We start from the raw sequence: 72089 nt of genomic DNA on the forward strand, positions 1-72089 counted from the left end.
GGCTTTTCGGGCACTGAAAAATGAAATGGCGTATGGCTTTTAGTGCCGGGAGTGTCCGAGGACAGCTTCGGCTCGCCAGATGCAGGTCTTTTGATTTGACCTCCCGTAGGCGAGCTGCGCGTCGTGATGAGGATGAAATGATGATGAAGACGACACAAACACCCAGCCCCAGTGCCAGCGAAGTTAACCAATTATGGTTAAAATTCACGACTCTGCCGGGAATAGAACCCGGGACTCCTGTGACCAAAGGCCAGCACGCTAAACATTCAGCCTTGGAGCCGGACTTTCGGGCACTAAACAACGTATTTTCGAGTGTAGTTGGAAATCGTGCATGACGTTATGAGTGAGAGAATCTTACGTTATTTTGCTCATGGAGGAGGAACAGAAATCTTCGAACATGTAATGATTAGGTTGTAAGTAGATGATACGAGATCTTAAGACAGAATTCCTTACTCCAAAATTAATACGAAGTAACTTATCATTTCCATTCCAACTGATAACATAGTCATGACTCTTAAAGGATCGACCACAGGACGTATGTTCATAACGACGTTTTGTATTTTTTTTTCAATTTGCTTTACTTCGCACCGACACAGATATGTTTTTGCCACGATGCGATAGGAAAGAACAAGGAGTGGAATAGAATCGGCCGTGGCCTTAATTAAGGTTCAGCCCCAGCATTTGCCCGGTGTGAAAATGGGAAACCACAGCGTCCGACGGTGGGGTTCGAACCCACTATATCCCGGATGTAAGTACACAGCTGTGCACCCCAACACGCACGGCAAACTTGCCCGGTTTTTGTGTTGTTTTGGAGTGTACTATCCCACTCGGATTACCTCCCATATTTTTGGAAACACTCTGTACACAAGGTATACCATTTATTGACAAACAAACCATTTGTGAAGACGTTTCCTGAAAAAAAAATTGTAAATTTTGTGAGCCTTATCCAGGTACATTATAATTTTGCTGAGGATAGCCGTTCACAAACGGATAAAAGCACCCTAACGAGCTTTAGCGTTAAACGTTCGTAGTAAAGGAAAGTTCATTGTAACTTGATCCCAGGTAAGAGACTATCGCTCATTTATAACTAATTATAGACTAGTCGTACTTACCGACTTACCGTCCTAGTCGAGAATATCTTGCCAGTGGCATTGGACTAATAGGAACTGTTGTTAAGTACAGTCGTGTTATTTTCTCAATGTCCTTCAGCCGTGCATGCTTACCACATGCAAACAGTCACGCTTAGATTCGTTCTTATCGTCCGGCTCCATGGCTAAATGGCTAGCGTGCTGGTCTTTGGTCATAGGAGACCCATGTTCGATTCCCGGCAGGGTCAGGAATTTTAACCTACATTAGTTAATTTCGCTGGCACGGGAACTGGGTGTATGTGTCATCTTCATCATTTCATCCTCATCACGAAGCGCAGGTCACGTACGGGAATCAAATCAAAAGAATTGCACCGGGCGAGCCGAACATGTCCTCGGACACTCCGGGCACTGAAAGCCATACGCCATTTCATTTTTTCTTCTTACATTCATACCTACATACATTATCATTACAGACCTTTATGTCTTTCAGTGTTCAGTCTGCAAGCCCCTATGAATTTACTAAACGTCGCCATAATCCTCTATTTGCAACTAGTGCTGTGGCCTCATAAAGTTCTACACCTCTTATCTTTAAATCTTTAGAAACTGAGTCTAACCATCGTCCTCTTGGTCTCTCACTGCTTATCTTACCCTCCATAACAGAATCCATTATTCTCCTAGGTAACCTATCCTCCTCCATTCGCCTCACATGACCCCACTACAGAAGCTGGTTTATGCGTACAGCTTCACCCATCGAGTTCATTCCTAAATTAGCCTTTATCTTCTCATTCCGAGTACCCTCCTACCATTGTTCAAACCTGTTTGTACCAGCAATCATTCTCGCTACTTTAATGTCTGTTACTTCTAACTTATGAATAAGATATTCTGAGTCAACCAAGCTTTCGCTCCCGTAAAGCAAAATTGGTCAGAAAACAGACCGATGTAAATATAGTTTCGTACGGGAGCTGACTTTCTTCATACAGAACACTGTTGTTCGCAACTGCGAGCTCACTGCATTAGCTTTACTGCACCTTAAATCAATCTCACTTATTATCAACCTGGGAGAACACACAGCCCACATACTTAAAATTTTCTACCTGTTCCAGCTTTGTATCACCAATCTTACATTCAGTTCTGTTGAATTTCTTACCTATTGACATCAATTTAGATTTCGACAGGCTATTTTTCATATCATACTCAATGCACCTATTTTCAAGTTCCAAGATAGTAGACTCCAGGCTTTCAGCACAATCTGGCATAAAGACCAAGTCTTCAGCATAGGCCAGAGTGCTTACTCAATTTCCACTTAATTGAATCGCTCCTTGCCACTTTATACCTTTCAGCAGATGGTCCATGTAAACTACGAACAGCAAAGGTGAAAGATTACAGCCTTTTCTAACCCCTGTAAGTACCCTGAACCAATAACTCATTCTACCATCAATTCTCACTGCAGCCCAATTGTCAACATAAATGTCTCTGATTGATTTCAATAAACTTCCCTTAATTGCATAGTCCCACAGTCTGGCGAACATCTTTTCCCTCGGTACCCTGTCATATGCTTTCTCTAGATCTACGAAACATAAACACAACTGTCTATTCCTCTCGTACCATTTCTCAATTACCTGGTGCATACCGAAAATCTGATTCCGACAGACCCTCTGTGGTCTGAAACCACACTGGTTTTCATCCAACTTCCTCTCAACCACTGATCGCACCTCCCTTCCAAGATGCCAGTGAATACTTTGCCTGGTATACTAATCAATGAGATACCACGATAACTGTTACAATCCTTCCCTTTCCCTTGCTTATGGATAGGTCCAATTACTGATTTTGTCCAATCTGAAGGTACTTCACCAACACTCCATGCTAATCTTACTACTCTATGAAGCCATTTCATCCCTGTCTTCCCACTATACTTCACCATTTCAGGTCTAATTTCATCTATTCCTGCTGCTTTATGACAATGGAGTTTATTTACCATCCTTTCTACTTCCTCAAGCGTAATTTCACCAACATCATTTTCTTCCTCCCCATGAACTTGTTTGTTCGCGACACCACCATGAAGATTTCCTTTTACGTTGAGAAGAATTTCAAAGTATACCCTCCACCCGTCCAGTGATTCCCTGGGATCTGTTATGAGTTCACCTGAATTACACAAACACTGTTCATTTCCTTTTTCGTTCCCTTCCTAATTTTCTTTATTACTGTCCAGAAAGGTTTCCCTGCTGCTTGACTTAGCCTTTCCAGGTTATTTCCAAAATCGTCCCATGACTTCTTTTTGGATTCAACAACTATTTGTTTCGCTCTGTTTCTTTCATCTACGTACAATTCCCTGTCTGCATCTGCCCTTGTTTTGAGCCATTTCTGATAAGCATTCTTTTTAAGTTTACAAGCTGCTCTCATTTCATCATTCCACCAAGATATTCGCTTTTTCCCGTCTTTACACACAGTCGTTCCAAGGCATTCCCTTGCTGTTCATACTACAGTATCCCTGTATGCCACCCATTCTCTTTCTATATCCTGAACCTGCTTACTGTCCACCGTCTGAAACTTCTCACTAATCATATCCATATAGTTCTGTCTAATTTCCTCGTCTTGGAGATCTTCCACCCTTAATCGTTTGCAGACATATTTCACTTTCTCTACCCTAGGCCTAGAGATACTTAATTCACTACAGGTCAGATAGTGGTCTGTATCATCGAAAAATCCCCGAAAACCCCGTACATTCCTAACAGACTTCCTGAATTCGAAGTCGGTTAATATTGAACCCTTGGTGGTAAGGTCATGGGTTCAATATGTAGTCTGTTATGGATTTGGTACCCCTAGCCTCGCATGTAAGCGGTGAATATCGTTATGCTTGAAGACTGTATTTGTAACTGCTAAACCCATACCAGCACAGACGTCCAGGAAACGCTTCCCATTCCCATTAGCTTCCATATCTTCCGCATATTTACCAATCACCCTTTCGTAATTTTTAGTTCTATTTCCAACTCTCGCATTGAAATCGCCCATTAGCATTACCCTATCATTGCTATTCACCCTGACCACGATGTCACTCAATGCTTTATAAAACTTGTCTACTTCATCCTCATTTGCACCCTCAGATGGTGAATACACTGAGACAATTCTCGTCCTAATTCCTCCAACTGCCAAATCTACCCACATCATTCGCTCATTTACGTGCCTAACAGAAACTATGTTGCGTGCAATATTATTCCTGATAAACAGTCCTACCCCATACTCTGCCCTTCCCTTTTTAACACCCGTCAAGTACATTTTATAATCTCCTATCTCTTCCTCGTTATCTCCCCTTACCCGGATATCACTTACTCCTAGTACATCCAGATGCATCTTCTACTTTTCTTTCTTCTATAAGCCCCATTAATATTGATACCTCGCCATCGAATTCCAATTCGTTCGACAAGTTGTTTCGAAGGAGTCCCTCGCCTGTCAAATGAGAGTGGGACTCCGTTACTCCCATAGGTCCGAGGCTTGCTTAAAATGTTCTGAGCTCGGTAAATTTCTTGTAATGGTAATATTGGTTGTGCTTCATTTATCATTTTTCTCATTTTTTACGAGTTCAAAGAGGTTATTTATGTGGTTCATCACTTTCTTTCGGATGCAGTAACTCCGAGAACATACAACATATAAGGAAGGAATTTGCACTGCAATACACAATGTTGTACAATCGCATTCGAGGATCACAGGGTGAAATGATACCGAGATAGTACTAATTGTTATTCCTTTCAGGAAAGAAATATGATACAATTCTTTTCAACCTGCAGGGAAGGATCAGGCCTCATAGAATAAAATAAATCTTGTAGAGTAAAATATTCTGGCGTCTCTCAAGAGCGTTAGTTGTTGAACGCGCTTTGAACACATTAAGGTAATGTAAATTCATGTCCTCGTGTTCTATGAAGCGGTGCAGCCCTTCTCATGCCCACCGCCGAAGGTGGGTGAGCTACGGGCTCCTTTATAACCATACTCGCCCTTCTGCCAATCTTAAATCTCTGGCAGTAAGTACTAACCGTTACGCTACTATCTGCGTCTGAAGAGAAGTCTCCGCAGCTTGTAGGTCGGCACGAGTAACTACCATCAGTCGTAACAGAAGAAACAGATGCACGTTGATTATTAAATTGTTCGTTATGCAGTACTTATAATTACAGTAAATATGCAAATAAAGCACAATTGCACTACCACTCTGAAACGTTACGACAGCTCCTCAATTCGTAAGAGTCACCGCGGACGGAGTAGATGTTCACTGTCAGGCCTTGGGACTTGAGATATGCGCATGCGCGGTGGCCCCTCGCACCCCTTACCCTGCACCCACACGACTTCTCGTCAGACGACCTTACTATGTAGGTGAACATTTTCATTTCAATATAGCATAACTGCACATAGGCTAGCGTGCACAATCTTGGAGTAAATTATTCCGGAAGTAGTGTTTACTAAAGAAGTCTATACTACAGAAGTAAATTACTACGAGAGTTATTTACTCCGGAAGTAACGTCGGAGAGTTGAAGTACAGTGTACTCTTTTAGTTACTACTAAAGAAGCAGCGTTCGTTACTCGCGGAGTGTAGTTTTGTGCGCGTGATTTCTTTAAAGAAATCTAAGTAGATAAGGTAATATGTGATAGGAAACGGGGGGAAAACGTAAGCGAAAAAGATAAATGCTAGTTAGTAGAGATAACGAAGATCTACGCAAAGGATATCGAGTGTAAGAAACACGATATAAAGATGCTGGATAAGAAAAGAAATTCATGAAAGCCGTGACAGAAGAATTCTATGCTTCGAGTGACGTAAAACGCAGTGACGAGCAAGTTAAATTTCTGTGGAAGGACTTAAACGCGAAGGCTAATAAAAAACAGAAAGTTATGGACACGCGGGAAAAATTAAGACTGATTGTGATTTCTTTGTATAGATCGCCTACATCCAGAGCGAAATTGTTACCCATTTTCACACCAGGCAAATGCTGGGTCTGTACCTTAATTAATGCCACGGCCACTTCCTTCCCACTCCTATGCCTTTCCTACTCTATCGTCGCCATAAACCTATCTGTGTCGGTACGACGTTGCACAAATTGTAAAATAAAAAGAAAAAACACCCCTTCTGATTTCTGAAAAGTTCACCGTTGCCACCGGGAGGGCAGAAAATGGTAATATGCGTGCAGTCAATCGCACTCTCGATGTGTGGGAACCTGCCAAGGTGAAGAATTTCCTTTTATTTTCCGAACAATCATTTTGCAGTTGTACCTCCCTCTTGACCTAACTAGCGCTTTAACCACGCGATGAAAGATACGGCCCGCAGTCGTGCGGTAAACGTTAATTAGATCACCGGCAACTATACTGAAACACTCGTAGGGCACACAACAAGTGTAATTTGGGAGATACAACATAATTAAGACAGGAAATCAGCTGGAAGTGATCTCCATGTAGATTTAGAAGGAAAGGATTCCTTCCTAAGACCAAAAACGTCCCTGAAACTCTCCGTGTGCACATCATACGGCTCTCGCCTTTCACGCACTATACGCACTATTACATTTCCCGTCGTTTTCTGCGTCGAGATGGTCAATATAATCTAAGTGATCCATAAGCACGCTTGAAACGTCTTCCTCTCGTATACGGAACGATATTATCATTAGTTAACACGTCTAAAACTAGCTTACTCCATGCACGACGTGAGAGTAAATTATTATTATTATTATTATTATTATTATTATTTTGGCTAGTTGCTTGACGTCGCACCGACACAGATAGGTCTTATGGCGACGACAGGACAGGAAAGGGCTAGGAGTGGAAAGGAAGCGGCCGTGGCCTTAATTAAGGTACAGCCCCAGCATTTGCCTGGTGTGAAAATGGGAAACCACGGAAAACCATTTTCAGGTCTGCCGACAGTGGGGTTCGAACCTACTATCTCCCGAATACTGGATACTGGCCGCACTTAAGCGACTGCGGCTATCGAGATCGGTAGAGTAAATTCTAACCTATATTCGTGCGTTATTTACTTCTTTAGTAATATACTACAAGATGGTGCTCTTACAGTTTACTCTTGTAGTAATTTAGTTCGGGAGTATCTGAAAGGACTAAAATACTTGGGAAGTAATTTACTCTCGTATGGAAGTCGCCGGATGCTGACTTCAAGAGTAGGCCTACTTTACTACGGAAGTAGAACTTATTCTTGGTTGGTGCACGCCACTCATAGGCTACAGTAGGTTCACACACAGATAGTTGACTGCGATGACCGGGCGACTACATCGTGCAGTTATGGGCGCGCAGCTGTGTGCTTGCATTCGGGAGATAGTAGGTTCCAACCCCACTGTCGGCAGCCATGGTTTCCCATGTTCATACAAAGCAAATGCTGGGGATGTACCTTCATTAAGGCCACGGACACTTCCTTCCCTCTCCTAGGCCTTTCCTACCCCGTCGTCGCAATAATACCTATCTGTGTCGGTGCGAAGTAAAGCAAATTGGGAATAAAACACAAAACGTCCTTATGGACATACGTCCTGTGGTCGATCGTTTACGAGTTATGACTATTTATGTTATCAGTTGGAATGGAAATAATAAGTTACTTCAATGCCGACTGTGAGACTATTTTTTAGCTTACCTGTTTACAAGGACATAAACTCAATTCAGATCAAAGCTTCCCGAAAAAGAATTATAAAAAAAATTAAAAACCGTAATACCCGTTCAACAAGGCCAGTGCTTTGAGCATAAATCTACTGTACTTCAGAAATTTATGAAGAGGCCTAATGCAATTACAATGAGTAGCAGCGTGTTCTAAAGCTCAGATACATGCAGTATTTCCGTATTTATAAAATACATACAATATTTCAGTATTTATGAATGAATTAATTAATAAGGGAAATTACATAATTGAGTAGTATAATGTGTTAAATATTCTTCAAAGTTACGCCATCAATGATGCGTCGTAACATATCGGGATATGCCGCAAAAAAATCTCCTGTTTTTTTTACTTTTGAAACTTGGCACGTCTGCGAACGATATACAATGATTGCGAACTGATCGTGAGAACGGAAGAAGGTGGCTAAGTCTCTTGTCGCAGGTCGTAAGACGATCACTGTATAACAAAGAGCTGATGTGTTCAGTGAACACCCATGCCGATGACTGGTTTCCTTGAAGAATACAGGATGTGGGCGCCCGCACGGCAGGAAAGGAGGAAGAGGAGCTGTGTGTGAATTTCTTCTCTCTCTTTTATGATGTCATTCTCCTACATTCCCACTCTTCGTCGGAATCGCCAGGATGTGAGAGATATCAATAAATGTTTGTCCTTAATGGAATCCTTTAACGGGCGAATAATACTATCCCTGCGAGCCAAAGAACACCATTTAACAGGCGCGGCTAGGATAATTCAATTCCATTTCTCCCGAGGAAAGAATGTGGAGGAATCTGAAAAAGAAAAATATATTTTCGAAGCGCAGGTTATCTGTTCGTTTCTTCCCTTTTTTTTTTTTTTTTTTTTTTTTTTTTTTTTTTTTTTTTTTTTTTTACCAAACCTACCGTATAAACAGGCCGAGTTTTACTACACCTATGATACTGGTTAAGAGGAGTGAAGGGAAGAATTCCACTTATATCAGAACACATTTTGACGAATTACCAAGTACTGTACATGATTCGGATATAATATAGCATAATCGCCATAGGTTCACACACGGGGATGTTGACTGCTATGTCCCAAACCTCTTACATAGACCAGCAGCAGTAATATCAGCAAAATAAAATACAGGGGGAGGGTATTTATTTATTTATTTATTTATTTATTTATTTATTTATTTATTCATTTATTTATTTATTTATTTATTGCAAGGAGCTGGTGGTGGGGACATCGGTCCGTAACTGAACCCAGGGAAACTTTTTGACTATGATTTTCTCAATGATGGTGATTTCATTTTGACCATTTGTAACGTTTGTTCTTATGTATACACTAGTGACTAGATATAAATTATGCGTCCTATGACATTTCGTTGTTTAATAATAATAATAATAATAATAATAATAATAATAATAATAATAATAATAATAATAATAATAATAATAATAATAATAATAATAATAATAATGTGTTAGATTAATCTCCATTCTAGTCACCTCGGTAGCTTGGGATTAGCCCCTGCATCATCGGGCCGAGAGCCCAATTAGGGTTTTAACATTTCTAGGAGTGCAAGTTTACGCCTCCATTCATTTTGTGTTCGGGCCAGTAATCTAACCTGTTCCTTTTCCACGAAGGGCCAGTAGGTTGGGTTCTAGATACCCCTGTGCACTAACTTTTGTTAGTTGTTAATTGCGCCTAGAGAGGCCAGAGATTATAAGAGTTTTGTAATGTTGCCTTAAGCGGGCTGTTAGAAATTGAGTAATGTCGGAAAGCATGTAAGCTCTTTTCTGAAGTTCTTCTAATATTGAGGGGTGCCTTTGGAAGGCCGTAAATGGTTACTGTTGGAGCCTAGTGCTCGTGAACACTCGTGGTTTGGGGTGATATCGCTCCTTATCTGACTTGAGCAACATTTGCGAAAATTGTAAATTTGGAGCCTGAAGCTCAAAACTTGTAAATCTGGAGACTGAAGCTCAAAAATTGTAAATTACCGATTGTTGGTTTTTCCAATTCTTGTTTCAAGATTGCTATTATAACCTGTCATGTTGTTATTTCACTAAGTGAAAGACTGTTAAGTTTGTTTTAGAAAAGAAATATAACCTTTCAAAATTTTTATTCAATTTTTGATATCGTAGTTAGACCCATTCAACACCAGCAACTTCTTTCATCTCTTTCTGCTCCACGGATAAACCCAGCAATAATAATAATAATAATAATAATAATAATAATAATAATAATAATAATAATAATAATAATAATAATAATGCTATTTTGCTTTACGTCCAACTAACTACTTTTACAGTTTTGCAGACGCCGAGGTGCTGGAATTTAGTCCCGCAGGAGGTATTTTACGTGCCAGTAAATATACCGACACGAGGCTCACGTATATGAGCACCTTCAAATACCACTGCACTGAGCCAGGATCGAACCTGCCAAGTTGGTGTCAGAAGGCCAGCGCCTCAACCGTCTGAGCCACTCATCCCAGCATTTCATTGTTATATTCTAGTGATGGTTGTTGTTGTAATTGTAAAAAGGATAACGACTGTCTCACAACGATACATAGCCCGTTCAAAGGAAGCTACAGTAAATCAAACATAAATTAAATTAAATTAATATACTCTACCGAGCTCGATAGCTGCAGTCGCTTAAGTGCGACCAGTGTCCAGTATTCGGGAGATAGTGGGTTCGAACCCCACTGTCGGCAGCCCTGAAGATGGTTTTCCGTGGTTTCCCATTTTCACACCAGGCAAATGCCGGGGCTGTACCTTACTTAAGGCCACAGCCACTTCCTTCCCACTCCTAGCCCCTTCCTGTCCCATCGTCGCCACAAGACTTATCTGAGTCGGTGCGACGTAAAGCAACTTGTAACAAAAAAAGTTAATATACTCTGCGAATCGATCATCAAGTCTAATAAACGCTGTCACCAATAAGTGCATTTTTACAATATAAGAGGTCTTGGTTGGTTTATTTTGAAATAGCTGCTGTGCATCAGTCATTGGCCGGCTTGTTGTTGTAATAGCAGCAGTAAAGCTACCTAGTGCGGAAATTAGTAGGGCAGAAGAGAAAACTCTCATTTTGAGTCAGTCAGTAAATACCGGCCAAAGAAGGAGGTTTGTTTTACATGACATGTGAAAGAAAAAAATAAAAGCCATGATTTAATTAACTAGACCTTGATAAAGATCGTCAGTGCTGGAACTGAGGGTTTAATAATGACTTTTCTTAAATTCAAGCAGTGAAGCTAAAACTGTTATTCATGAACAAATATTTCCAGATAGGTCTATTAATTTTCACAGAGGAGCTGCATAGTTCCAATTCCATGCGTGAAGTTATAGAAGGAAAAACTCCTGTCCATTCACACATTCATTGCCTGTCAGATTTATGAGTGACGAAAGTTAAGATTCGAGAATAATAATAATAATAATAATAATAATAATAATAATAATAATAATAATAATAATAATAATTTGCCTTCCGATATACGTATTTATGATTCCCCCTTAAAAAAACCGTGCGTATAGAACATTTTATGAACAGTAAAGGAAGAGATAGAAAGCCTAATGTTGGAGCAATTTTAATTTATATTCAAAACACGTACTATGGTTAAAAATCAGCTCTAGGTATTCTTGTTAGGCAATAATGCCTGGCATTAGGGATCGGACCTAAGCTGAAGCAGCAGTTGTTACAGCTGCCACGTCGTGTAGTGAGAGCGGCACGACATCTCAAACACGATTATGACTTGAGAGGATTGAGGTTAATCTTCAAGCTCCTACACTATGCGACCCAATGCAAGAAATAAATTATTCAAATAAAAACGTATCTAGGGCCCGAATTTCGCCGACATAATAAATGCCGAGATATGACCTATAAAATTATCTAAAATCCTCAAAAATTAGACATAAAAAGAACAAGAAAATGACACAAAAATATGAAGAAAAATATATATTTACCCAGAATAATAAATATGTGCGTTGTCTACATTACCTTTAACTCGTAATGGAGTGAATACAATTAATAAGTGTAATTAAATAATAATAATAATAATAATAATAACGGTGGATGGACAAAGTAGCTTCAGAGGAAGTGAAGAATTGTACGAGGGAAATGAACGACTGACGGACTCGATAAGAAAACGAAAACGTAAGTTCTTTACGCATCTATTTAGAATAGATGAAACGCAGCTTACACATCTGATTGGCCGGGCTGAGTGGCTCAGACGGTTAAGGCGCTGGCCTTCTGACCCCAACTTGGCTCAGTCCGGTGGTATTTGAAGGTGCTCAAATACGTCGGCCTCGTGTCGGTAGATTTACTCGCACGTAAAAGAACTCCTGCGGGACTAAATTCCGGCACCTCGGCGTCTCCGAAAACCGTAAAAGAGTAGTTAGTGGGACGTAAAACAAATAACATTATTATTATTATTATTATTATTATTATTATTATTATTATTATTATTATTATTATTATTATTATTATTATTATTATTATTACACATCTGATCTTCAAAATACTTGACAATTGGCCTAAAGTTTCAGATAAGTGGTTTCAGGTCAGGAAAGAGTCTGGGCAGGGTTGGTCTTAGGCGGAAAGACATCTCAAATCGAGCACGATATAGAGTACAGATCAACAACTTCAGGGGCTTCTATGAAGAACTGAAGCAGAACAGGATGGACGGAGGAAAGAAGACAAGTTTCCAGAGAAAGAATGCGATTCTGCGGCTGCAGGAAAAGACTTCCGAAGTTACTTAAGGTGGTCTTTAATGGCCCTAAACGAAACTAATAATAATAAAGGCGCAACTTCTTGGCTGAATGATGGCCCTCGGTTCATATGGTTCTGTGTTTGATTCCCGGCTGGAACGGGGATTTTAGCTGCGTTTGTCTAATTCCTGTAGCTCGCGGTCTGAGTGTTTGTGATCGTTTTAATACAAATCCTCATTTACACACAACATATCACACTACCAACCACCATGGAAAATCAATACTGAATATATCCATTCACATAAGCCAAGCCAGTATCTCTCTGTGCGACAGAACGCCTTATCCTTTCTCAGAAATGTGCGCTCGCCACGTTTAAGAAAAAAAAAAAGAGAAATATTCTCCACAACATACTGGGCCCAAACTACAAAAACTTGATCTACATAAGAAAATCTAGACAAGAAATCTACTTTATATTAAAGAAGATCACGGACACAATGCGCAAACACAGGGTTCGCTTCGACGGTCACTTACGACGGATAGATGACTCCCGATGGACAAAACGCTTTTTTAACAAAACCCAAAACAGTAATTCCCTGGCACGTTAACGTCAATAAAGACCTTGAAGAAATGGGTCCACGGCCAGATGACGTGCACAAACGAGACCTTTTCCGAACAAGCATCGTGACTTTTGCGACTTTCAGGGATACGAAATGGACAACTGGTGCAAAGTGGTCGGAGACGCGATCACCCCGTTTTGTGTGAACGGTGATTTCAGCGTGTAAGTGCACGTGAACTGTGCCTGCTTACCGAATGAAGTTTTTAATAGATATATCGCCTAATTTCTCAAATTTCTCATAAATTTCTCAGAAATTTGGAAAGGGAATCACAGTCCAAGGAGAGGAAGTCAAAACCTTGAGATTTGCCGATGATATTGTTATTTTATCTGAGACTGCAGAAGATCTCGAGAAGTTGCTGAATGGTATGGATGAAGTCTTAGGTAAGGAGTACAAGATGAAAATAAATAAGTCCAAAACAAAAGTAATGGAGTGCAGTCGAACGAAGGCAGGTGATATAGGAAATATTAGATTAGGAAACGAAGTCTTAAAGGAAGTAGATGAATATTGTTACTTGGGTAGTAAAATAACTAACGATGGCAGAAGTAAGGAGGACATAAAATGCAGACTAGAACAAGCAAGGAAGAGCTTTCTTAAGAAAAGAAATTTGCTCACTTCAAACATTGATATCGGAATTAGAAAGATGTTTTTGAAGACTTTTGTGTGGAGCGTGGCATTGTATGGAAGTGAAACATGGACGATAACTAGCTCAGAAAGAAAGAGAATAGAAGCTTTTGAAATGTGGTGTTATAGAAGAATGCTGAACGTGAGATGGATAGATCGAATCACGAATGAAGAGATACTGAATCGAATTGGTGAGAGGAGATCGATTTGGCTAAATTTGACGAGAAGAAGAGATAGAATGATAGGACACATCTTAAGACACCCAGGACTTGTTCAGTTGATTTTTGAAGGAAGTGTAGGTGGCAAGAACGGTAGGGGTAGACCAAGGTATGAATATGACAAACAGATTAGAGCAGATGTAGGATGCAATAGTTACGTAGAAATGAAAAGGTTAGCACAGGATAGGGTGGCATGGAGAGCTGCATCAAACCAGTCTATGGACTGATGACTCAAACAACAACATATCGCCTAACTTGATAATCTGTAGAAATTCTTTAGTTATGGCAGGGAGTCAGTGTAGGGTTTGCTGGGTCGTGCTTTTATCCTCAGCTGTGTTTAGTTAAAGCAAATGCAGTAGAGACAATACGCGTCACTCTGCGAGATATCGAGGGACAACGATTAGAGCTCTGTCTAGCGGAGTGACCTGGAGTTCCTGATTCTGTCGTAAGAGCACGTGTATTTGTTGGTGAAGTTTTTGGCATTATTTATGAGTTTGCATTAAGTTGACATAAGTAAATAGTAGCGTGTGTCATTCCTTCATATCTCCTGTCAATATGAGTGGAAAGATATGTGCTGCGTTTGGCTGCAATAGCTATGAATGCAGAAGGATTCGCGGTCTTTCATCCGTTTCCCTCGTGATAAGGAAAAATAAGTAAATACTGTGTTTGCATATACAGGGTGTTAGGTGTATACGTGCAGATATTAAGCTAGTCGGCAAAGAAAAAGACATCTCACAGTATATGCTATGTACTTTTTATCTTGTCCTATTAGTTTGCCCATAACTGAGCCAAATATTTCAGGACCTAATGTGTTTTGAACGGCCGTAGCAGGATATGCCGGTTACGTCATTCTGTCCACGCGTAGTGGAAGTACAGTAGCAGAGTCTAGGGCTTGTTGAACCTGTTTCTTATCGCAGGCCAACACATGTTGTTGTGCACTTCCCCTAAAGGCTTGGCAAGTAGGAGAATATGACTCACGTGCCAGGCCACTTGCTGTACTCGAAAACCGGTCTAGGGTACTCTGTGTGAAATGTACACAGGATCCTTACAGTGACCTCGAAGATACGCACCAGCACATACGTGCGAATAAAGTATTGTGTAGTTGTGTGTGATTTATAAGACGTCAATGGCATTACTCAGTGATCAAAGCTGACAAAATGAAAGGAAATAGTTAATAAGTAAATGAAAAATGAGCGCAACATTTCTGTGCTGTTATTGCGACAGTCTACGATGAATTTCTGACAATAGACAATGCGAGTTGTCTATGCTTATTCATAAACATTTCAGGTCAATGAAAGGACGGTGGACACTGAATGAAAAGGCTGTAAGTATTCAGTCATATTGTTATTAATGAGACAGATTTCAAAAACCGTAGTTGCAACCATGCGTGAACATTGGTCGAAGGAAAAAATAGCTACTGTGGATTTTGCTAGATGCTTTACGTCGCACCGACACAAATAGATCTTATGGCGACGATGGGGCAGGAAAGGGCTAGGAGTGGGAAGGAAGCGGCCGTGGCCTTAATTAAGGTACAGCCCCAGCATTTGCCTGGTGTGAAAATGGGAAACCACGGAAAATCATCCTCAGGGCCGCCGACAGTGGGGTTCGAACCTGCTATCTCCCGAATACTGGATACTGGCCGCAGTTAAGCGACTGCAGCTATCGAGCTCGGTCTACTGTGGAATTGCCGCCGGGCATTTCTAATAGAAGGCTTATTCTTCTTTTCCTAATCTGTTTACCTTCCAGGGTTGGTTTTCCCTCGGACTCAGCGAGGGAACCCACCTCTACCGCCTGAAGAGCAGTGTCCTGGAGTGTGAGACATTGGGTCGGGGGATACAACTGGGGAGAATGACCAGTACCTCGCCCAGGCGGCCTCACCTTCTATGCTGAACAGGGGTCTTGTGTAGGCCTTGCGGGGGAATGGGGAGATTGGAAGGGATAGACAAGGAAGAGGGAAGGAAGCGGCCGTGGCCTTAAGTTAGGTACCATCCCGGCATTTGCCTGGAGAAGTGCGAAACTACGGGAAACCACTTTCAGGATGGCTGAGGTGGGAATCGAACCACCTCTACCCATTTGACCTCCCGAGGCTTAGTGGACCCCGTTCCAGCCCTCGTACCACTTTTCAAATTTCGTGGCGGAGCTGGGAATGGAACACGGGCCTCCGGGGGTTGGCAGCTAATCACACTAACCACTGTACCACAGAGGTGGACAGAAGGCTAATTACTGGACAGTAAGTGCCGATAGGTAATGTAACGGACCCGTTTAATTAAAACTTCCGTAATAATAATGTTACTACTACTACTACTACTACTACTACTACTACTACTACTACTACTACTACTATCTTTACGTTCCACTAACTAATTTTCACGGTTTTCGAAGACGCTGAATTGCCAGAATTTTGTAAAGCAGTACTTTTTTAAATGCAAGTAAATCCACAGACACGAGACTGGCGTATTTCAGCACCTTCAAATACCACCGAACTGAGCCGCCATCGAACCTGCCAAGGTGGGATCAGAAGACCAGCGCTCTATCGTCCGAGCTACGCAGACCGGCATTGGAGCTTAGAGTAAGTTGATCGTGCGGTTAGGGGCGCGCAGCTGTGAGCTTGTATTCTGGTGATAGTGGGTTCGAACTCCACTGTCGGTAGCCGGGAAGATGGTTTTCCGTAGTTTCCCATTTTCACATCAGGGAAATGCTGGAACTGTACCTTTATTAGACTTCGAAGCTTCCTTCCCACTTGTATCCCTCTTCTCTCCCATCGTCGCCGTAAGACCTATTTGTGTCGGTGCGACGTAAAACAATTTGTAAGTACATGCTTCGGAAATTTCGGAGACATGTCTGCAATTATAATATTAATAATAATTCGGACCTGTTAAAAGTTCACTATTTTCTTCAGTGTTTTCTGACAGATTACGAGCTACGACGTTTGAGTGGGGCGATTAACTTTTATTTTCATAATAGTCAGTAATAATAGACTAACACAGTTTTTATAATAATATTGTTAGTGGCTTTTCGACAGATGCAAGCTAATCGCACGGCCAGCTCGCCCAATAATAATAATAATAATAATAATAATAATAATAATAATAATAATAATAATAATAATAAATCTTCCCGTGCCAATGGAGACGCGCGGTGTCGGAATTTTGCCCACAGGTATTCTTTAACGTGCCCGTAAATCTACCGATCAGAAACGGTCGTATTTGAGCACCTTCAAATACCAGCGGATTGAGCCAGGATCCAGCCTGCTAAGTTCATGAAACCAGTGCTTGAACCGTCTGAGCCACTCAGCCTGGCAACGTTTATTTTGATACGTTGAATAGGCACTGCAAAATCAGCAGTAAGCTAGAAGGTTCTCATTTACATTTAAACATGTTCTCTTCAGTTGTAAGCACGAAAGGAAGGTACGTTTAATTAATTTATGTTTATAACATGTCCCGTACTGGTATGAAGTAAAACGTTCGATGTGTTTTGACATTTCAATTCCGATACTACTCACTTTGAAATTCTATCCCATGCATTCTTTCGTTGACGTAATAAACTTTATTTACGTACACGTCAACATGGGTTGTTTCTGCATACGGCGAGTTGGACTCCCAAAAGACCATGATATTGAAATCGCACTGTGGGAGAATATTCCACGTAAGCAGTTCGACAAAAGCACTAGACCTGTCACATGCCGGTTGTCTGTTGTTCCTAGCGATGGAAATGTGGCTGGACGGGTTCCCCACCCCTACATGAAACCGGTCTGTCTGACCTTGACCTGAATAACAGCTGTCAGAGATGCGAATCATCGTCCGTACTAGTACGCGAGTTACTTCGTAGTAGTAGTAGTAGTAGTAGTAGTAGTAGTAGTAGTAGTAGTAGTAGTAGTAGTAGCATCAGTAGTAGTATTTGAATAATGCCAGTGTATGAATACCACGAATACCATTATATGCTGCTAGTGTATCGTGTGGCAGAACAGAACACGGGTCGCCCTTCATGAATCTATCGGGAAAGGCTTCCAGCAATTTATATTTTGTTTCTTATTCCCTACGAGTTAAAACAGAGGACACTTTGCGTTTTTAAGGGCCGATGACATTAAGACAGCAATCATCATCATCATCATCATCATCGTCGTCGTCACGTATAAATATTTAATAAAATAATCGTTTTATATTCATCATTACTGAAATAGGAACTATAAGTTAACATTTAACTTAAGAAGATTGCCTAGAGTGTTTTGTTAATTTACAAAAGAAAGTTTAACATTTCTTTTAATGCAATCTGTATGTTTTTGTTTTCTAAACTGTTGTACTGTAATGTTTAACATAGGTACATTATGTTGTTCACAGGCGTTTCGTGTACGTTCGTAAATCCGTACTTTTCTATTCGAGATAGTCTTGTTACCGTCCACCTGGAATTACGGAGCCCGTACTGTATGTTAGTTCATTATTTTTCTACAACAGTGTGTTACGAATGCGACTGTAGTTCCCGCGACCACGCCACTCTTATGTCTGTGTCACTAATGTGCACTTTGTTCAGCTGTGTGCTGCTTGACTATGTGGCTCTCGTTACCTTCTTCTTCCTCTTCTTCTACTGCAGCCTTATGTCTTAACAGGTATACTGTATTCTACCGACATCATCTCAACACGCAGTAGCGTAATCTGCTGCGATTTATCGAGCTCGAAAGCTGCAGTCGCTTAAGTCCGACTCCATGGCTAAATGGTTAGCGTGCTGGCCTTTGGTCACAGGGGTACCGTGTTCGATTCCCGGGAGGGTCGGAAATTTAACCTTAATTGGTTAAATTTGCTGACACGGGAACTGGGTGTATGTGCCATCTTCATCATCATTTCATCCTCATCACGACGCGCAGGTCGCCTACGGGAGTCAAATCAAAAGACCTGCATCTGGCGAGCCGAACTTGTCCTCGGACACCCCCGGCACTAAAAGCCACACGACATTTCATTTCAGTGTGGCCAGTATCCATTATTCGGGAGATAGTGGGTTCGAACCCCACTCTCGGCAGCCCAGAAGATGGTTTTCCGTGGTTTCCCATTCTCACATCAGGCAAATGGTGGTGCTGTACCTTAATTAAGGCCACGGCCGCTTCCTTCCCTGTCCTAGCCCATTCCAGTCCCATCGTCGCCATAAGGCCTATCTGTGTAGGTGCGACGTAAAGCCAATAGCTGCAGCGATTTGTTATTAGCACCATCATAATAAAATGTAATATAGTTGTGGCGGAATCTTCTTAGATATGTTCGACATCTGTGGATTGTGTATAATTTGATAACTCATCTGTACTCATGAAAGCGACCGTCGGCCTGGCGTTCAGGTTAATAGCTACATGTCTCTAACGTGTAACCTTGTTTATGTTTCTTATATTTGTTGATGTGTATGTTTGATGTTTAAACACAATACGAGATTACAGCTGACTCATCCCCACGAGCTTGACCTGGTTCTCGTTTTACGCATAGTAATCTGTAGGTAACTACTGCGACCGATGCTAACTCACGTGACATACACTTCATCTTGTTTCCTCTTAAACCACACATATTTTACTATTTTCTTCCACGTATTTCAGCTTTTAATGACCTGATAATAATAATAATAATAATAATAATAATAATAACGTTAAGTGCTTTACGTCCCACTAACTACTTCTACGGTTTTCTGAGACGCTGAGGTGGGTGCCCAAATTTAGTCCCGCACGAGTTCTTTTTATGTACCAGAAAATCTGCCGACACGAGGCTGACCTACAGTATTTGAGCACCTTCAAATACCACCGGACTGGGCCAGGTTCGAACCTGTAAAGTTGGAGTCAAAAGGCCTACACCTCAACCGTCTGAGCAACTCAGCCCGGAAGGAGGCACGAAATGTAAGTACGTTTAATTTATTTAGTTCTATAACATGTCCAATATTCCTTTAAAACTAAACGTTCGATGTGTTTCGATAATTCAATTCCGATGCTACTCATTTGGGCATCCCATGACTGCTTTCGTTGGCGTAAGGACCTGCCATCTTTCTTCTACCTTTACGCAATGCACAACGGGGATCTACTGTATTTCACGTCCCGGCGCGCCTATCCCAACCAAAAATTATATCACACGCTCGTACAGGTCCCGCACCGATTCAGGTTTTCAGGTCATTTTCATACTCACAAGACCACGGGGCTGATGACGACACATATCCCAATCCCTTAAAGGACATAATAGCAAATGAACCAGTATTAACGCTGAGAATTCGGTACATCTCCAGGGTCCAAAACCGATGACCAGGGTCGTCTGAAGCACCTAAGACAGAAACTGAATACTAACAACTACGAAACCAGTCTGGCGAGAATGTAACGTAACAAGGCATACGCTACTGTAGTAGCCACCTTCAGCTGTTATCGTAGCTCAGTTGCTCTTAAACATAAAACCAGTTTGATAAGTATGTTACGTAACATCTCGTGCATTGCATAGGTGGTGTTCAGCTGTTGCACGTAAACATAAACAGAAACCAGTTTGGCACGCATGGCGCGTGACTCGCCTGTTCTCAAAGGGAAGCTATTCATTCACAAGAACAAGGCATACTACCTATTCTAAAAACATCGTATCTCTTTGCTCTCGAAAATAACTTCCGAGAATTACTAAAAGTTTGATATATAGTGGTTCGTCACATCGTTCTCTATTGCTAGAAGAAATATCTGCAGGTATACACCTAACACTCTGTATATTATTTCAGTTAGAAAGAGATTTTAATAGTACTTCCTAAGCTTCTGACCTGTGCCACCCATATTTTAACTGGCTTAAAATATACTAAGCTTATTTTATTGTATTAGTGCAGCAGTTAACCTTCAATACTGATGTGTTATTGTAGGTGTGACCTGTGAGGTTTGATTTAATTCAGGAAAATGCATATGTGTGTGGCTGGTTGCGTTCTAAGTTACCCCATTTGGAATGCCGTAATGCATTGTCAAGCACTGAAGAAAATATGGGTGATTTAAGAAATGTACATATTTTGTTGAAACAATATGATGATGAAAATTTCCTTGACCCTAATGTAATGGCAAGTATTGCTTATAGGGAAATTTTGAATGTTTTTGCGGCTAAATTTATATATTTCCTTTTTGTTAGTAGGCTTCAAGTTAAAAGGAAAATTGTCCAGCTCTTAAATGTAAATTCACTGAATCTTGTGTTTAAGGAATGTGCCGATATTTTTAATGACAAGTGTCCTAACGTGATAATACAATGCTTTTAAATGAGAAAAAAAATACAAATCTAGCCGTGAAAGTTCAGGCAGGTATGCTAAAGCTAAAAAGGTAATGCTTAAATGAAAGATCAAGCCCTTTTACAGCAGTCCATTTCACATCATGATTATATGTCTAATTTCAGTCTTTAAATAATAACCTCTAAAATAATTCTTCATTCATTTATCGAGAATTGCTTCAGCAACTTTGAAGTTAATATTTTAGTAACATTTTCTTTCTAGACGTAATTTATTTATCCATTTCCGTATATACATTTCCATTGATAATTGAATTTAGCGCGAATTTCCAGGTCACGCCACTAGGAGCGCCACTTGCGAATTGTCTCCCATTTTAACAAGGCTAAATCCGGAAGTGTCGCGTATTGTCTCTACTCTATTCGGTTAGAGGACTGCAACACCACCATCTGCGTCGTTGCTACATACTGCAGTGTGGACCAGGCCATCACCAGAAACAGGCGGGGGTTTACTCAACCTACATCTTAACAGCTGAGGGGCTCTATGACGGTGAGATAGCGCCTCCGGTCTAGAAAGCCAAGAATAACGACCGAGAGGATTCGTCGCTCTGATCACGCGTCACCTCGTAATCTGTAGACCGGGCGGAGCAGCGGCCGCTTAGTAGCCCGTTCGAGCTCGTTGTTATAATTTAAACTCATTCTAAAGCAAAGTGCACCCTTTAGTGTAAGTAGACCTCCGTGTATTAAGCAGCCAAAAAATCTCTATGACTTACTCAATCCTTTCGGTGGGACTTGCCGGATCAGGCGAAACTTTTTTTGTCAGTACTGAACCCATGACTTTGTGTCCCAAGAAATGTGAGTCTTAAAGTTACCACATGAGGCCCCACATTAAACGCAATGAGAAGCTCGAATACATATTTATATCGCAGAGGCGACACGAGACAGGAAGGTTGCTACTTTCTTTCTCACGCTATGAAATGTGACGTCATCCGAAGGTATCGAGGGTGGATGGATACAGAATAAAGTGTTGGTTAAATAAATATATTTAATAAAAGGAATTAGCAGTGAACGTACTGTAATGAGTGTCTTGTAATTATATGTGAGACAATTGGTCTTTAGTAATACAGATTTGAGATTGCCAAGCAGCTTCCGAGAATATTTCATGAAAAGACGCGCGTGTCTATTCAACCCACCCCAAGTCGTCAGAATATAGTGCCTATCAAATGAGGTCATTTAACCAGTCAATTTGGTACGAGATAATTTGAAATGTTCATGAACAATGTCACTGGCAATTTAGCAAGTACTTGGTTACAGTGAAAATGTTTTAAATACATTTCCACAAAGTGGGAAAAATTACGCAAAATTTCTTGGCGACAAGAAAAATGCCTTACAGAGCGGACGGAAACTATAAATAAAGGGAGGCGCCATCTTGAAATCACCCTACATTGAATCACTGGAGCTCGTGAGAGAAGTTTATACTGTTGAGTCAATTGATCGGCGAGTAATAGACTAAGTCCAGCGAAACATAGATTTTGGGCGATGTGGCTGGGGTATTGTCTCCAAGGGGAGATAGTTTGTTCATTGCAATATTCATCAGATATAAAGACGGTCGTTGAAACACCGAAGTACTAGTAGTGAAATTCTAATAATATTGTGTCGTAAAAGAAATAGTATTTCGTTTGTGGGCGACGGTCCAAACGTTCGAGTTCGGTCCTCGAAAATATCGAGTGAAGGGTATTTCTTTTTTTATGCCTTCATTTTCAGGAAAGAAATATGAATAAAACAAAATGTGAAACCAGAAGTGTAAAAATGGCTAACTAAACATTGGAGGGTTACTGGTGAGCTAACATGAAAGCTGACGTGCAATTAAGGTAGGTGGAACGCCAACATAACCGCCTTTGTATCTGTTTTATGATGTCACACTTATATGTATTTGTGATGGGTATTTATGACGCAGTTTGGTCATCCATTTGTTTCGTGAATGTCAGAAAATGTAACGAAAGGTTATTTGTTTTTCTTTCATGCTTGGATAAATTTTATAAATTATTACGAGTGCCGTGTAATGTGTTGTAAATAGTTAATAATGAGGTTATGGAGCGATATAATGTCCAAAGTAGATCGTCATTTCCGTAAATTTATTTTTATTTTGTGGTGTCAAGTGAAGATTTTTAATATCTGACGTAAAATTTTCCTGTTTGAATTATGACGGAGGTGGTGCAAGAAATCCGTCGTTACCCAGTTTCAATCGGGTATAGGCGCGCTGTCGGGTTGAGCAATGCAGATCGGTGAATATCTGTCACGAAGGTACTGCTATTGTATGTCCGTTTAAACTGTGTCTGACTAACAATAAATAACAGTAAAGTTTGTCAGTCATTTTTGTGAACACCAGTTGTTAGAAATACGAGGTCACGTTGTGCGAAGATGTTCATTATTAGAGTGTTTGTGTGTAATTATGCGTTGTGGATTCTAAGGATTATTATTCTATTCTTTTTGTTATTGAGATTTGTCGTGTTTGAGACAAGAGTTTTAAGTCTTGGTAAGATATGAGTTGAGGTAGGATTTTGTGAATCGGGTGATTGGAAGCCTGTAATGATGCCTGGAGATTCTGCGTGAACCCGAGGAAAATATTTGTATAATGTTTGAGATGAAAAATCGTGAGACAATCCACTAAGTGTCAGTTTGTGACGTGTGTAATTATTGAATGACATCTTAAGTAAGTTTGGGCCAGGAATGTCGTATTTGTAATTTTATTTGCGAAATCGTAGATTTCATTCTTGTTAGACCAGTTAAGCGTGAATATATAACAGGTGTTTTAAATCAAAGCTGTGACAGCGAAGGGTAGCTTGTTTCCACTACACCAGCTGATCATAGGGGTCGCCGCTCGGAGATAACGGTATCTGTGCTGTCTTTACGTGTTGAAAATTAGATTGTATTCTTTAGAATGGAGATCGTAACTTTGCAAGAACTAGTTGAAATTTTCATCCATGAGTAACGTGTATGTTATTAGATAGCATTGTATAATATTAACTTGTTTAACCGAGATCTGAATGTATATTTGAAACCACGAAGTTAGACTATAATGAGCGAAGTCAACCATTTCAGGGTGTCCAAATTAGAGTGTTGGTAGTATTTAATGATTTATTTTTGAGGGATGCACAAAGCCTTATTTAAATGTCATGATGGGATGTGACATAGTATTTGGCTTATATTTACAGCGAGTTACTTATGCAGATTTTTAGTACTTAATAATTAGAGTTATCCAAACGTTAATAATTGTTAGTGTTAGATTAAACTTATGGTGTGATGTCATGAAACAAGACATAATACTGGAAATAAATGATGTAAATTTTCTTCCAGCTGCACAATAGCAAGCGACGATAAACATTATAAAATAATTATAAAATATAATTACGTCAGAATTTGAGTAGGGACTTGTTAAAGAAACCATTAGTCCGCGGAGATATAATTTGTTGTTAATTAGGATTTATAAAAATCATTTAAATTTATTAAATTATTAAATTCAGTGGAAACCGTATTTGTGAAATAACTTAAAGCCAAGTGAATAACTTGAATATATATTCTGGAAATCTTAGTTTATTTTGCTGGGAAAGTTCAATTATTAACACAACGCTTAAAGGGACATGTCCGAATGTAATGGATTTTACTGCCGCAAAGTATTGTGAGCATTGTTGTTGTTGTATTATTTGATTTCGATTGATTGAGCATTAAATGTGCTGGGATTAGTAAAGTGGAAACCTTGGTCATCAACCGATGTAACTTAATTGTGTTTAGCCTTCAGCTTAGAAACTTGGATGGTCATGGGGTCATCAACCTCAGTGACATAATTAAGGCCGTATCCCATTACAGAATCATTTTCCTTGCGGTCATCATCCACAATGAATTTAAAGTAAATTAGAATGTTAGATAGATCTCGGTCCATGACATAGTCGCAGGTCACATCGATTCAATTAAGGGTCCATGCCGTATAACCACTGTGTGGCACATACCGATTGAACTGCCTTAATTATACCAAGAGTCCAGAGTTCGTGTTACGAGGGCTGAACCATCACGAATCATTATGATGGTATATGTAGTCTCACATGGAAGCCGAATTTAAGAATTTCCAGACTTTCTTATCTTCACTCTTAATTTGTTACAATGGTTTCTAGTAAGGATGCCCTTCAGGCAGTTAAGTCAAAGTCTCAAACCAGTATACCTCTCCTCGGCGTTGTAAGTGTTGTCGCATTGACTGGACAAGATGAGTTCAAATTATAATGAGAATTTCTAAAATTTTCTCGTTAATTCTCTAATAAAATACAAAATTTTCAAGAGTTGATCTTTTATTCAAGTAACTAGATTAGAGTCCGCCTCTGTGGTGTAGTGGTTAGTGTGATTAGCTGCCACCCCCGGAGGCCCGGGTTCGATTCCCGGCTCTGCCACGAAATTTGAAAAGTGGTACGAGGGCTGGAACGGGGTCCACTCAGCCTCGGGAGGTCAACTGAGTAGAGGTGGGTTCGATTCCCACCTCAGCCATCCTGGAAGTGATTTTCTGTGGTTTCCCACTTCTCCTCCAGGCGAATGCCGGGATGGTACCTAACTTAAGGCCATGGCCGCTTCCTTCCCTCTTCCTTGCCTATCCCTTCCAAACTTCCCATCCCTCCACAAGGCCCCTGTTTAGCATAGCAGGTGAGGCCGCCTGGGCGAAGTACTGGTCATACTCCCCAGTTGTATCCCCCGACCAAGAGTCTGAAGCTCCAGGACACTGCCCTTGCGGCGGTAGAGGTGGGATCCCTCGCTGAGTCCGAGGGAAAAACCGAACCTGGAGGGTAAACAGATGATGATGATGATGATGATGATGATGAACTAGATTAGATATACTGAAACCCGCATTTACCTCAGCAAGTGACGAAGAACACGTAACGACCCAAGAGACAGATCTTATGCTAATTGCTGATAGGTAAGGAAGGTAGGTATCCTTTATGGACCACCAAGGGTTCAGTACAGTAAAATATACTTCATTTTCATTTATTCTAAATGAAGAATGTGGTGTGAAAATAGACACCCGCGGACAACGAAGGTGCGCTACATATTGATAAGACCACTAGTAAACAATAAACAATCCTAGCATGAAGCCGGTCACGCAATGTAAACACGAACACACGACATTTAGCGTCCGGTGGTAATTACATTTACCAGGTGCATGTCCTCTTCCACAGAATGTTACCGAGTCTTAATGTTGGTTGAGAAAATAGAAACATATTTAATAGACAAGGGTTGTCAAGCATGTTACAGATCTTGTCACAGTGTTGCCAGACTTACGCAGTTTGTAGTAGATATATATTTCCTTTTAACAATGTATTGATCCTAATCATACTGACTGTTAAGGGTCTTGAGGCTACCAAGGCGACTGCTTCCAAACTAAATTGCCTGCAGATTTTGAGTGCATCTAGTCAGCGTGATAAGTTCCTCAGCCGTATGACCTCTTGACCAGGTTTGTAGCCTATCACATCAACAGTCTCATAGTTGGCCTCAGAAGATGACTGAACCCTGTTCCAACACTTATGCCAGGACAAATTCAATCGAACCTAGAGGTCTTTCGAGCTGACACTGTATGGGCATCACTTATAACGTTAAGCTAGTAGTAAGGTCAACCTGTAGTATTGTAAGCCGTAGTTGTTAAGCACTGGAAAAACTTAAGTTGTGTGTGAATTTGTATATGATGATGCTGGATTTGGGATGTTAAACTATTAGTAATTCTTGTAATATTTTCTTTCCATATATTTGCTTGTTGTACTCTTGTTGTTTGCTTGTTCATTTGTTTGTTTCTTTGTTTGTTGTTGTTTGGGTAATTATGTTAACTTGACTTTATTATTACATTACTGTAAGTGGCCACTGCCATCGGGATATTTCCTATTTGCAACGTATTTGTTACGGCCTCGAAAGCCCGGAATAACGGCCGAGAGGATGCGCCGTGTTGATCACACGACCCCTCGTAATCTGCAGGCCTTCGGGCTGAGCAGCGGTCGCTGGGCATTCCAAGGCCCTTTCAAGGGAGTTAAGTGCCAAGGGGTTTTAATGTATTTGTTATAATAATAATAAGAAGAAGCGTCTGCGAGGATGGGGCCCTATTTATGATGAATTCTAATGCTGAGGACTGCACACACAGCATTCCCCTGAGCCATCGTAATTAACCAATGAAGGTTAAAATCCCCGACCCAGGTGGGAATCGAACCCGAGACCCACTGGACCAAAGGCCAGCACGCTAACTATTTAGCCAAACGATCCACTGATGAAAACACGAGACATAGGATCCCTTGATTTCTGTCCCATCGTAACTTCATTCCAATATAACATTTACCAAAATTGCAACAGAAACGGAAACCAGCACGGCCCTTGTTGAAACAGTAACCGGAAGGTCAAAAACATACGTCAACACAATCAAATTGCAGATGCCTCTTTTAGTGTACTCAAGCTGTAAGCTTCCTGTCTCAGAATTTTAGAAGGCTGAAACTTCATTTCCTTTAAACATTGCGTTTAGCAGGAAACGAACCGACCTACGGCATAACCCTGGGAAAAGCCTGCAGCATCTAGGCGACAACGAGCATGGCCGGCGAGATTTAATAACAGCACTCTATGCTCGAGAGTTCTTTCAAAGCACACCACATGTACAGTATGTACTGTATATGAGAAACACTGAGCGAATAATGAAATAACGGAATCTGTCCTGTTCACTTTCTTGATATTCCCACAAGTTTTCGTCTCTAAATATTCATCATCATCATCATCATCATATGTTTACCCTCCAGGTTCGGTTTTTCCCTCGGACTCAGCGAGGGATCCCACCTCTACCGCCTCAAGGGCAGTGTCCTGGAGCTTCAGACTCTTGGTCGGGGGATACAACTGGGGAGTATGACCAGTACCTCGCCCAGGCGGCCTCACCTGCTATGGTGAACAGGGGCCTTGTAGGGGGATGGGAAGATTGGAAGGGATAGACAAGGAAGAGGGAAGGAAGCGGCCGTGGCCTTAAGTTAGGTACCATCCCGGCATTCGCCTGGAGGTGAAGTGGGAAACCACGGAAAACCACTTCGAGGATGGCTGAGGTGGGAATCGAACCCACCTCTACTCAGTTGACCTCCCGAGGCTGAGTGGACCCCGTTCCAGCCCTCGTACCACTTTTCAAATTTCGTGGCAGAGCCGGGAATCGAACCCGGACCTCCGGGGGTGGCAGCTAATCACACTAACTACTACACCACAGAGGCAGACTCTAAATATTCATCATCATCATCATCATCTGTTTACCCTCCAGGTTCGGCTTTTCCCTCGGACTGAGCGAGGGATCCCACCTCTACCGCCTCAAGGGCAGTGTCCTGGAGCTTCAGACTCTCGGTCGGGGATACAACTGGGGAGTATGACCAGTACCTCGCCCAGGCGGCCTCACCTGCTATGCTGAACAGGGGCCTTATGGAGGGAGGGGAAGATTGGAAGGGATAGGCAAGGAAGAGGGAAGGAAGCGGCCGTGGCCTTACGTTAGGTACCATCCCGGCATTCGCCTGGAGGTGAAGTGGGAAACCACGGAAAACCACTTCCAGGATGGCTGAGGTGGGAATCGAACCCACCTCTACTCAGTTGACCTCCCGAGGCTGAGTGGACCCCGTTCCAGCCCTCGTACCACTTTTCAAATTTCGTGGCAGAGCCGGGAATCGAACCCGGGCCTCCGGGGGTGGCAGCTAATCACGCTAACCACTACACCACAGAGGCGGACTCTAAATATTCATACGGAATTTAAAATAATATTAAGATCGCGCAAAATAAGCAAAAATTCATGGCAGTTTTAGACGCATAAGGCGAAATGTGTAAGCTACATCTTCATTTTCATGTACACTTACAAAATTGCTAAGTATGTCCGACTCGTTGGCTGAACGGTCAGCGTACTGGCCTTCGGTTCAGAGGGTCCGGGGTCTTCATCATCACTTCATCCTCATCACGACGCGCAAGTCGCCTACGGGGGTCAAATAGAAAGATCTGCACCTGGCGAACCGAACCCGGCCTGGGATATCCCGGCACTAAAAAAGCCATACGACATTTCATTTCATTTCATTGCTAAGTATATTATCAGGGCTCATGGCGAGCAGTTAATTAGCTACGCTACATACTGTAGCTAGTCAAACGTCAAGTAATCTATAAGGTCTGTACATACGGTCGTGAGAAAAATTAGAATTGCCTTATCTGTTACTCTTATATTTAACTCGGAGAATGATTTATTCATACAATGAACTAATAGACTAACGGTAAGTAGTTACAGCCTTGACTATCTCCAGGAACTACTTCTAACCTGAACTCGTTTTTCTATTCACTCTCATTGTAGCGTGATAGTTAACATGCATACCTTCGATCGCATGTAAGAACATTCCCCTGAAGAATTTTTAAACACTTTATTTTTACTTATTTGTTTCACATTCCACTGAAACGTAATGTATGAGCGAGGCTGTTTCAATTCATTCTTTGCCGGGGTGAGTGGCTCAGACGGTTGAGGCGCTGGCTTTCTGACCTCAACTTGGCAGGTTCGATCCTGGCTCAGTCCGGTGGTATTTGAAGGTGCAGAAATACGTCAGCCTCGTGTCAGTAGATTTACTGGCACGTAAACGAGCTCCTGCGGGGCTAAATTCCGGAATCGAAAACCTTAAAAGCAGTGAGTGGGACGTAAAGCCAATAACATTATTATTATTATTATTATTATTAAACCATTCTTTCATTGCTTTCGATCTCCTTTGCGCGTCTCAGTCTGTTGTTAGTAACAATTAATTAGAAATAGAGAAAATATTCACTTTCATACCACACGCCACTGCTGCCAGCGCTATGGGAACAAGGCTTTTATAATTTGTAGTAGGTATTAAAAGATATTAGTATCATTCCGTATTGACGCTTTTCACTTTACAAAAGAAAAGTTTTCATTACGTCCTCCTGTTCAATACAGCTTTTGATGGAGTGATTTCTAATCACACACGTTTCAGCTCATTTTGAGCTATCTTCAGTGAAAAATATTAAAAGCTACATGATTTTATGTTAAAAGAGTGTCATTAAAACAAATGCCGCCTCTGTGGTGAAGTGGTTAGCGTGATTAGCTGCCACCCCCGGAGGTCCGGGTTCGATTCCCGGCTCTGCCACGAAATTTGAAAAGTGGTACGAGGGCTGGAACTGGGTCCACTCAGCCTCGGGAGGTCAACTGAGTAGAGGTGGGTTCGATTCCCACCTCAGCCATTCTGGAAGTGGTTTTCTGTGGTTTCCCACTTCTCCTCCAGGCGAATGCCGGGATGGTACCTAACTTAAGGCCACGGCCGCTTCCTTCCCTCTTCCTTGCCTATCCCTTCCAATCTTCCCATCCCTCCACAAGGCCCCTGTTCAGCATAGCAGGTGAGACCGCCTGGGCGAGGTACTGGTCATACTCCCCAGTTGTATCCCCCGACCAAGAGTCTGAAGCTCCAGGACACTGCCCTTGAGGCGGTAGAGGTGGGATCCCTCGCTGAGTCCGAGGGAAAAACCGAACCTGGAGGGTAAACAGATGATGATGATGATGATGATGATTAAAACAAATGAGTAATAATTTATAAAAACAAGTGAGACATGATGAGTCTAAAACAATACGAGTTTGTGGCAAGGTTGAAAACCTCTCGGTCTATATGTTCTGTATGCCACTCTAAAATGAGGACGAAATCACCAATTAAAACATGAGCACGTGACTCACTGGATAGACTGTTCTTATGTCTTAATTTGTGAAAAGAGGTGAAAAATGGGTTGAATACTTTTTATGAGGATACTTAACATTTCAAAAACTGAAGGTGTTACAGACATGAACATTGGTATTTGGAATCTCCTTTAAAAATAAAGAAGCACGTATTTTTTGTTCAATAATAGGACGTATTAAAAACTTTTCTTTTGTAAAGTTGTAGTAGGTAGAATTAATTTCGGGTGATTTCTTCTATATTCTATAATCTATAAACATAAAATAACATGTCCTAACTGACTGACTGACTGATTCATCATCGCCGAGCCAAAACTACTGGACATAAAGAAATTAAATTTTTGGGATACATTTTTTTCGCAAGTTGATTTACGTCGCACAGACACAGATAGGTCTTATGGCGACGATGGAACAGGGAAGGGCTAGGAGTGGGAAGGAAGCGGCCGTAGCCTTGATTGCGGTACAGCCCCAGCATTTGCCTGGTGTGAAAATGGGACACCACGGAAAACCATCTTCAGGGCTGCCGACAGTGGGGTTCGAACCCACAATCTCCCGAATACTGGATATTGGCCGCACTTAAGCGACTGCAGATATCGAGCTAGGTAGGGGATACATTTATATTAGAGCGTAGGTGCTCACTAAGGGAGGATTTTTTGATATTCCATCGCTAAGGGGTGAAAAGGGGGGTGAATTGTTTAAATAAGCATATCTATATCTCAAAAACGTAAAAGTTTACAGACATTAAAAATTGTATTTAGAATCTCCTATAAAAATAAAGAAACACATATCTTTTTGTTTTCGGAAAATCCCCTTGAGGGGGGGGGGGGCTGAAAAAAAAGACCAATAGTAATCGTACAGGTTTTGCACTGTACGGGGAAGCCTAAATCAGACACAAAATTGCTTTAAGCTGTCGCTAAGAAACACATTTAATTCGTATCAGGTTGCATTTATGTTGTTGACCTGTTTAATCCACTCTGGACAGGAAACTATTCGTAGTACACGTACCAAACTTGATAAGAATAATATCCAGATTATGTGCTACAAAATTTGCATAGTTCACCGTACCTGAAAAGGGTCTGCCTGGCCGAGGTGGTAAAGGCGTGTTCGGTTCACCCGGAAGGACGTGGGTTCGATTCGCCGTCAGGAAGTCTTAAAATTTAAGAAACGAGATTTCCATTTCCGGAGGTGCACATGGCCCTGAGGTTCACTCTGCCTACACCAAAAATGAGTACCAGGTTAATTCCTGGGGGCAAAGGCGGCCGGGCGTGGAGCTAACGACTCTACCCCCACCAGTGCCGAGGTTATGGATAGTGAAAGCCTTTACCTTGAAGATGGTTTGTGCGGCCGAGCAGCAAGCTGTCCAACGCTTTCTGACTGTTCTGGACACACTTCGTAGTTTGACGGACGCTATATTCACAAAAACCACGGATGCTACATGAAATGTCCACTTTAAGTTTACTGCTCATGCGATCGCTCGTTTTTCCACATAGAGACTGTTAAGTAGTGAAAGTGTAATATTGTAACCACCCGATATGTAGCCTACATGGAGTTTATTTGTGTCGATCTACTGGACCGCTCCTACTCTAACAGAATGTGTGCAACCAGTTGGGTACGATTATTTATTGCTGACGGTTTAGCGTCGCACCATCTCAGATAGGTTTTCGGTGACGATGGGGCATGAAAGGGGTATGACATGGAAAGAAGCAGCCATGGCCTAATTTTAGGTACAGCTCCAGCATTTGTCTGGTATAAAACTGAGAAACCACGGAAAGCCATCTTCAGGGTTGCCGACGATGAAATCCGAACTTCCCAGCTTGACAGCTAAACGACCCACATCGTACAGTGAACTTGGTCAAACAGAAGATTAATCATTCTTAGCAATGGGCTGTCGTGTACTTTTAACAAATAATGAGAATAATTTTTCCCGGTGCAGGGGTGTTGTCTACATTTTTTATTTCTTTTTTGACATAAGACGTTCAATTAGACAGTGTAAGGTTCTTGACATGCATTCGTTAATGTCTTTAATCGTTGTAGACTTGTCTCCAATTATTCTTGAGTGCAAATACTAGTAATATATGTGATACTGTATAGGCCTAGTTATTTGGAGGAAATCGTCGTAAATGCACACAAATATAACTTTAATAAAGAAAAGTATTTCGCAAAATCTAGTCAGCTCTTGTAAAGCGGTTACTGTGGCAACGTCGAATTCTCAATAGAACAAAATGGCCTTTAACGCGTAACCGTTAAGTGAAATATTGTGGCGGCATACCTGCAATGAACATGTTTCAGCATGCAATGTCGCCTGAAAGCAATGTATTGCGTTAAGTAAATTTATGTAAGCTCTTGCTATTAGAAAATTCTTATTCCAGTGTAACTACATTGTTTTCAATCGCAGATTGTATTGCAAACTACTCCCGAACCGTTAAGTTAGGTGCCATACCTAAACACGAACCCGCCAGTCTCGCCAATGTTACATCTATACAATCATATTTTTGAATGTCTCCGCTAGGTGTTGTTAGGGCCAATTTTATGTTTTTAGCGTTTACATTTACGAAAATTGATAATATCTGTAGACAGATGAGATAACACAAAATGCAGAAAATCCAAGTTATAAGTCTGTGTATATCTAGAAGCCAAAGCACTGAGCCCTAGGTCACACGCAAATGAAAACACCAGCCAAGTCTTTCGCAGCACATACACAGTACTCGCAAGTATAGCAATCAAAATAAATTCCAAGATGTCAGCAGAATAGCGCAGAGATTATTTTCTTGACCTTTACCCAGGAGGTATACCGTGGTAGGTGCATAAAAGAAAAAGAGGGGGGTGAGCAGGGATAGCAAAAACAGCCCAAACAACAATGTTTAAATCACAAGATGTATTACAAGACCACCAGAAGGAAAGATTTTTACAATCAAGAACACCTTGGATAAATATGAAACAAAAATGACAGTAATTACAACGTTTAGGTGCGTAAGCAAGAATTGGAAAGTTTACATGGAACTCCACAAGGGAAAGTAGATTTTGAGATTGTAACAAGAATTCTCTAAATTATGTTGCCCATAGAAAAAGAATTTAAAAAGGCGATGATCAGAGTATGAGTAGACCTAATTATAACCTTATTAACAAGACATAATATGTACATCTGGGGAAACACATTTATTGAATGACTGGAAATAGCATATCTTATGGACAATACCAAAGGGATCTAACAACAATATTTTTACATTAAAAGAGAAAAAGCACCATAATTATACATCATGTGAGAAAAAGTTACCAAAGAGTATAGGCCACTATTACAATTAAGAACGACGTAAAATTTGTGAAAATAGAAAGGAAGTCAACGGAACATCAAAAAATGTACGCAAGGAAAGGGGTAAGAATGGAGGATTAAAGGGAATGGCGAGGGTGAGAGAGGGTAAAAATACCAGGCTGCTGTGTTTATTTCCGTATTAATAAAATCACGCACACACACGGCGTACACAAGTTCCGTGTCAATGGTAGAGTTCGCCAAAGCACAAGTCCTTTTTCACAAGATTCTGACCAAGTCTGAAGAATTTGTTTAACAAGCGACATGAAGTGCCCAGAATGGGCCAAAGTTCAAAAAAAAAATATGTATGCTAAAGCCTGAAGGACTAAGGAGTGAAGAAAATCGAAAATATTAAGATATCATAAATTACAAGTCTGCTCACCCTGCACAAAGATGATATGTTGTGACGTAGAATAGAATGTTTAAAATCGCCACGGGCCAGCCGTGCGAAAGAGTTCCTGCTCCCACTGCTTTACATGCACAATGAATACCTGACCCCCGATGGAAAGACAGCGGCGAGTTATATAGCGGAGCGAAGCGTAATCTGGAATATACGAGAAACAGGTGGCGTAATCAAGAGCCGGCGAGGAAGGCGAGACAGCACGCAGTCGCTGGTGAGGCGGGTGAGCAGACGGAGCACAGATTGTCGAGTAGGAATGTTAACAGCAGAACGACGGCGAAGTATGCAGAAGGTAAGGTGAACATAGTAGCCATGATTTAGGGAGCACGTAACAGTGTCTACCTGTGCGTGGGCTAATTTCGAGAACCACTGAGCGAATTTTGATGTGGTTTACTCCGTTGTATAGAACACTGAGAAAGTTTTAGGTATATGAAACATTAATTTACAGCACAAGAGAGCCGAACAAAGGCGGTTTTTGTGATGGATGTCAAGGAAGAAGATGGCCTTCCCAGCGCTTTCTTGCCTTATGCCGCTTAAACACCAATGATTAGACCCCAAATATGTTTAAAATAATTATTGAGCATAAAAATGTTTACAAATTATCTGTAAAAGCTGGCGATAAAAGTCGAACACAAATTTAGCAAACATATTTTGAGGTTAATAACACAATCTTTATCAAAATAGTTTATTCACATCAATCATCTTATATAGATTAAAATACCTTTTACCGTATATAACTTGCATGGATGGTTAATGAGTTATTATTTTAGTGGAAACGCAGTAGTCGTTTGATTATGGCAAGGGGAGAAAGGAGGGAGCTAACAGGCAGACAGCCGGAAGGGTCTTGGAAAAATATCGCATTGAGATGTGTACATACATCAAGAGAAAAAACAAATTACAAAATAATGTCGTCTACAAGGAATTCTTAAGAGGCCTGTCACCATAAATTCAAACTTGTCCCCGTATGAAGCCAGGGTTTCACTAGTAAGGTTATAAAAGAGTAATGCATAAAAATGCACCGAAGAGGATGCTGCAGGTTACTGCTGTGATGTAGAAATTGCAAACAAAATACTGCAATGCCAACCATAAAACTAAAACATCAAAAATAGGAGCATGAAATTCTAATGAGTCACACATCTGTGGATATTAATATAAGCAAGCTTGTATGTTAACTGCTGATATTGTGAACGGAAACTCCAGGTTTATATGGAATCCGAACAAGGACGTGATATTTCACTTCACTGCTCCCACAAACACTGGTCGGGATTGGATTTGCAGCTGAGTGTATAAAAATCAAACCAGATATGCAGTATAAAAGCTTGATACTGATCTTTTTAGCCATAATTAAAAGTCAGGTATACACAGTTAGCGGTTATTACACATAATCACCAATAATGTTAGTAAGTTTGATAAATATAGGTGAATTATTCGTTTTTATCGGTCATTTTACATAATTTCAAAATGAATTCGTTGATTTATAAAGTGGTTTATTGAATATGAGAAATAGAAGCATGGGCTCATTGAGTGAATATTTACAAATTTGATAAACATGGTCTATGGGCCTAAACTTTCAAATTAGGTGAACATTTTATATACTATCTGCAAATGTTCAAAAACACTAAGCCATTTTTGGCACGGTAAGATATCACGGCAATTTGAATCACACATTTTATCATTTCTCTTAAGCTTCCGAGGCTCAGGCGGCAGCACGTCGGCCTCTCACCACTATATTCCGTGGTTCAAATCCCGGTCACTCCATGTGAAATTTGTGCTGGACAAATCGGAGGCGGGAGAGGTTTTTCACCGGGTACTCCGGTTTTTCCCTGTAATATTTTATTCCAGCAACACTTAACAATATCAATTCATCTGTCAGTAATTAATTATTGCCCCAGAGGAGTGCGTCAGGCTTCGGCAGCCGGCACAATTCCTATCCTCGCCGCTAGAGGGGGCTTCATTCTTTCCATTCCTGACTCAGTCAAATAACTGGAAACAGGTTGTGGATTTTCGTTTCATAATTTCTCTTATCTTCATGTTCCATATACCAGAAACAACAGCTTTCACTCCACAGAAGGCTACAGAAACTCTTCATACCATTTCCAGTACCCTGTACATGAAATCAATCTATAGGGTGAGCACGAAGTCCCATTGCCCCTATGGATTACGGACATATTAATGAATTTTTGTTTTCTGTTGTTGTAGGTGACGATAAACTTCTATGTCATGGCCAGTGAGTCCACTTAACACCACGGAGGAACGGATCGTAACGAGCACGTGGGCTCACGAACGATCCCACAAAAGAAAGTCAATGAGAGGTATTCAGCATGATTTCACTGTAAGTGAGTATTTCATGATCAGTGGATTAGCCGTGGTTATGCCCATTTGCCTGCGCCTCTGGAGCGGTCACTCCGAAGTCCTCATCAGCCATCGTGCAACAATCCATTATGGGGGTACAATAAGCAGAAAGTTGCTAGCACGCAACGTTGGCGAACTTATTACCATCACTCCAGCAATGTTGAGGATAATATTATATCGTTCATGGAGGAGAATTATACTCTATCGTGAAAATGATTGTGTACACCCAGAAACTCTGGGATAAGTCGTTATATTAAGATTCTATATGAGTACAAGGACAATAGATAGAGCGCTCATCCTGTATTTCACTCTTATTCAGTACCTGCGCGAGGCAAATATTAAGATAAAAAGTTCCAGTTTTCTTACTAGATTCAGTCACCTTTCCTACTAGTTCTTTCATGTACTGGACAGTGATTCAAACAGTAGTGATATTTTAAGATTATAATTTCTTAAGTGTGATCCCAACCCCACGATTTTCATTAATTTTATTTAAATACTGTATATTATTGTGCGAAGTGTGTATAAACTGGGGGTAATTCATGTTTTAATACTGTGTTTATTTCTCGCTATACATGTGTTATTTTAACGTCACATTGTGATGGCCAAATGTAGCGCTACACGAAGGCCAATTAATAAAGAAATATCCCCGTAGTAACATTTGATCGAACTGCATTTTCCTTCACGGGCGCACCTCTGGTACTCTTGATCACCTGGAAAGGAAGATTTTCTTGCACACTTTCTTAGAGGCAATGTTTCATTTGGTACATCTAATGAAATGAAGTATTTCTCACGAAATGGATGCAAGTTCCTTGTGTACACTCACGCAAGTCACCTCTTCTTTATTCCCATATTATAACATTAATATTTTCAAAAACCAGTAGGTCTACTATTGTCAGAATATTTCCCGGATCACTTAAAAGCTCTACCTACGTCGGGCATTCGCAGCTTTACCCTACCAACCACTCTGCTTGCTGGAAACGTAATGTTTGATATTTTCTTCATTTTATTAACTTCAACCTCAAATGCTTTTTTGACCCTACTTCGTGACATCGATACGAGTTCAGTTGTCGACATCTAGGAAAAGATTTGTTATTTTTATCATCAAAAGATGGTATTTATTCATAACAGTCGGTAAATATTATTATCATATCAATCAATTACATTGGTGTCCGGGTCCATGCCTAAATGGTTACCGTGCTGGCCTTTGATCACAGGGGTCCCGGGTTCGAATCCCGGCAGGGTCGGGAATTTTAACCATAATTGGTCAGTTCCCCTGGCAGGTCGCCTACGGGCGTCAAATCAAAAGACCTGCACCAGGCCTCTCCGGAGGCCACACGGCATTTCATTACATTGATAATTTTGAATAATATCTGGCCTTTGCATGTATCAGCTGTGCCGATATACATACAGTACATCACCAGGTGCATTTGGTCACATGAATGCAGGTTTGCAGCATTTTAAGATCAAACAAGACTAATTCCATGACATTACAGCCGTGATGGGTCTTAGCTCACGAAACGACCGCTGCTCAGCTCGAAGACCTACCTACAAATTAGGAGTGACGTGTGATATGGGCGACGATTTTTCTCGGCTTTCTTGGCTTTCTAGACTGGGGCCGCTATCTCACCTTCAGATAGCTTCTAAAATTAGGCACTGACATGGGAAAGGTAGTAAGTCATATAAAGTGAATTTTACACGAGAAGAGAAAAATAATCTTGCCATCAATGTGAAGCAGATGATATTGAACAAATATCATGTAAAATAAAGGAGTTACCCATTTATAACTTTAACACACAAACTTATGCTAATAATGTTTCAGGCACAAATTATGCGATAAAACACTTTGTGAAAAATCACTGTTTAATCAGTTTGTCAGTTGACGTGTATGATTCAAGCACAAATTTCACGGTAAAACGCAAGATTTTTTCATCGAAGAAATCCATCTTGGTCCTTTTATTTCGCTTCGCTAATGATTGGTGTCCTTCCAAGTGGTTGTAAGGATCGCTTGATAGGACCGCCCTCTTTTGAGGATGTTGTGCTCCTTTCTCGGTTCTCTTTGAAGGATTGCCTTGTCTTGACTGATGGAAGTTCAGCTCTCAAATCCCTGTCCAGCTCACAGTGCTCATCTTAAGGAGTTGAGTATTTAAACATCTCCCATAGCGAAGTCACAAAAATCGCCAGGCGTCATCATGATTACACAAAATGGTTAAAAATATTTGGCCTTTCTGACCATTTCCGCACGCAACTTCTTCTAGGACCACTGTCGGACACACGTAATGCCTATTTATAAAAACAAAGAGCCGGCCCCGTGGTGTAGGGGCAGTGTACCTGCTTCTTACCCGGAGATCCCGGGTTCGATTCCCGACAAGGTCAGTGAGTTATACCTGGATCTGAGGGCTGGTTCGAGGTCCACTCAGCCTACGTGATTAGAATTGAGGAGCTATCTGACGGCGAGAAAGAGACGGTGGTCCAGAAAGCATAGAATAACGGTCGAGAGGATTCGTCGTGCTGACCACACGACACCTCGTACTCTGCAGGCCTTCGGGTTGAGCAGCGGTCGCTTGGTAGGCCAAGGCCCTTCAGGGCTGTAGTGCCATGGGGTTGGGTTAGGTTAGGTCAAAAACAAAGAATGAATATGAACGTCATGACAAGATACTATTTTGAATGGAATAGGTTTCGGACCCATTCTGGCAACTGAAATATAACTATGGCGAACTATAAGCAAGGTTTACGAGCAGTTGACTGTCAACAAATGACAAAGGTTATCCCAATTCCACCAGAGGTACGGGCTGACTTACTACCTTCTCCATGCCAAACCTCGTGAACTTAACACAGGTTCCATCTTGCGTCAATCGTAGAAGCAAATCTATTCTACCAGCTGACTTGCTACCTTTTCCATGTCATTGGCAAAAGCGTTTACTACTTTCTCCGTGTAAAAACCCGAATTTTTGATTTTTTTCCATTTAGTACCTTTTCATGTCAACACCTCAATATTGTTCTCACGAAGGCTGAGTGGATTTATTACCAGCCCTGAGATCCCGAAAAGAAATCCCTGACCTAACCAGAAATCGAATCCGGGACCTCCTGTTAAGACGCAGGCACCCTATCCATAGATCGCAGGGCCAGTAGCGGTTTGAGATAGCAGGAAATAATTCAAACTGCTGAGTTTGTACAAAAATTTAAAAATCTTCCAGAAATAACTTCATCCTGTAACCTGTTTAAGCTTGCATTTAGTGTGGGCGATCTAGAAAACAGCAGCAGTGCAAAGTAAATGTAATCGCGGAATTTAGCTAGTGACTCGTTACAGTACAGAAAGGGAATTCGTCGTTCATCTATCCTATTGAGGTCTATGAGCTACGCGTTGGAACAATAGCTCAGAAGTATCAAGAACTACGGTTATCGAGAAAATATGTTTATATACGTTTTCTAACAATCTGGAGATCATTCGGCGCAAATCTAAAGCGATCTCGTAACATAACTGAGTATTTCACTGTATGAACTGGCAGCCCAGATTATATTATCGCCAGCATTCCTTACAGAGAATGCACTATATACATGAACTACTGATATCAGAATGAGACTGTGCAATTCACCAGGACTACTAAAATCTAAGTTAATAATTTACTCTAAGGCCACGATGATTCTACTTATCATCGCAGGCGGTAATTTTATGCATTTTACGGACCCGTTAAATGTTTATATCCGTAAAACATGATTTTTCACGAAGTAATGAACAGTATACTTGCAACAACGAGAATAATCATTTGTATCTTTCCAACTTATGGCACTTGAGTAAGAGGATATAGGCTACGATCGCGGTACTCCTTGCAGGATAGAAGGAGGTTATGGTGCGGATGTGGTTTCTGCACTTCTCGACTGGGATACATGATGCTCTTGGTTTCCCACGGCGTGGCGTGGCAGGAGTTCTTCACTACCGTAGTAAGGATCACGTTCGGAGTGATATTGATTCACAAGGAATCTCACATGAGGAGGGAATCATACGCATTTCTTACCATGAAATTAAAGTTAATTGTTGTACTCCATTTTGCTGCAATGACTTACGTTCCTCTTCTCCGCTAACACGGACACCCTCAACACGACAGTGGCTCAAAATAGGAAATTAAAGTAAATCTACCGACACGAAGCTGACGTATTTGAGCACCTTCAAATACCACCGAACTGAGCCAGGATCGAACCTGCCAAGTTGGGGACAAAAGACCAGTACTTCAACCGTCTGAGCCACTCATTCCGGCTATTATTACTAATACCGACCCAATAACGGAGGCTAACGTCCCAGCCTTACACTCGAAGGCTCCGGATTCGATTCCCGAACAATGCAAGTATTTTAATTGTGGAGTGGGGACTGAACGGAATTCATTGACGTGAGCCTCGTTGGACCAATTGAGGAGATGGCATACGAGAGACAGCAGAACCGGTCCCAGAAATCAATCAATAGGCTTAGGACATCGTCACGTTGATCACGTGACACTCCAATATTATTTGTTGGCCATCTGGCTGGCAGCAGTCATCTTGGCCGATCAAGGGCCTCAATGGCCTATGTGGGTCTCAGGTTTCTATTATTATGATTATTATTATTATTATTATTATTATTATTATTATTATTATTATTATGTCCGACTCGTTGGCTGAATGGTCAGCGTACTGGCCTTCGGTTCAGAGGGTCCCGGGTTCGATTCCCGGCCGGGTCGGGGATTTTAACCTTAATTGGTTAATTCCATTGGCCCGGGGGCTGGGTGTTTGTGCTGTCCCCAACATCCCTGCAACTCACACACCACACATAACACTATCCTCCACCACAATAACACGCAGTTACCTAAATATGGCAGATGCCGCCCACCCTCATCGGAGGGTCTGCCTTACAAGGGCTGCAATCGGCTAGTAATAGCCACACGAAATTATTATTATTATTATTATTATTATTATTATTATTATTATTATTATTATTAACACACGAGTTTAATGCTGATAAGATATTTGACTAAACAGAACACTACTCTTAAAAGTAAGCTTTGATTTTTGCTATTGTGTTCAGAGCCAAGAGACTTCCAGTTTTACGAGAAGTCTGAATCACAAGGAAATGACTTCAGTTTTAAGAATCCTCACATGCACTGGCCGGGATTCAAACCACGGCTTCTTTGTTGAGAGGCCCTCACTAAGTCAGTCGGTTAACACGCATTGGCAATAATAATAATAATAATAATAATAATAATAATAATAATAAAATAATAATAATAATAATAATCGTCCGCCAATTTTCTCACACACTGTGGCTGAAAATCCTCAGTGCATCTCATCTTAGTCCATCAGACCTGTCATAAATTCACGTACATGTGAATCAATCTCAGCAGTGCAATCTACAGAGGATTAACGTGACACGCCTCACTAAAATTGATCATTTCCTGCAGCATTGTCCGTCTACTGGCATTGGCTGTTAAATGTGCTCATATACAATTCCACTTTCGGTCATTCCAGTTCGCTTAACATTTGATTTAGGATCACTTTACTGAAAGGTAAATTGGTAAAGAGGGATTCAGTCGGATGTCAATGCAGTACGTAGCTTGGCTTATGCCGACGGCTTGGTCTTCATGGCGCACTATGCTGAATGTCTGTAAATTATATCTTGGAGTTTAAAAAGAGGAGTACCGGGCGAGTTGGCCGTGCGCGTAGAGGCGCGCGGCTGTGAGCTTGCATCCGGGAGATAGTAGGTTCGAATCCCACTATCGGCAGCCCTGAAAATGGTTTTCCGTGGTTTCCCATTTTCACACCAGGCAAATGCTGGGGCTGTACCTTAATTAAGGCCACGGCCGCTTCCTTCCAACTCCTAAGCCTTTCCTATCCCATCGTCGCCATAAGACCTATCTGTGTCGGTGCGACGTAAAGCCCCTAGCAAAAAAAAAAAAGAGCAGTGAGTAGGCCTATGATATGAAACTTAGCATTTCCACGACTAAAGTGGTGTCAGTTGGGAAGAAGCCTATGAGGATTAAATGTCAAGCAGGAAATACAAATCTGGACCAGCTGGGTCATTTGAAGTACTGAGGACGTATATCCTCCAAGGATGGTAGTAGTAAGTACAATCGCATCAAGGTGTAATAAAGATAATGGAGTTGCGATCTATATCTTTCTGTAAGAAAGAGGTGAATTCTAGGAAGAAATTTGCATCGCTCTGTTCACAGACTTACTTTGATGTACGGGAGTGAAAGCTCGGTGGACTCAAGATATCTTATACATAGACTTTAGATAACAGACATGGAGGTAGCGAGAATGATTTATGGTTCAAACAGGTGGGAACAATCACAAGAGATTACTATGGAATGAGGAAATAATGGTTAAGGTAGGAATCAACTCGATGAATGAAGCTGTATTTTATAAACCGGCTTTGGTGGTGGGGTCATGTGAGCCGAATGGAAGATGATAGGTTACCTAGGAGAATAGCGGACTCGGTCATGGAGGATAAGAGAAGCAAAGGGAGACCAAGATGGCGATTGTTAGACTAAATTTTCAACGATTTAAAGATATAAGATGTGGAACTAAACGAAGCCACAAAGCCAGATGCAAATAGGGTATTGTGGAGGCGCAAAGTTAATTCAAATAGGTTTTTACTTTTCAAATTAAGGAACGAGGTAGTGAGAGGAGGGCTGAAAGTGATGCAAGTCTAAAACAAAGGTTATGAAAGCTGGACCCAGATGGCATGTGCACGTCAAAAGAAGGGACCAGGAATGTGTACGAGGGCAATCAATCAATCAATCAATCAATCAATCAATCAATCAATCAATCAATCAATCAATCAATCAATCAATCAATCAATCAATCAATCAATCAATCAATCAATCAATCCTGATCTGCATTTAGGGCAGTCGCCCAGGTGGCAGATTCCCTACCTGTTGTTTTACTAGCCTATTTTTAATTAAGGACCGTTTGTAAAAAAAATATGAATCACTATATAATTAGGGCTAATTCTCTTTTTATGCCTCTTTTCATACCGTCACCTAAGTCTCCACATAATTCTATGCTTATTGAAACATTTTCCATTGGATGGGACACGTTTCAGTAGACCCTCATCATAGTAGTCTGCCGCATGTGCACAATATAATTTCTGAATCATTGTTTTACTTTGCCGTCGGTATGAAAACGCTTGCCGCTTAGAAACGTCTTCGGGTGGAGAAAGACACTGTGGTCACTGCGTACTGTTCAAACTCAAACACTCGCCCAGTCTTTTAGCTTGCAGTATTTCGACCACTTTCTCTACAGCCTTGACTGCCACCTCTTTCTGTGTCTGAAGAAGTTCCTCGGCGGCAAGCATTTTCACACCGACGACCAAATAAAACGACGATTCAGAAGTGGGTTTCCTCACAGGCGGCAGATTTCTACGACGAGGGTCTACGAAAACTTGTCCCACGCTACAACAAGTGTCTCAATAAACATAATACTGTATGTGGGAAAGTTGCTGAAGGCATGAAAAGAGGCATGAAAGTGTAACTAGTCAATAATATCAAATAGTTCTTATTTTATTGACAAACAGTCTTTAATTAAAATAGCCCTCATAGGATGCTCGAAATGCTGCCAACGTGAAAGAGGAGTAGAGGGCGTCCCAGAAGACGATGGATGGACAGCGCTGAAGACAGCATGGACCTGCGCGGGCTTGTGGAAGAGATGGTACTGAGCTCGACAGACTATTTTAGACTAATTATGCTGAAGGAATCGTTCAACATCGCACTAACTAAGATAGGTTTCCAGGGTGACGATGGGATAGGAAAGGGCCGTTGCCTCCATGTCGAGCTCATTACAGTCTTACGCTTTTTTTAAGACCCGGAATAACGGACAAAATATTATTTTGTGTTTGCGTCGAGCAAAACTGGACAAAGCGCTAGAAAACTTGACGTTTCTCGAAGACCTTGCTCATTTACCCCAGAAGTATATCACGATGACCCAAATAATATTAAATGGTTTAAATTAAATTTCACCATTGCTCCCATTGAAGAAAATATACTTTTATGCATCAATAAATAGCTTTTTTTTTGTTTTGCTATTTTGCTTTACGTCGCACTGACACAGATAGGTCTTATGGCGACGATGGGACAGGAAAGGACTAGGAATGGGAAGGAAGCGGCCGTGGCCTTAAGTAAGGTACAGCCCCAGCATTTGCCTGGAGTGAAAATAGGAAACCACGGAAAACCATATTCAATAAATAGCACTCCATGCATATCGATATACGGAGGAAGAGCTCATGTTGTCATACTTGCACGGAAATAAGATATTTAAGAGGTAGGAGATCTGGAGAAGAGAACAATGCCATTTTCTCAAACTCAAACATTTTCGAGCATACATGTTAAATGCTTTATTCCGGTCTGACAAGGCAACATGCCATTGTGCCAAAACTGTAGCTGACTTCCTCCATAGCGAAAGCACTGCATTCGTGGATAAGACAAAAATGCTCATAATTCTACTTAAGTAAGACAAAACAATAAGCACATATAATTCGTGAATTCAGGTGTCTCTGGTCCTTCATTAGCAAGCACGTTACATGATAGTATGAGCACTACCGGGCGGGTTGGCCGTGCGAATAGAGGCGCGTGGCTGTGAGCTTGCATCCGGGAGATAGTGGATTCGAATCCTGAGATGGCGGCCCCGGTCTAGGAAGCCAAGAATGACGGCCGAAAGTTTTCGTCGTGCTGACCATAACACACCTCATAATTTGCAGGACTTCGGGCTGTGCGCTTCGGTACTCCTTTCCGCCAAAGCTACATATATGTAAATGATGAAATTTGAATTTGGCTGTCTACGACCAACTATGTGCAGTATGTTACAGAAATATAATCAGCAAGTGGCTATGCAGTTTGGGTCACGCACCTGTCAGCTTGTATTCGGGAGATAGTGGGTTCGAATCCCACTGTCGGCAGTCCTGAAGATGATTTTCCGTGGTTTCCCATTTTCACACCAGGCAAATGCTGGGGCTGTACGTTAATTAAGGGCACGGCCTCTTCCTTCCAACTCCTACGCCTCTCCTATCCCATCCATCATCGTCATAAGACCTATCTGTGTCGGTGCGATGTAAAGCCACTAGCAAAAAAAGGTATGAGCTCTTAGGTAGCGACACCAAGTTGCTTTTCTTAAACGAAACTATAATCATTTCTGTAACTTTTTACAATTTGCTTTACGTCGCACAGATAAAGGCAGGTCTTATGGCGACGGTGGGATAGGAAAGGGCTAGAAGTGGGAAGGAAGCGACCGTGGCCTTAAGGCCCCAGCATTTGACTGGTGTGAAAATGGGGAAACCACAGAAAATCATATTCAGGGCCACCGACAGTGGTGTTCGAACCCACTATATTCCGAATGCAAGCTGAGAGCTGCGTGACCCAAACTGCATAGCCACTTGCTGATTATATTTCCGTATTAATATACTGCACATAGTTGGTCGTAGACAGCCAAATTCAAATTTCGTCATTTACATACTATATGTAGCTTTGGCGGACAGGAGTACTGAAGCGTACAGCCCGAAGTCCTGCAAATTATGAGGTGTGTTATGGTCAGCACGACGAATCCTTTCGGCCGTCATTCTTGGCTTCCTAGTCCGGGGCCGCCATCTCACCGTCAAATACGAGTAGCTCCTCAACTGTAGTCACGTAGGGTGAGTGGACTCCGAACCAGTCCTCAGATGCAGGTAAAAATCCCAGACCTGGCCGGAAATCGAAGCCGGGTCCTCTGGGTAAGAGGCAGACAAGCTACCTCTACAACGCTCCTATTTCCATTAGTTAACAAAAACCGTTCTCGGAGTATAAAGGTAAATGGACCACGTGATCCTCACGATTGATGTAAAGATTCTGAACGTTGAAGACATAGGGTTCTAGTAAGCGCCTTTCTTCTGGAACGTCCTTAAAATGTTCTAATACCGAGCGAGTTGACCGTGTGGTTAGGGTCGCGAAGCGGTGAACTTGCATTTGGGATGTGGTGGGTTCGAGCTCACTGTCGGCATCCCTTAAGATGATTTTCCGTGGTTTCAATGTTCACACCAGGCAAATGCTAGGGCTGTACCTTAATATTTTTTGCAAGTTGCTTTACGTCGCACCGACAAAGATAGGTCTTATGGCGACGATGGGGTAGGGAAGGCCTAGGAGTGGGAAGGAAGCGGCCGTAGCCTTAATTAAGGTACAGTCCCAGCATTTGCCTGGTGTGAAAATGGGAAACCACGGAAAACCACCTTCAGGGCTGCCGACAGTGGGATTCGAACCCACTATCTCTCGGATGCAAGCTCACAGCTGCGCGACTCTAACCGCACGGCCAACTCGCCCGATGTGTACCTCAATTAAGGCCACGGCCACTTCCTTCCCATTGTCACTATAAGAACTATCGGTGTCGGTGCAACGTAAAGCAAATATTGTAAGAGGAAGTGTTCTAATACTTGCGTGTATCATGCCATGATTTAATTCACATTGCTCTAACCTTTGTTTGTACGAGTGACTTACACAGTGTGGCAAGTATAAGAACTCTTTACACTAGATCTACTAGGAAAACAACATCTTTCAAAGAAGAGAAATATGTTACCATTGCTACATTGCTATGTCAGAGACGCCGGAGTGCCGGCATTTTACCCAGAAAGAGAGTCCTTTTAACGAGCTAATAAATATACCTACGTGTTACTCTAACATTTAAGAATTTTCTTCTATTACGTCTATAGTCTCTTTGATACGAATGTTGGAATACATGTTGGTCACGTCATATGATACCATTACAGTTTCTTCGTTTATTTCTGTTGATTGTATTTTGGAAATAGCTTCCAAAGAATTCGATATTGAATTGCTGTTTTCTAGTGTGATGTGGTTTTGTAGGTGATTAGGTAAAAATTTAGATAATTGAAATGTGGGGCTGTTTCGACAATTAATTATAGGTCTAACAGGGTATTTCTCTTTGTGGATTTTTGGGAGAGACTTTAAAGTTGGGCACCTTGGGTTCATCGGGACTAATTTTTGTTTCTCTTTTTCGTTTATTATGAACTGTGTGTCCTTTAGGGTTTCTTTTATTTTTGTGTTTAAATTCTTGGTGGGGTCCTTCTTTATTTCCTTTATGTCGTTTGTTTCTATGAAATCAATTGCTTTTTGGATGTAGTCGTCTTTATTTATGATAACTGTGACGTTACCCTTATCTGCTTTAGTTACTATCAAGTTATTATTTTTGTGTTCAGACTCCACCATCAGTAGCCTTGAAGACTGTTTTCCATTATTTCTCAGTTTCCCACCAGGTAAGTGTTGGGGACTGTATTCTAATGAAGGCTACGGCCGCTTCCTTTAAAATCACTAGCAGAAAATAAATACATGAAATGAACCAGCGACAACACTTGTAAAATGTCAAGATATCTCCACAACACATTATGTGCTTGTTAAAACTTGAGAATCTAGCACAAGGATGAGGTCATATTTCATTGAACCTTCTAGCTACAGTAAGTGGGGAGCTGCGAGGCAAAGGTAGGTTTACCTAGAGTCCGGGTCATTAACTAAGGACGCTGATCTTACACAAATGCAGTTCGATTATGTTGTACAGCCACACTTTCTTGCAGTACCGTTAAGTGCCATGCGGACAGAACGAAAATAATTCCGTTCCGCAATGTTTAAAGACTAGTTGTGCCGCACGTTACCATTCTCAACTAAGTCCGTCCTTCTGTTGCTATCCATTTCAAAATGTCAGGATGACATTTGACTACATGACGACCAATGATAATTCTGTCCGCCAGCTAAATATATACCTATCATTTATTCTCTTAGGAGAAGTGATATTATGACGAGACTGGTTTATTTTCTTGTCTGGATCGCAGCCAAGTTCAACAGCAGTTTTTCGGTTTACTCTGTAGTGGGAAAACTTGTTTGAACGTATTTCTGAAAAGCGTCGCAATTCACAAAAGTGTTTTCAGAACTTACGAGGAAATGCAACGAATGGTTTTATAACATATGTCTAAGATGATATACCGTACGCTGTTTATATTATGGACACAAACCTCTCGTCGAGATTATGAATATGACAGAACACAAAAGCGCTATCTAGACTGGTAAAAAACACCATGCGCGACCATTTATATACGACTCAGAATTGTACTGTACAGTACATATCGAAAAGAAGTTGGGCAAACGGGTTTACACTGTTTATCACTCGACAGTCCTATTGCATGAACTGCAAACTGTCACGTAGCATTTATTATTATTATTATTATTATTATTATTATTATTATTATTATTATTATTATTTCCCAGTAACTACGTTTTTACGACATTAAGAGACACAGAGATGCAGGAATTTTATCCCTCAGGAGTTCTTTTATGTACCACTGAATCTACTGATACGAGGCTGACGTATTTGAACACCTTCAAGTACCATTGGACTGAGCTGGGATTAAAACCGCCAACTTGAGCTGAGAAGACCAGCGCTCTACCATCTGAGCTACCCAGCCCGGCACCCAAAATCATGAGCGAGTAAATTCAAATGCGTATGAAATAAATTTCTGTGTAAAAATATACACAGTTATAGAAAAAAAGAAAAATGGAATAATGATTCAAATGGAATCCATTGGAATCATCATTTTTTTGCTATTTGTTTTACGTCGCACCGACACAGACAGGGACAGGAAAGCCTGGGAGTGGGAAGGAAGCGGCCGTGGCCTTAATTAAGGTACAGCTCCAGCATTTGCCTGGTGTGAAAATCGGAATTCACGTAAAACCATCTTCAGGCTGCCGACAGTGGGGTTCGAACCTACTATCTCTCGGATGCGAGCTCACAGCTGCTCGCTCCTAACCGCACGGCCAACTCGCCCGGTAAGAGGTTGCAAGTCGCTTCCCCTCTGTCGACTTGTACTTCCCCACGTTGCTGACTCAGCGCTGTGCACGCTTGCCGATGACAGACTCCGGTCACCTGTTTTAGCCTTCAAGTAAAGGTTGAAACATACAGCTGCGTAGGCTGTGGCATGAGGATTGACGTAGTAATAGTGTGTGTTCGTGACTTCTGCATCAACATGGTTGCTTCAAGAAAAGATACTTGCTATTGGCTTTACGTCGCACCGACACAAATAGGTCTTATGGCGACGATGGGATAGGAAAGGCCTAGGAGTTGGAAGGGAGCGGCCGTGGCCTTAATTATGGTACAACTCCAACATTTGCCTGGTGTGAAAATGGGAAACCACTGAAAATCATCTTCAGGGCTGCCGACAGTGGGATTCGAACCCACTATCTCCCGGATGCAAGCTCACAGCCACGCGCCCCTAACCACACGGCCAACTCGCCCGGTTATTTTCTTTTGTTTAAGTGTATAAAACATTACATTCTGCTACAGAAGCGTTATAATAACGGCACAATATTCGGTATTATTGTGCTTAATTAATATTCATAAGGCCGGGCTGGGTGGCTCAGACGGTTAAGCTGCAGGCCTTCTGACCCCAACTTGGCAGGTTCGAACGTGGCTCAGTCCGGTGGTATTTGAAGGTGCTCAAATACGTCAGCCTCGTGTCGGTAGATTTACTAGCACGTAAAAGAACTCCTGCGGGACTAAATTCCGGCACCTCGGCGTCTCCGGAAACCGTAAAAATAGTTAGTGGGACGTAAAGCAAATAACATTATTATTATTATTATTATTTAATGTTTCATAGGAGAGTTGAGCAAGTTATGCACCTAAAAATTAAATGCCTTTTATTTTGTACTTCAGTGCTTATGGCAATCTTTAAAGTAATTAGTTATTTTCCTGCTACACGGTGATTACAAAGTATGGTATTTCCGACATCGTATACAAACGCCATGTTGAACACATTTAATTATGTATGTCAGTATATGAGAGAATGTAGAATATATACATGTATTGTGCGGAGTACCGTAGTTATGGTAGAGGAATGTCCACCCCTCCAGGCTTGTGCTAGCTGATAACGTAGCGCTCGTAACAGCTGGTGTTCGTGCACGCAGAGCTGTCAGTCAGCTCGCGACCTTGACATGCTCTCCACAATGTCGGCAGATTTCATCCTCTGCCATGTGGCGACGGAACCTCTTACTAGGTGTTGGAAGAATGTCGTTGACAAGGGAGTATAAGGTCGCCTTCCACTGTGTTGGTAAACTGAAGTGGCAAATATTTTGCCAGAAAAGTTTCCATTGTCCTTGCGGGAATTAATTTTCTAACGTCGGAGGCTTTCTTTATATTCACAGCATGTCACTGAGCTAACCTGTTCGGTAATATGAAAATGATCTGTTATTTATACGCATTCGTAATTAGATCGAGCAAGAGTAGGCTTCGGCTCAACACCGGCTGGTTTTACTAGCCTTAGAGCTCTGCATTCGTGAGATGGACGGGCTGGTACCCAACGTCGGTTGTCCTGAGAATGGTTTTGGTTGGGTTCCCATTCTCTTACACTAAGGCAAATGCCGGGACAGTTCCTTTCTATATACCACGGCCGCAACTCTCTCATCCTTTCCGCACCTCAAACCACCGCTTCATACGAGTATCTCCTTGGTCTAAGAGAGGGCGTAACCCTTCTAGGAGGCCCGCCGTACCCCATCAGGGTCCGGAATGAAAACATTTTTAGTGGCAGTATTAATAATAATGCGGCCAGGTCGGGGATATTCACCTGGACCTGAGGGCTGGTTCGAGGTCCACCTCAGCCTACGTGATTAGAATTGAGGAGCTATCTGACGGTGAGGTAGCGGCCCCGGTCTCGAAAGCCAAGAATAACAGCTGAGAGGATTCGTCGTGCTGACCACACGACACCTCGTAATCTGCAGGCCTTCGGGCTGAGCAACGGTCACTTGGTAGGCCAAGGCCGTTCAAGGGCTGTACTGCCATTGGGTTTAGTTTGAGTTTTTAGTAATAATAATGATATTGGCTTTACGTACCACTGACAACATTTTCGGTTTTCGGAGACGCCGAGGTGCCGGGATTTTGCCCCGCTGGAGTTCTTTCACGTGCAAGTAAATCTACCGATACGAGGCTGAAGTATTTGAGCACCTTCAAATACCACCGGATTGAGCCAGGATCGAACCTGCTAAGGTGGTGTCAGAAGGTTAGCGCCTCAACCGTCTGAGCCATTCAGCCCGACAGTGGCAGTAGTCGTGATTATTTTAAGGAGGAAATAGTTTATGGAATAATGATGTTTATTATCACAGTTTCTCCGTAATCCCATTCTGTGAAATGTGAACGATCTTACTATTTTTAATTCTACAAACAATATGAATACCCCAGCGAGTTGGCCGTATGGTTAAGGGCGCGCATCTGTGAGTTTGCATTAGGGAGATAGTGGGTTCGAACCCCACCGTCGGCAGCCCTGAAGATGGTTTTTCGTGGTTTCCTATTTTCATACCAGGTAAATAATAATAATAATAATAATAATAATAATAATAATAATCCTCAGAAATACTTTGGGCAGGAGGATGGTCAGTGCAGGGGAGGGTCATTCTAAGTTCTCTCTCTCCTTGAATTATCTGTATAAACTATTTGCATATTTTCCTATAGAATGTAGCAGACACGCATCCAGAGTTTTAACAAATGGGAATATTTCCTTCAAGGGTCAACTTAACACCTTCTTGCGTCCCTGGTGGGACTAGAAATGCGAGGTCCCCTATTTCCTGATTTGTAATAATAATAATAATAATAATAATAATAATAATAATAATAATAATAATAATAATAATAATAATAATAATAATAATAATAATAATAAGGGTGGACAGCAATTGCCGTGTATGGGAAACTGCGTGTTATTACAATGGAGGATAGTGTTAGATGTGGTTTGTGAATTGCAGTGATGTTGGGGACAGTACAAACTCCCAACTTCCGAGTAAGGTGAATTACCATTTCAGGGTTAAAATCTCCGACGCGGCTGGGAATCGAAACCGGGGCCCTATGAACCGAAGGCTAATATGCTGACCATTCATCCGATGAGCCAGATAATAATAATAACAATAATAATAATAATAATAATAATAATAATAATAATAATAATAATAATAATAATAATAATAATAATGTTTTCGCTACTTGCTTTACATCGCACCGACACAGATAGGTCTTATGGCGACGATGGGAGAGGAAACGCCTGGGAGTGCGAAGGAAGCGGCCGAGGCCTTAATTAAGGTGCAGCCCCAGCATTTGCCTGGTGTGAAAATTGGAAACCAGGGAAAACCATCTTCAGGGCTGCCGACAGTGGGGTTCGAACCCATTATCTCCCGGTTGCAAGCTCACAGCTGCGCGCCCCTAACCGCACGGCCATCTCGCCCGGTTTTAATAATAATAATAATATGTATGAGATATCATCATCATCATCATCATCATCTGTTTACCCTCCAGGGTCGGCTTTTTCCCTCGGACACAGCGAGGGATCCCATCTCTATCGCCTCAAGGGCAGTGTCCTGGAGCTTCAGACTCTTGGTCGGGGATACAACTGGGGAGAATGACCAGTACCTCGCCCAGTCGGCCTCGCCTGCTATGCTGAACAGGGGCCTTGTAGAGGGATGGGAGGAGTGGAAGGGATAGGCAAGGAAGAGGGAAGGAAGCGGCCGTGGCCTTTTGTTAGGTACCATCCCGGCATTCGCCTGGAGGAGAAGTGGGAAACCACGGAAAACCACTTCCAGGATGGCTGAGGTGGGAATCGAACCCACCTCTACTCAGTTGACCTCCCGAGGCTGAGTGGACCCCGTTCCAGCCCTCATACCACTTTTCAAATTTCGTGGCAGAGCCGGGAATCGAACCCGGGCCTCCGGGGGTGGCAGCTAATCACGCTAACCACTACACCACAGCGGCGGACATGTATGAGATATTCAAAACTAAAATAACACAGCGATGCACTCCTTCCCATCATCACCCTGCAATATTAGCATTATAAATTGACTTGAATTTGATATGGCAAAATCATGTACTACGCTTGGTACTCAACATTGTTGCGGCATTTCATCTACGGAAGTTGTTCGAGATTTAAAGAAGTTCCAGTTTATGTATATTCTGCAGCGCTCGAAATAGAAATTAAAGAAGTGTTAGTACATTCTTCAAGGTTCAGTTCGAGTTATATTGTGTCCGACTCATTGGTTGGTCAGCTTTAGCCCTTCAGTTCAGAGGGTCTCGAGTTCGATCCCTTGCCGGGTCGGGGATTTTAATCGCATTTGATTAATTTTTCTGGTTCGGGAACTGGGGGTCTGTGTTTGTCCTAACACTTTCCTCTTCATATTCATACAGCGCACTACACTACCAACCACCACATAAGCACGCAATAACGATTACATCCCTCCATAGAAGGTTGGCTTCCTGTCGTAAAACAGGGACAAATCCACATGTGTGACACAGTTCGCACCACGATCCCACAGATGTGGGGAAAGTGGAAGAGGAATAACAATAATAATAATAAGAAGAATTTGTCTTTAGCGCTCAAACTTTTCGCATTAAAACGTAATCAGCAACAGAAAATCGTGACTGTCACGTGGAGTGCACATGATTACGTCAATGTTTCTTTCTTTCTTTCTTTCTTTCCTAATCCGTTTACTATCCAGGGTTGGATCCCACCCCTTCCGCCTCAAGGCCAGTGTCCTGGAGTGCGAAACTTTGGATACAACTGTTGAAAAGGACCAGTACATCGCCCAGGTGGCCTCACTTGTTATGCTGAACAGGGGGATGGGAAAATTGGAAGGGATAGACAAGGAAAAGGGAAAGAAGCGGTCGTGGCCTTAAGTTAGGTACCATCCCGGCATTTGCCTGGAGGAGAAGTGAGAAACCACGGAAAACCACTTCGAGGATGGCTGAGGAGGGAATCGAAATCCCCTCTACAAATTTGGGCTCGCGAGGCTGGGTGGAACCCGTTCCAGCCCTCGTACCATTTTTCAAATATCGAGGCAGAGCCGGGAATCGAACCCGGCCTCCGGGGGTGGCAGATAATCACACTAACCACTACATCACAGAGCCGGACCAGGTTAATGTTAATTCTATGAAAGTGAGTAGCTTCTTGCTTAGCACCGAAATGAAACGAAGTTTAACAGTAGGTTTTGTTTAACTGGAGTTTGAACATGATAATCGAAAAAACTTTATCCTAAATTCTTTCCCCGTAGCGTTTTCATACAATACTTTGCATCAAGTTATATTAGGATTATGTAGTATGTTAACCTGCCAATATCGAAAACTGAACATTTCTTTGATTTCCCTGTTTTAAACAAATAAGAGAATGACAGTGGGAGTCTGGGGGAGGCGGAAAGGGGAGTGGTGGTTGAGTTTGCTGATACCTTAAAACGACTCTACCCTCTTCTCAAAACATACCGCAAGATATTGGTTTATCTGTGATACAATCTTGGGTTAGGTTAAAGGTTGCCAGATGTCCAGCTCTGGGACATCACAAATAACGTCCTCCGTTGTACGTAGGCGGACGCCTTTTGTCCTATTTTTTGTGTTCTCACAATAGTTGTTCAAAATTAACAGCCGGGCTGAGTTGCTCGGACGGTTGAGGCGCTGGCCTTCTGACCCCAACTTGGCAGGTTCGATCCTGGCTCAGTCCAGCGGTATTTGAAGGTGCTCAAATACGTCAGCCTCATGTCGGTAGATTTACTGGCACGTAAAAGAACTCCTGAGGGAAAAATTCCGGCACCTCGGCGTCTTCGAAAACCGTAAAAGTATTCAGTGGACATAAATCAAATAACATTTAGCTTCAAAAAAATAGGCAATAAGAGGCCTGACACACATCGTAGTGTAACGTTTAGCTTTATTAGTTGCCGTCCCCGGGGGCATGAGTTCGATTTCCGGTACTGTCAGAAATTTAAGAATGCCAGGAGGGCTGGTGTGTGGTTAAAATGGTACATGCAGTTCACCTCCATTGGGAGCGTGTCTGCAAACAGCTACACCAGCTCGGGATGAGGACAATAGTTTAGTTTACTATTCAACATGGTCATAATTCTTGTTCACCAAGGTACACCAAGGCATTGATGCCCTCGTGGAAAGAAAACTGCGTTCAGTCCGCTGAAGACACGTCACGACGGCATGCTGGACGACCGTATAGTCGTTGAAACACTTACAACGCAGGTGCTTCTTCAACAGTACGAAGGGATGGAAATCATTGGATGTTAGGGCAGGGTTGTAGGACGGATGATCCAGTACCTCTCACAGGAAGCACCGTAACAATTCACACATGTTGGCTGCGTGTGGTCTAGCGTTGTGCAGCAACACGATGCCTATTGAGAGAAGTACAAGTCATTTTCTGCGAATTACTAACCACAAACGCTCCAGTGTGTCGCAGTGGCAGGAAGCATTCACTACCGTTCCCCTGGTGAGGAAATCCGACCATCTGAACCACCCTCCTACAGCCCCACACGACCTGGCACCCATTGATACCCATCTCTTCGGAACGTTGAAGAAGCACCTAGCGTGCTGGCCTTTGGTCACAGGGGTCCCGGGTTCGATTCCCGGCAGGGTCGGGAATTTTAACCGTCATTGGTTAATTTCTCTGGTACGGGGGCTGGGTGTATGTGTTGTATTCACCATCATTTCATCCTCATCACGGCACGCAGGTCCCCTAAGGCGTCAAATCAAAAGACCTGCACCTGGCGAGTCGAACATGTCCTCGGACACTCCCGGCACTAAAAGCCACACGCTATTTCATTTCATTCAAGGACTAAACGCAGATTTCGTCAATGCCTTTGTGTACTGTTGAAACAAGTAATGGTGAATATGTTGAACAGTAAAGCATATCAGTACTGTGTGTACTTATATCCGCCAGCAAAATACAATTTCTCCGTGCAAGCCCCTGTTCCCTTATTTTCTGAAGCGCCTTTGTTGTTCAAGTCAAACAATTTTCGAAAATATCAATTTGTATTAGAAAACAGGTTTTCGACCATGCCAGTAATGACTCCTGATGTGCGGAAATTAGGCAACGTTACATCTCATAGTAGTCACCGGAATCCTCCTCTTCCTCCCTATCAAACCCTACGTGCAACTTCCATCTTCATGTGCTAAATGTTTCAGAAGTTCTTAAGTGATATGAGATTAATGGAAGCAGCCCAAGCAGACAAAAAGTACCACTAGAACTACGCATGCGAGGTAGTTATTACTATTTCCTTATGTCACTTTTCATTTCCTTCTCTTGAATACTATGTTTGATATAATACAGTATAACTGCGTAAATACTCCAAATTTTGAAGTATCAGATTTCAGAAGAAAAATGGTGATACAGAGAAGTGTCCTACTTTTTGGTTTTTGTTTATACAAATATGGCAATATTAGTCAGGTCCTCAAACTAGTCTTAATATCCGCCTGAGAAATCATTCTATCCACAAGCCGGTATCAAACTATATACATTTAAAAGCAGTCTTCACAGAAATAATTCTCATAATTTGAGCGAACGTGAGCCGTGAGAACAAGATTTAATGACCCTGAGTTTCCTACAGGTTAGGTGTGTCTTAGAATCGGGAATTACACGTTACTGGAGGTTCAAAGAAGTAAGTCATGACGTATAAACAACATAAAAAATATATTGGACATGTGATCCGAACTGGAATTACAGATAAGGCTTTTTGGGGATGATGTTATCTATATATATAAAATAGCTTGTCCTGACTGACTGACTGACTGACTGACTGACTGATTCATCATCGCCGAGCCAAAACTATTGGACATAAAGAAATGAAATTTTGGGGATACATTCATATTAACATGTAGGTGCTCGCTAAGAGAGGATTTTTTAATATTCCGTCGCTAAGGAGGTGAAAAGGCGGGTGAATTTTTAAAATGAGGATATCTATATCTCAAAAACTTAAAAGTTTACAGACGTAAAAATTGGTATTTGGAATCTCCTTTAAAAATAAGGAAACACGTATTTTTTGTTTTCGGAAAATCTCATTAAGGGGGATGAAAAAAGGGGAAAAAGTGGTTGAACACCTTTTATGAGGATACTTTTATCTCAAAAACTGAAGATGTTACAGGCATGAACATTTGTATTTGTAATCTCCTTTCAAAGGAAAGAAACACGTGTTCTTTTGTTCTCGGAAAATCCATTTAAAGGGCTGAAAAGAATTGGAAAAGCGGCTGAATTTTTAAAATGAGTACCGGTATATCTAGATTATATATCAAAAACCTAACATGTTAGAGACAAGAAACTTGGTATTTGCAAAGTCCTTTAAAAATACAGGAAACTGTACCATTTTGTTTTCGGAGAAGGCACTTAACAGGTGGTGAAAAATAGTTGAATTATTTTTTATGAGGATACTTATATCTTAAAAACTGAAGGTGTTACAGACGTGAAAATTGGTATTTGGATTCTCCTTTAAAAATAAAGGAACATGTATTTTTGTTTTCGGAAAATACAGTTAGATGGGGGTGAGGATGGGGGAAGCACTGATCAAGGGGTTGAATTCTTTTTATGGAGATACTTATGTATATCTCAAAAACTGAAGATGTTACAGATGTGGGAATAGGTGTTTGAAATCTCCTTTAAACATAAAGGACCGGGCGAGTTGGCCGTGCGCGTGGAGGCGCGCGGCTGTGAGCTTGCATCCGGGAGATAGTAGGTCCGAATCCCACTATTGGCAGCCCTGAAGATGGTTTTCCGTGGTTTCCCATTTTCATACCAGGCAAATGCTGGGGCTGTACCTTAATTAAGGCCACGGCCGCTTCCTCACAACTCCTAGGCCTTTCCTATCTCATCGTTGCCATAAGACCTATCTGTGTCGGTGCGACGTAAAGCCCCTAGCAAAAAAAAAAAAAAAACATAAAGGAACATGTATTTACTTTTTCGACTTGAGGGAAGACTGTTTCTCACATATACAGTTCAATGTCGCATGGTCGTCTTAGCCCCAAAAGGTAATACCATAAACATGGTGTACAAAGAATTTCTGTGGTAAATGAAACTCAATTTTTGAGTGAGATTTTATACTTCAGGAATTTTCAGATAATGTCTTAGTACAATGCCGATGAACGATTACTGTGATCAAATTACGAAATCCACGCGAGTGAAGCCGCGGGTAATTGCTAGTCTATATATATAAAATAACTTGTCCTGACTGACTGACTGATTCATCATCGCAGAGCCAAAACTATTGGACACAAATGAAATTTTGGGGATACAGTTATATTAGGGTGTAGGTGCTCACTAAGGGAGGATTTTTGGATATTCCGCCGCTAACGGGGTGACAAGGGGGGGGGGTAAATTTTTAAAATGAAGATATCTGTATCTCAAAAACTTAAACGTTTACAGCCGTAAAAATTGGTATTTGGGATCTCCTTTAAAAATAAAGATACATGTATTTTTTTGTTTTCGGAAAATCCCATTAACGGGGGGGGGGGGTGTGAAAAATGGAGGAAAAAGGGTTGAACACCTTTTATGAGGCGACTTATATCTCAAAAACTGAAGATGTTACAGATATGAAAATTGGTATTTGGAATCTCCCTTGAAAATTAAGAAACACGTATTTTCGTGTTTCTGGATAATCCGATGATTAGGGGGTGAACAGGAGTGAAAAACGGGGTGAAATTTTAATAAGACTATATCTGAAAATTACCTCAGACAGGTAACATATTGCAGATTTGAAAACTGGTTTTTATAATTTCCTGTAAGGGTGAAGGTAGATAAATATTTTTTCGGAAAATCCACTTAAGGGGAACAGAAAAATGGGGTTAATTTTTAAATTAGCGTATCTACAGTACATCTCAAAAACCTAACATGTTGCAGACGTGAAAATTGATATTTGGAATCTCCTTTAAAAATAAGGAAACACGTATTCATTGGTTTTCGGTGAAACCTTTAACGGGGGGGGGGGGGGTTCAAAGAAATTGAAAAATTACTTGAATTATTTGTATGAATATATATACCAAATATCTAAAGATGTTACAAACGTGAAAACTGGTATTTGGAATCTCCTTGGAATCCAGTAATCGGGAGATAGTGGGTTCGAGCTCCACTGTCGGCAGCCCTGAATATAGTTTTCCGTGGTTTCCTATTTTCACACCAGGCAAATGCCGGGGCTGTACCTCAATCTCTATTAAAAAAAACACGCAGTTTGGGGAGAATCAAATTGGTAGTTTAACATGTTAGAGACAAGAAACTTGGTATTTGGAACATCCTTAAAAATACAGGAGCATGTACCTCTTTGTTTTCAGAGAAGGCACTAAACGGGGGAAGGGGGGGGGGGGTTTGAAAAGAAGTGAAGTGAAAGATAGTTGAATTATTTTTTATGAGGATACTTATATATTAAACTGGAGATGATACAGACGAGAAAATTGGTATTTGGAATCTCCTTTAAAAATAAAGACATATTTATTTTTTCGACTTGAGGGAAGACTGTTTCTCACATGTACATACAGTTCTATGTCGCCTGGTCGTCTTAGCCGAAAAACGTAATACCACAAGCATGGTTTACAAGGACTTTCTGGGGTAAATGAAACTCAATTTTTGGGCGAGTTTTTATACTTTTGGAATTTTCAGATAATGTCTTAGTACAATGCTGAGTATCGATTACTTTGATCAAATTACGAAATCCACGCAAGCGAAGCCGCGGGTAATTGCTAGTACTGTAAGTTATAAAGTAGTGAATACGTACCACAATTGTGAGCGACTCTAAATGGACCTCACCGAGCCCGATAGCTGCAGTCGCTTATGTGCGGCCAGTATCCAGTAATCGGGAGATAGTGGGTTCGAGCCCCACTGTCGGCAGCCCTGAATATACTTTTCCGTGGTTTCCTATTTTCACACCAGGCAAATGCCGGGGCTGTACCTCAATTAAGGCCACGGCCGCTTCCTTCCACTTCCTAGACCTTTCCTATCCCATCGTCGCCATAAGACATATCTGTGTCGGTGCGACGTTAAGCAAAATAGCAAAAAAAAAATGGACCTCGTCAATGCCGTGAGATGGACAGGAGACAATGGTATGTTGGTAAACGGCGTAAAGAGTCCGGTTGTAAGTTTCACCAAGAGGAAAAGTCCTCTGAGTTTTCATTTCAGTGGTGAGGTAGTGGAAGTACCTCATGGAGATCACTGTAACTACCCAGTAATTAATATAAGGAGAGATCGTCACTGGGGTAATCACATTAACGGGACTAATGAAAAGTCACAGATCTCTACATATTAAGGGGTTGTAGTAAGGATGTGAATGAGAGGGCGTATAAGTCATGGGTAAGACCCCTATTAGAATATGGTACCTTCACCAGGATTACTTGATTCGATAACTGGAGAAGATTCAAAGGAAAGCAACACGATTTGTTTCTGGTGTACCGGGCGAGTTGGCCGTGTGGTTAGAGGCGCGCGGTTGTGAGTTTGCATCCGGGAGATAGTGGGTTCGAATCCTACTGTCGGCAGCCCTGAAGATGGTTTTCCGTGGTTTCCCATTTTCACACCAGGCAAATGCTGGGGTTGTACCTTAATTAAGGCCACGGCCGCTTCCTTCCAACTCATAGGCCTTACCTATCCCATAGTCGCCATAAGACCTATCTGTATCGGTGCGACGTAAAACCACTAGCCAAAAATATTCGGTGTTTTCCGACAAAAGAGTACCTAGTGTTACGAAAATTTTGCAATCAATAAGCTAGTAAGACTTCTGAGTATAAGGAGACGAGCAGCTTGACTAAGCTGCTGTCAGTGGAGAAATGGCGTGGATGACATTAGTAAACAAATAAGCTTGAGTGGGGCTTTTAAAGGTAGGGAACATCAAAATATGATGATAAATTTGAAGTTAAAGAGGACAAGTTGGGGCAAATATTAATTTATGGGAAGAGGAATTAGGGAATGGAATAAGTTATCAAGGGAAATTTCCAAGTTCTATGAAATCATTTAAGGAAAGGCTAGATAAGTAGCTGATAGGGAATCTGTCATCTGGACGACAGCCCTAAATGGAGATCAATGATGACGGAAATTGATTGTTTCAAAGGCTCCACTTCCAGTGCAGATTCGTATAATCTGGCGTTTTCGAAACAGTTATTAGAAGGACGTATTATTATTATTGTTATTATTATTATTATTATTATTATTATTATTATTACTTGATAGTATGAGCTTGTCGTTTGGTACTTAACAACTACCAAGGGCCGATGACCTCGATGTCAGGTTCCTACCATAATCACCAGTACCACTCATTTTTTAAGAAATGTCAATATGCCGAAATATTGTCTGGGAATTATTTAACGTGCTGGTATATCTACTGACACGGATCTCAACTATGTGTCAACTGGCTCTGCCGGGATTCTATCTCGCTACCTTAGTCACAGAAGGCGAGCACGTAAGCACGTCAGGTACGCGTTATTATTATTATTATTATTATTATTATTATTATTATTATTATTATTATTATTATTATTATTATTATTATATCGAAACGTGGATTATCTCAGTTCAGTTTCAAAAATCAAAGTAAATTACGTACTGTACATGATATCAACTTAAGGGATAGCTTATTCGTTTTTCAGGTGTGAATACTAGAAAGCCAACTGATATTTATTATGGGGTTACCGATTTATTATTCATCCTATCATTCAAATGAGATGTAATAGTTTCCTTTGGCAGCGTGGAATTGCCTTTGTCCTCTCCAAATTTACATTCCGGAGGCACATAAAAAAAGTTTCATTGTGGCGTGAAAACAAAACAATAATTGGAAACGGGAAGATTCCTCTTTTCCGAAATTAAAATTTATATATTACGTGATATTTATACGGTGCTAGTGTTAGAGTAAATATTCAGCGAAATGGAATTCATACGTCTAAGAGCTAATGAACTAGGTGGGTCTATGCCGTGGGCGAGCCGGACAGGATCACAATTACAGCACTCGCAATTCTGTCGAACCAGTGCCTGGTCTCTGGACTGAATCACGTGCATGGCATTAAACGAAAACTCTTAACTTAGGCCTGGATACGGTGAAAACCAGGAGAATGGGGTATGTGGTGACGAGGCAGTAATCGTCGCTGAGGGAAGAAACATCCTACGGTAGTTTAATGCTGTTTAATTTCAATACATGTTGGCGGGAAAATGTCAGCCTTAGGGAAGAGTTTCTGTCCTACCTGTTATTTAGGCGGTGCCGACCTTATAGCCGCCCAGCATGAAGCACATGGCAGTTCAAATCACAATCCACGCACATAAACACACGCACCCAAGCCGAAGCCAGTGAACTTCGGCCGCTCCTCTCCCGTCAGATCTTCACGGTCAACTAGTGACAGCAGGTAGCAGGCTCGATCACCGTGTGCGCCTGCGCTGTGGCCGATATCGCCAGCTGGAGCGTCCAGCCTCCCGTTCCCCACTCTGCAAGATCTCCCCTCACCAGCCAACATTCCGAACGGGATTCTACTGCCTGTACCAATCACTCGTGTCTTTGGAGGACACTTAAGTTCGCGTTAGCACTGATCTCATTTAATCACTACCATCTGTTTCTTTTGACTACAGGACAACAGTCCTCTCCAGCTAGACATTCGTTGATCTTCCCCCTGATTCAGAGTATGATAGGTGATGAGGACTAAATGCTAACAGTGAAAACGGCATTGAAATTCGCTGTAAACGTGTGGCTGGAAGCTGCGTGCATGAGCAGCTCCAGACGACCTCCCTCTTCTGAACGACGCCTCGGGCGAGGTGGACCGACGAGCTCGCCGGTCGACTCTTGGTCACTCGAGGACGTCGACCTCAGTAAACGTCGAGGTCTAGGTGAACCTCTACATGACATAACTCAAAATAAAATTTAATTTCTACTGATCGAATATATTTACACCATGGTTATGTGTATTACCAGTGCGGCTCGCCTTGATTCGTGAAGCATCGTGCTCACTTGGTGTCTTCAGTAATGTGTTACACGCCTGACGCTAAGCGCTGGCTGAAACAGAACCCTGGGAACGAGAGCGGGTCTGAAGTATCAGTGCAATGCACTTTGTCAGCAGCATGGTGGGTATTCTTACTTATGACATCATATCTTGCAATATGACATCACTCGTCGGCAAATCATTCATTCATTCAACCAAAGGTGCGTGGGAACTAAGATTAAATTAATTCCAGTATCATAATAAAAAGTGAAACTCACTTCACTGCTCAATGTAGGTGGAACTAGGAAATAAATAAATAAATAAATAAATAAATAAATAAATAAATAAATAAATAAATAAATGTGTGTGTGACCAACCCTTGCCCCGTTTCTCTACGGCGTTTGAAGTGAGATGAATCTCCGTAGCGGGTTTTTTAAACCACCGGATGCCCTTCCTGACGTCAGCCTCACTACAGGAGTTTATAAAATAAAATTAACTATAGTAGGAAGGGAGAGGGTGAAAACCGGTGCCGGAACGTAGCCTGCTCCTGTCGAATAGCGCCAAGGGGTCTGCTCAAGGCTTAACGCGTTCTTCCTACGGACGAATTACCACCTACAACGTCATATGCCCTCACTCCATATGAAGTAGAGTATGGTTTCAGTGTATGGGACCCTCACCAGGATTACTTCATTCAAAAACTGGAAAAAGTCGAAAGAGAAGCAGCTCGATTTGTTCTGGGTGATTTCCGACTAGCGTTACATAAATGTTGCAAAGTTTGGGCTGGGAAGACTTGGGAGAAAAGAGACGAGCTGCTCGACTAAGTGGTATGTTCCGAGCTGTCAGTGGAGAGATGGCGCGGGAGGACATCAGTAGATGAATAAGTTTTTTTGTTGCTATTTTGCTTTACGTCGCACCGACACAGATAGGTCTTATGGCGACGATGGGATACGAAAGGCCTAGGAATGGGAAGCGGCCATGGCCTTAATTAAGGTCAGCCCCAGCATTTGCCTGGTGTGAAAATGGGAAATCACGGAAAACCATCTTCAAGGCTGCCGACAATGGGGCTCGAACCCACTATCTCCCGGATGCAATCTCACAGCTGCGCGCCCCTAACCGCGCGGCCAACTCGCCCGGTACGAATAAGTATGAGTGGTGTCTTTAAAAGTAGGAAAGATCACAATATGAAGATAATGTTGGAATTCAAGAGGACAAATTGGGGAAAATATTCTTTTATAGGAAGGGGAGTTAGGAATTGGAATAAGTTACCAAGGGAGATGTTCAATAAATTTCCAATTTCTTTGCAATCATTTAAGAAAAGGCTAGGAAACAACAGATAGGGAATCTGCCACCTGGGCGACTGCCCTAAATGCAGATCAGTGGTGATTGATTGAACACTGAGGAGAGGTTTGGAATTGAATCCAGGCTTTTGGCAAGCAATCTAGTGATTAGAAATTGTATGCTACCACCTCTCCTAGACTGAAGGCCAGTATTCTGACGGTATTGTTTCGGCCAATGGGACTCGAACCTGCTCACCATGGTGTCAGACCATATAGACTTGAAACCTCAACGATCATGGCCACCAGGGGGCAGCCTCCGGAGCGTAACGGTTAGTACTGTTACCTGCCGTCCTCGGAGTCCTAGGTTCGATTACTCGTACTGCCAGGAATTTAAGTGTGGGAGGACGGCTGGTCTGTGGTTAAAATGGTACATGCAGCTCAACTCCATTGGGAATGTGCCTGAAAAGAGCTGCACCACCACAGTACGAGGACATGAGTTTACTTTATGGCCACGAGGTGAGCAAATGAATAAATAAATAAATAAATAAATAAATAAATAAATAAATAAATAAATATGCTAAAACACTGGCTTTCAGAACTAAGTTGGTGGAATTTGAAGGTGCTCAAATACGCAAGCCTTGTGTCGGTAGATTTACCGGTAAGCAAAGAAAATCCTGTGGGACACCGTCGCCTCCGAAAACCGTAACAATTGTTAGTGCGACGTAAGATCAATAAATAGGCTTAATAATGGGAATAAGAAGAACCCGGTATTAATAGCGTAGTCGGTTAGTCGTTGGCTGAGTCCATGATTGCGAGTAGACAGATCGAACGTTAAAAATATTATTATTATTATTATTATTATTATTATTATTATTATTATTATTATTATTATTATTATTACAATTAGCTTTACTACGCACCGACACAGATAGGTCTTATGGTGACGATGGGGTAGGAAAGGGCTAGGAGTGGGAAGGAAGCGGCCGTAGCCTTAATTAAAGTACAGCCCCAGCATTTGCCTGCTGTGAAAATGGGAAACCACGGAAAACCCTCTTCAGGGCTGCCGACAGTGGGGTTCGAATCCACTATCTCCCGGATGCAAGCTTACAGCTGCACGCCCTTAACCGCACTGTCAACTCGCTCGGTATTATTATTATTATTATTATTATTATTATTATTATTATTATTATTATTATTATTATTATTATTATTATTGAGGTGCGCAGACACAGTGGTCGTTATTTACAGTTGATACCCAACCCGAGTGTCCCGGCGACTTCAGGGGAATTTCCAGCAGAACGAGGGTGTGCTGACAGGAATGTCATTCGGCCTCAAGCTTTCAGTCAAGACCGAATCTGAGCTGACCCCACATAAACGTAGACAGGAACTTTCGAAAGTTATCATTATTTTTCTACTGATTTTCCCATATTCTGGTGAGGTCGCGGTTGTGAACTGTGCCACACGCCCGCGGATTTGGTCCTGTTTTACGATCAGATGTCCTCCCTGACGCCAAACCTCTCTCGGGGACATATTCACTATTGCATGTTTCTGTGACGTTGGTAATGTGGAATGTTTTGCGTATATAAAGTACATGAAGATATGTGTATTGCGACAAACATCAAGCCTCGTATCAGAGGAATAAACTAGAGGCCGTTAAAAATCCCCGATTCGAACCCGAGCCCTCTAAATCGAAGGCCTCCACGCTGACGATTCAGCCGAGGAGTCGAACGAAATATTATTATAACTAGCACTTGTACCCGTTCTTCGCACGGGAATTTGCAGGGGATTACGTGTTTCTTCCAGGAATTTATGGGAAGTAACATGGCTCCATTCACACGTTTAATGCGACATGTTGAAATGGTATTTTCCTACGACAGCGCGTGGCAGTATGATGAAGCTGAACAAACTCGAGAGAGAATGAGGACGATTTATTGTACGATACAGTTTCTGGTCCGAAGTTGTGCGAAATTCTCCGTGGTTCTCAGGTTGCATATTGTATCTCTGACCACTGGCGTGGCGCTCTGATGTTAATGATACCTCCCTTAATAACTGCCCTATCGAAAGGAGTGAAATAGCTCTTTAATTTTTCCCGTTACCCACCTTGAAGCGAATGCATGACATGCCCCACGGGACTAAGAATAAAATATTTCGTAATCATCTGCGTTATTATCCGTCGTACAATAAATGCGTACATGGCATAATGGAACGGATATAACATATTCTTAAAGGTTTGTTATATACAGTCTTTTGATAGACCTAATGTTAACGAAACTATTTGAAAATAATCTCCCTATAAATACCAACTCCATGTGATTACCAGGACATCATATGTACCTGATAACACAATCCTGAGTAAGTAGATTCCAAACAAATTGTTTTGTTGAAGTAAGTCCCGCAGTTTTCCACTTTTAGGAATATACAAACAGATAGACGGACAGACAGACAGACAGACAGACAGACAGACACCGAAACGAAAAGCTCTACTTCATGTTTCCTCGATGTTCGGTTGCATTTTTGTTTCCCATGGCACTACAGCCCTTGAAGGGCATTGGCCTACCAAGCGACCGCTGCTCAGCCCGAAGGCCTGCAGATTGCGAGGTGTCGTGTGGTCAGCACGACGAATCCTCTCGGCCGTTATTCTTGGCTTTCGAGACCGGGGTCGCTATCTCACCGTCAGATAGCTCCTCAATTCTAATCACGTAGGCTGAGTGGACCTCGAACCAGCCCTCAGGTCCAGGTAAAAATCCCTGACCTGGCCGGGAATCGAACCCGGGGCCACCGGGTAAGAGGCAGGCACGCTACCCCTACACCACGCGGCCGGCTTCGGTTGCATTAGGTGGGGTTAATTTTCAAGCCGAGAGAAATATTATGCATTCCCTGATTTTCTCCTGTTAAGGATCCTTCAAATAACTGTAGGTCTGCGATGGTTTCCGTCACGGGCTGCAGGGCATTAAGCACCTAGAAAATAGTATTTTTCTCCGTCATTTGAAGAGTAAGCGAAATTATGGACTTAACCAAATTTACTTAAAATGAAGGGGCGTTTCACATACTGTAATAGTCCACAGAATTTACGTATACTCAATAGTGTAAGAGAACATTGAAAAAGAAGCTCTCCTGGTATTCCTATAAACCCCAGTCTATTCAGTGATTTTTAAATGATATGCATATCAAAACCTACTTCTGGACAAGTAGACTCTAAATACGAAGCTTGGTCGATATGTAATTAATAGGGTTCGAGCCCCACTGTCGGCAGCCCTGAAGATGGTTTTCCGTGGTTTCCCATTTTCACACCAGGCAAATGCCGGGGCTGTACCTTAATTAAGGCCACGGCCGCATCCTTACAATTCCTAGGCCTTTCCTATCCCATCGTCGCCATACGACATATCTGTGTCGGTGCGACGTAAAGCAAATTGCGAATGGAATGGAATATAATTAATAGCGTAACATCAATCGCAAAAACCCTTCTTGTTTTCCTATAAACACCCAGTCTATTCAGTAATTTTTAAATGATATGCATATCAAAATCTATTTCTGGACGAGTAGACTCTAAATATGAAGTTTGGTCGAGATGTAATTAATAGTGTAAAATAAAATTGAAAAATTCCTTCTGGTCTTCTTATAAACCCCCAGTCTATTCAGAGATTTATAAATGCATATCCACCTCACCTGCGGACCATATGACCTTGCCGCTGTGGGGAGGCTTTTGTGTCCTAGTGAATCAGATAGCCGAGCCGCAGGTGCAACCATATCGCATGGGTATCTGTCGAGAGATCAGACTAAAGAATGGTTCATCGAAAGGGGGGTAGCAGCATTTCGGAAGATGAAAGGGCGGCAATCTGGATGATTGACTGGTTTGGCCTTGTAATAATACTCAGCATGGCTTAGCTCTGTTGATACTGCTACACGGCTGAAGTCAACGGGAAACTACAGCTGTAACTAACTCCCGAGGACATGAGCTCTCTCCGTATAAATGATGTACTGATGGTGGCTTCCTCCCGGGTAAAATATTCCGGAGGTAAAATAGTACCCCATTCGGATCTCAGGGTGGGGACTACACGAGAGGGGGCAATCATCAGATTGATGGATACCGACATTCTGCGAGTCGGATCGTGGAATGTTAGAAGTTTGAATCGTTGTGGTAGGTTAGAGAATCTGAAAAGGGAGGTGGATAGACTGACGTTGGATGAAGTTGGCATAAATTATGTGAAGTACGCTGTCAGGAAGAGCAGGATTTTTGGTCAAGTGACTACAGAATTATCAACACAAAATCAAACGGGGGAAATGCAGGCGTTGGTTTAATAATAGGGCAGCGGGTAAGCTACTACAACCAGCATAGTGAAAGGAATACTGTTGTCAAGAGAGACACCAAACCAATGCTCACCACAATAGTGCAGGTCTATATGCCTACTAGTTCAGCAGATGATGAAGCAATCGAAAGAATATATGAAGAGATAGAGGATTTAAGTGTGATTTCAGACCACAGAGGGGCTGTCTGGATCAGATTTTCAGTACGCACCAGGTAACTGAAAAATGCTACGAGAGGAATAGACAGTTGTGTTTATGTTTCGTTGATCTAGAGAAAGCATATGACAGGGTACCGAGGGAGAAGATGTTCACAATACTTGGGGACTAATGGATTATGGGTGGGTTATTAAAATCTATCAAAGGCATTTATTTTGACAATTGGGCTTCAGTAAGAATTGATAGTAGAATGAGTTCTTGGTTCAAGGTATTTACAGGAGTTAGACAAGGCTATAATCTTTCACCTTTGTTGTTCGTAGTTTACATGGATCATCTGCTGAAAGGTATAAATTGGCAGGGAGGGATTCAGTTAGATGGAAATGTAGTAAGCAGTCTGGCCTTTGCTGACTTGCTCTTAATGGCAGACTGTGCCGAAAGCCTGCTGTCTAATATCTTGGAACTTGAAAATAGGTAAAATGAATATGGTATGAAAATTAGCCTTTCGAAGACTAAATTGATGTCAGTAGGTAATACATTCAGCAGAATTGAATGTCAGATTGATGATACAGGTAGATAACTTCAAGTATTTAGGATGTGTTTTCTCCCAAGATGGTAATATAATAAGTTAGACTGAATCAGATTGAATCTAGGTGCATTAAAGATATTGGAGTGAGCTCGCAGTTGCGATCAACGGAAGGAAGTCAACTTCTAGACCAAACTATCTTTACATCGGCGTGTTTCCAGACCAACTTTGCTGTACGGGAGCGAAAGCTGGGTGGACTCAGGACATCTTATTCACAAGTTAGAAGTAAGAAACATGAAAGTAGCGAGAATGATTGCTGGTACAAACGGGTGGGAACAATGGCAGGACGGTACTCGGACTGAGCGGATAAAGGCTAAGTTAGGAATGAACTCGATGAATGAAGCTGTAAGCATCAACCGGCTTCGGTGGTGGGGTCATGTGAGGCGAATGGAGGAAATAAGAGAAGTAGAGGCAGACAGAGACGACGATGGTTAGACTCAGTTTCAGGCGATTTAATGATGAGAGGTATAGAACTGAATGTGGCCACAGCACAAGTTCCAAATAGAGGATTATGGCGACGTTTATTAAATTCACAGAGGCTTGCAGACTGAACGCTGAAAGGCAAAACAGTCTATTATGTTGATGTTTGTATGTACGGTATGTATGTATGTATGTATGTATGTATGTATGTATGTATGTATGTATGTATGTATGTATGTATGTATGAATGTATGTATGTATGTATGTATTGTGCCCTACAGTGCTTTTGATTCAGCGAATGCTGAGCTCGAACCAAGAGCACCATAGTGAACAAAACTCCCACAAGCGTGGGCTCGTGCACACATCTTACCTGCATTACATATCCATGCTCAGCAACTCAGTCGCACATGTCTCAGGGATACAGCTTACAATAGAGGGCGAAGTACGATCAAACACGTGGATATGCAAGAAGCAAGGTAAGAACAACCAAAAGTAAATGAAAATACGGGAAACAATGCTGCATTCACAGTGAACAAAAATGGATTTATTACAATGGAAAATTTATCCAAATATATACAAGAAGTTAAAATCTCAAATAATTTTTGTCAATAGTTTGTCGCAGAAGACTTCCAGGCCACATTTTTATCGTACCGCCAGGCTGGAACAAGCATGAATCACGGAATAAGTCAAAAGTAACGAGAAAGGGTAATTTTCTGTACAAAAACACGTTAGAAAAGCCATCTCCTCTACATGAAAACTATCGTGTCACAGTACCACGAACCCAAGATCATCAACCCACAAAACTACAATCTACACGGCCTGGACTGAATGGAGGTTCACAGTCCGTCATACATAAGGCACCTAGACTCATCAATAAAATCATGGAAATTACAGCTCCGTCATCAGGTAGCTAAGTAAACAAGTGGCAAGACGAAGAAAAACAAAGCCTTGCAGACAAAATGCGATCTCTGCTGGCTACACACTTTCAAGGCCGGGCGAGGCTCTCCCTGCTAACACTTGAGCTAGCGTAGACAGCTTAATTACTTTCCCTAGCCGGTGACGTAAAACTTGACTTCCTCAACCCCACAAAGAACGGGATGTGTGTCGGCCCTGCTCCCCTTGGGAGCGCACAGCTGATCGGATAACAGCATACCTGCCGTGTTCCTCAATTCCCTTCTATAATCACATGATATGCCATTCTTAGCGCGAAAATTATTCAATCACTGTCTTAGCTTTGCCTCCACTGGGCTTGTTCATAAATCACGTTCTCTTATATCTGCCTCCACGGGCTTATCCATAAGTATACAAGGACTCAATTCCCTGGCGCTACCACGGCCAGACTAATGCAGAATATTCATCTCACAATGTTAATCATTTATTTGCGCTCGGCATTACTATAACAATACGTGCGATCAGCTAGACGTTAATGTAAAAATATCTCAAGCAACAGGGCACACACACCCAGCCCCGTTCCCCTTGGGAGTCAAGGAGTAAGTCTAGATCTCCTTTGAATTACGTACAATCACAATAAATATATGCTACGCTGCACTAACTACCGTATCTGGTTAACAGACCTAGCAAACATGACCAAGACGGAACAGATATCACAAAATAAAGAAATAAAATCGAAATTATACAAGTGGGAATATACAACCTACTGCCTATCCTACTGTCCTGAGTTCGAGGTCTGTACTTGATTACTCTACCAAATTGTTATTTACATCAAACCGCTATTGTTGTGGCTGACGGCCACCCTGAATCTAACTTCAATAATTTACATGCTTAGAACCAATTGGAGCGATCTAACCTGGACGT

Source organism: Anabrus simplex, chromosome 2 (assembly GCF_040414725.1).
Source record: "Anabrus simplex isolate iqAnaSimp1 chromosome 2, ASM4041472v1, whole genome shotgun sequence".
NCBI classification, from domain to species: Eukaryota; Metazoa; Arthropoda; class Insecta; order Orthoptera; family Tettigoniidae; genus Anabrus; species Anabrus simplex.